Raw genomic sequence first — 72089 nt, 5'->3', positions numbered from 1 at the left:
CCTTTGAGGAGTTGATGGGGGTACCAGTTCCCTGTCAGAGAAAGAGCACAAGGGAAGGATTAGCAATAAAGTGGCATGGTGATGTGGAGCACCTGCGAAGGAGGTGTGAGGGCAACTTCCCTAGGATAAGTGTCATGCTTGGCACGTGAGGCTTCATCTTGGCCCCTGTAACTGCCCACCCTCTATTTAAAACAACCAATTATGGTTTACAAAGTGGACATTAGGTCAAATTCAATCATAGGGGTACAATTCATACTCATATCCCTGGAAGTCAATTCTTCTGGCCAGTAGGGAGCAAGCCCTGAGCCTGGGTGCCTTGAGTTCCCAGCTGCATCAGGCTGGGGCAGCCTCTGTGCTAGGTTTGGACTTTATAGTGCTGGCTTCTGTGCTCCCCAAAGGCTGAGAGCCTGCCCGAATAGATCAAAGGCAGTTTTTCAAAAGTCATGCTTCTCTTCTGAGAAGGTGATCTCTTCTATGGTTACATGATTAATTAGTTGATCTGAATTTAAAAACCAAATGAACTGTAGGAGCATCATCTGCTAGGCTCCATCAGATCAGTCTCACCATCCTGATCTGGAAAGAATCCTGTCTGAGGAGGGGAGTCACCCCACCAGAAAGGTGGTGGACAGGCCCCTGTGTGAGCCTCTCTCCAACCCAGAATACTCAGGAGACTGGCTCTGTAGGAGCCAAGGACACCCAAGGAAACAAAGCCACTTGCTGTTCAGGAGGAACCTCAAGCCAACCACTATGGTGTACAGCTTTGAAGAAGTTGAAGGTACCACAAAGAACCCAGCTAGAGTTCATCTGAATCCACAGATTCCAAGACACACATCTGAGTTGTGTCCCATGGAAGAATGGCGTCAACTGGTCTGTTGACAAGTTAAGGGATGGAGGACTGGAAAACTGAATTCACTTAAAGTTTCCTCAAGTGCTTGCTCCCAGGAAAGAGGAGTCCCAGGTATGCACATCACATTAGCCAAGGCAGTGTGTCTCTCTGGCCCAGGGCAGCCTTGGGGCAATCCTTGGAAACCAGAATGTCAAGGACAACCCCTGTCAACTTTTCCCCTTGTCTCCTGGAGGTTTGCAAAAGCAATTGCACCACCATGTGCCTTTCTTGAACCCTTCTTGGTTCAGCATAACCAGGTGGGACACAAAAACACATCTGAGAGGCGCTGGGATGGGGCTTTAGCTGCATCTCCATAGTAACAACTATTGTTCATCGAGCTCTCATTATAGAGCAGGCCCTGAGTTAAACTGACTACCGTTGATCTCAGGGCAGAACTCACATTCCACGAAGCTGGTTCTGCCATTCTTCTCCTCCCCTGTCCATTCACTGGCATGTCCCCTAATCGTGTACAACATCTGTCATTGATCCACAATGATAGTAATCAAGTATTTTCCATACCTTTATCTCCTACAAGGATGAGCTCAGGGCCTTGCATATACTGTTGAAAATGTTAAGTAAACCCTCCACTTTGCGTATTGAATGTGAGGCACTGCCCTGGCCCTATGTCAGAGGTTGGCACTTGAGTCCAAGGCAGTCATGTCACAAGCTGATCTGCGGCCTATGAGATGGCTTAGGGAGGGAGCCCAGGCCAGCAAGCATTCCTGATAATGGATATGGACTAGCCAGTCAGTCAGATCTTGGAGAGTTTGGATTAAAGCTCTGTGAAGGAGTCCATTAGTTGGCAACAGCTAATGTAGAAATTGAATCACAAATGTTGTGGACTCTTTTTTCTTTCTTTCTTTCTTTCTTTCTTTTTTTTTTTTTTTTTTTTTTTTTTTTTTTTGGTACCAGGAATTGAACTTAGAGGTGTTTTACTACTAAGCTACATCCCCAGCCCTTTTTTATTTTTTTGAGACAGGGTCTCACTAAGTTGCTTAGGGCCTCCCTCTTAGTTGCTGGGGCTGGCCTTGAACTTGCCATCCTCCTGCTTCAGCCTCTGTGGTGAACACTTGAAAGCAAACAGCAAATGGATGTCCATGGGTAAGAGGCTGAGCCATTCGCCCTTGGGTGATGTAGCCCTGAGGCTTTTTTTTTTTTGTCCTGCTAACCCAGTGTTCAGAAACATACTGGCTCTTCTACAATCACCATCCACATGTGCAAATACTGCGAAATTGTTTGGAACATACAGCAATAGGAAACCAGCTCACCTGCTAATTCTCAGCTAAGTCACTGTTTTGAAATTTAGGTCAAGACCAAGAGCTTTTCATCACCTGGACCTTTCTTTACCCCACCCCCTTCCTCACCCACTTTCCTGTCCCCATTACTGACTATGGAACGGAATTTCTGACTACTTTACTTAGATTAAACACATCTGCCTTATTTCTCAGAGAAACTGAGGGTTGAAAAATCAAGCTGTATTTGCATCAATTGCAGGTGTGTTTGGCTGAGGGGGAACATTCTCAGGTTGCAGTAGGTCAGCATGTAATCTGCCATTAGCAGGTATCGTCTAATGTGTAGGTGATTTTTATGGATTCTTCCTAATTTAAGTCTTCTAAAGTACACTGTCTTTTTCTGTTCTCAATATGCTTTGCTTATTCCCAGGTAATGAGGAGTAGAGTACACTCAATGAATCCACATCTATCCATACAGATCCATAAAAGATGCAAACCTACTTATATGACAGACTTTGTCAGCAAATGTGACATGATGATCAATAATGACTGTGGGCTAGAAAATAAGTCTTGGGTTCAGTTAATAAAATGACCAGCCCATACAAAAATTCCTTTTCCAAATCACTGTTGATTTGAGGACAATCCATCTGGGATGTAGTTAGAAGAAACAAAAGATCACTGAGTTTCTGGTAGGATTTTTAAATTTTCTCTTCTTCCATTTTTGTGGGGGGCAGGGGGTGCTGGAGATTGAGCCCAGTGGTAGAATATTTTTATATAAATGTTTCCTGGAAGACACTGCTTCCTAAAAGTCCCTGATCACTGGTTAGTACCTCCTAAATGATACCTTTCAGTAATTCTGATGGTTCCACATGTCCAAGGACTTAAAGGTGTGGGGTTGGTAAGAAATAAGGGGATTTGGGGGGTGTACCTTAGTAACAGAGTGCTTACTTAGCATGCATGAGGTTCTGTGTTCCATCCCTAGTATCATAAAAACAAAACAAGACAAAACCAAAAAATAACCAAAGAAACAAGGGACCTGCTATTTCAGTCAAGATAGGGAATCAGGCACCAGGTTATACTTCCGCCTGCAGCAACTAAGGAAACAGACAAAATATTGACACAAAGTTTCTCAAGACATTGGGCACTCAAGCAGCAAGGCACTGGGATACCTGTGCGAAAGGAACATAAGCTGATGAATGTCCCACCTTCCTGTGTGGGGAGAGGTTCCGGCAGATGACACAGGGGAGAGTGGACCAGGTGGAGCCCCTATGTTTGTGAAGCAGACACAATCGGGAGTCTAGGGAAGCCAAGCTTACTAGATTCTGGAAAAGGGTCCCTGAGAGAGCAGAAGAGAGGAAGAGCTGAGGGTCCTCAGAGGTCCCTGCAAGCTTTCAGCTGAGTTCCAAGTGGTAGGGGAGGAAACTTCCTAAGACCCAGATAGAGCCACCTAGGGCTGGATAATGAAATAGAGCTGCTGCAGTTTGTAAGCTGAGTGAGGTCGATTTAACTGGGTAATTTTAGAAGTGTTACCTTGGGCTGGGGATATAGTTCAGTGTTAGAGTGCCGAGGGTGCAGAAGGCTCTGGGGTTCATTCCTAGTGCTGAGAAAAACAAAAGAAACACTCTTCTATTTGATGTGCAAAGACCAGCTAACGACAAAGCCTCCTTTTTGCACTGGCTGCCAGGAAGACCCAAACCAAAGGAAGCATTTTATATTCTAGCCTTACGCCAGGTTTTTATTACTTTTGCTAGTCTCGCTTTCTTTTTTTTTTTTTTTTTTTTTTTTTTTTTTTTTTTGGGTGCTGGGGATCGAACCCAGGGCCTTGTGCTTGCAAGGCAAGCACTCTACCGACTGAGCTATCTCCCCAGCCCCTCGCTTTCTTTAATCTCAATTCTCTCTTAAAAAAAAAAACACCAGATTATGTATTTTTGAAAACCATTTTTTGGAATCCAATATAAACAAACAGTAAAATCAGGACTCATGCTTTGAGAAGAAAAATTCTAATGACGATTTTTGGGAAAACCAAAGAGACAAAGATTAGTTTGTCGAAAACCTTTCAGGAGGGATTAAAAAAAATTGTGGAAATTGACAAGGTGTGTAAATGAAAGGAAGAAAGGAAGGCAGATGTTCTCTCAGAGATGAAATGCTTTCAACAGGACATTGCCACCTTGTCTAGACGCTTGGCCACAGACAGGGTGGGAAAGAGGGAGACAGGAAACTTGAGTGGGTGAAGACTGAGTAGGAGTCAGTCATCAACAAGGCTCAACACCCGAGCGGAGACCAACAGTGGGTCAAGGCTCAGACAGGGGCAGTAGGGAATGAGGTGAGAATATGTTAGGCACATTGGTGAATTTTCAAAAGCTCAAAGTTGGGGAGATTATGGACTAAACGGAGTTTAGAAAATCAACTGATGGGTGGATGAGAGTGAAATAGGCTATTTAGTCTCTTAATAGTCTCCCCATTAAGTGATATTGTTAAGGGAGAAATCACAATGACTTCACAGGGGAGAAAAGTAGCATCACCTTAACTGAGTGAGCAAAGAAAATAATGTCACTAGGAATGAGATAAATGGGTAACCTGCCTCCTGGTACAGTGGTTGAGCGGGCTTGACACGGGTCCGTGGGGACTCCGGGAAATCTTGCATGGTCAGAAGCTGATATGGGAAAGCCCTGCACCAACCCCAATAGAGGGACGTTCTCAGAATGTCTGGCCTCTACTCCTCAAAAGCAGAAAAGTCAGTGAAGCAAAGGCAGGCAGAAGAACCGTTCCAGAAGAGAGAAATTGAGGAAGCATGACGACCAAATGCAATTCGGGATCCTGCTTTGAACACTGGAATGGAAAAAAACAGCTATAACAGGCATTTTGGGGTAACTGATGAAATTCGAATATGGACAGTGGATGAGATAAGAATATTATATCAATGTTACATTTCCTGATTGTGATATTTATACTGTGATTATGTAAGAAAATATCCTCATGAAACATACATTGAAGCGTTTAGAGATTAAAAAAAAAAATCCACAATGTTCATAACTTCTCAGATGGTTCAGAAAAATTGTGTGTGTGTGTGTGTGTGTGTGTGTGTGTGTTTGGGGGAGAAAAGAGGGACAAAATGTAAACAACGGTCAATCTAGGTAAATATATTTTTATTGTGCTGTTCTTTCATATAATATATAAAAGATTTAAGGTATATAATAAACATACTTATTGTATATTTTAATATGTATATAAATATAATATTACCAAAGTTAAAAGTCAGATGGTTTTTTTTAGGGTCACAGGATAAACGTAAACATAAGATGGTTGACAATGTCAAGATGGATACATCAGATGGGCATGGTGGCACATGCCTGTAATCCCAGTGAATCTGGAGCCGGAGGCAGATGGATCCCAAATTCAAAGCCAGCCTTAGCAATTTAGAGAGGCTCTAAGAACCTTAGCAAGATCCTGTCTCAAAATAAAAAATAAAAAGGGGTCTGCGGATACAGTTCAGTTGGTAGAGTGCTTGCCTCACACGCACAAGGCCCTGGGTTCAATTCCCAGCACCACCAAAATGCATAAATAAAAAGGGCTGGGGATGTAACTCAGTGGTTAAACACACCTGGGTTCAATCCCCAGTAATCACCCCCCAACACATACACAGAGATGGATATGCCAAAGATCATGTGCTTTTTAAGAACCACCAGATCCCTATCTACCAAGTTCTGTTTTCAAGGCTACATGTACGCCTTCACTCAAAAGACCAAAATACGCTGAAACTGCTTTCACAGAAAGAGGCGAGGGGGTTGGGGTGAAACTCATGGAACATCAGAAGTCCTTGAAGGACTCCAAGAAAGATTCAATAAAGTTGAAAAATTAAGATTAGGGACATAGATCTGAATACCTCATTTAGGTTTTCTATTTATCACGTCATTGACTGGGACCCCCCTACTCCCAAAATAAAACTTTTTGCTTTGAGCAGCATCCAGAATAAAAGCAAGCATCCCAAACAACCCAAACTGAAGTGGCTAAACCTTTTCACCTGACCTCAGCACTCAGCAGAGCTAATGGGTCTGGGAGTGTCAGATATTTACAGGGCTTGGGAGCAAGACCAAGCCCTCTATGACAAATATCTGCTTTCACTTTTTAACAGAAGAAAGAGATGAGCCAAATCCAGAACTGAAATGGCAGTACCTTAAAAATCTGGGGTTTTTACCTCCCAGGATTTTATTTATGTTCTGAACAAGGGACTGAATATGCTTTCTTCCAAAGCCAGATATGAGAGTCTAGAACTGTGCTGTCCAAAATGGTAGCCACTAGCCACATGTACCTATTTAACTGAATTAAAATGAAAGACTCACATTGGCCACACTGCAAGTGCTCAACAACCACAAGGCTAATGGTTCCCATTTTGGATATTATTGCAGAACATCCTGTTGACAAGTGTCGGTCTAGAACAAAAACGATGGATCACTTTTATAAATTTTGCTTTCTATTCTCACGACTGGTTGTTTAGTACTCGAAGGAAGAATTCTTACAGCAAGGTTCAAAACCATGGATCCTGTTGTCACCTGATCATTTGGAGCTCCTCATCCAGTGGGCATATGGAATACTTTTAAAGCCTAGGGTGCTGTTATTGGCTGGTGTATTATTAGTCAGTGAAGACTGAATTATGCTTTGACAAGTGGTTCCCAACTCAGTGGTTTTCAGTAACAAAATTTTATTTTTCATTCACAGTGTATGTCAATCATGAGTCAACACTTATAGCTCTGTCTCTGTCTAAATTCTGAAGCCCAGGATAATGGGATGTCACCTACTTGGAGAGGGTCAGGCTCATGACATTGGAAAGGGGATGGCAGAACCACATGATTAAATCTTCTTAGTGATAGTTTCTTAAGTTTACATTTAACTGGCTAGAGCAAACCATATGGCTAGCCTGAGGGCAGTGAGATGGAGATGTTTAATCTACCCCAAAGGTGGGTCCCACAGGAAACATTCTTTAGTTCAAGGAGTTCATTCTGTTTTCTGAATATTAATCCCTTATGAGAAATATGTTTTGCAGTATTTTGAATAAAATGCAGTCTCTGGTATGACTGACACAGATGAGGGAAAATGATATTGCTGATATAAAGAGTCGTGTGCACAAATTGAAATTTTCAGATACTTTATCTGTTAGTGTATATCACTGAATGGAACTTCAACAGGTTTACATCACAGAGATGTCCTGGACTTCAAACAGCAACTGTCAACACACACTGTGTGTTGTCTCCCTTGGGGCTGGGCAGGGTGGGGTGGGGCTCTTCCATTTTTGAAAATTGCACTATGTGGGCCTGGAGCATTTTGGTGACATGGATAAAATGACATGGATGGATACTGAGAAAACAAGGTAAAGCTTATCAGACTGTTGCCACAGATTGTTGCCCAGCATTCACTTTTCCTCACTGCACTGATTTCCTTTGGGAAGTCTCATACAGTAGCACGTGTGGTCTTGGTGCTTCACACAATTTTGGCGTCTGGAAGCCCAGAGGATATATCTTTCCTCTAATTGCCCTGGCTCCTACCTATTTCTAACCTGGTTTATCAGCCTTCCTATATGACTGCCAGTTGCTAATGGTCTTTCTAAAAGTTTCACCGTTTTGCTTATTTTAACTGAAGTCAGAAATCAAGCAGCCCTGGAAACAAAGAACCCTAACTGATCTGTGCACTGTGTGGTAGACACTGTGCTAGGTGTCTCTATACACGGTCTGTCAGTTCTCATAGCCACTGACCACTCTCCTGAGGAAGATACATGTAAAAAGCTAATTGCTGGTCAACAAGAATCAAAGAAACTATCAGTCTTGGCTGATTAGGAATTGAAAATGGCTAGTGCAGGAGCTGTTATCCGCAGGAATCAAAACTGATACTCATAGCTAGGTAATAGGAAGAGAGACGAAGCAGTATGCAAGCTTCCTATCTCCAACCTTTGTCCAAAGTTGATGAGGCAATGAAACACCATTGCATTAGAATGGCTATTATTAAACAGAAAATAATTATTGACAAGAATGGGGAACTTGGACCCCCATCTATTTTTGGTGGCAATATTGCAGCCACTGTGGAAAGTCTGAAAGTTCTTTAATAAGATAGAATGTAAAATTCTGTGACTCAGCAGCTCCATACAAATGTTCAAAGAAACATTATTCATAATAGCCAAAGGTGGAACAAACTCCTGTTTTTTTCAGTGGTGGAATGGATAAGACTGTGGTATGTGCATACAGTGGAATAGTATCCTGCTGTAAAAAGAAAATTGCTACATGCTACACTGATGAACCTTAAAAACATGCTTAGTGGGGCACATAAAAGCTAACTGCTGGCCAACAAGAATCAGAGATTAGGAATTTAATGGGACAAACCAGAAACAAAAGAGCAAATAGAGTATGATATTCCAGTTATTTGGAATTATCTAGAAAAGATAAATTCCTAGAGGTAGAAAGAAGAATAGAAGTTACCAAGTTCTGAGGAGAGGGAAGAAGGGGGAATTACTCCTTAGTGTGTACATCCAGTTCCTGTTTGGGGTGACGAAAGCTGTTTATAGTGATGACCACACATTGTCTTATTTAATGTCACTGAACTATACACTTAAAAATGGTTAAAATGGTAAAATTTTGTTATGCATCTTATCACAATAAAATGACAAAAAATAAAGCTGATGGGATCTTCTTTGGGAAGTTAATTGGAGTGGATAATGTTAATCAGGATATTTGGAGGGGCTTGGAATGTGGTTCAATAGTAGAGCACTTAAGCATGTTAGAGGCCCTAGGTTTGATCCCCAGTACCACCATCAACACCATCACCACCACCAAAAAAAAAAAAAAAAAAAAAGTTTGTTAAACACCTTTTCCAGCTTGAGAACTTTTTTTTGTAGTTTACCTTGAATTATGAGATAAATTTACTTTATTAACATTCTTCAATTTGTACAATAATCTATACCACCTAGAACTGTTTCAAAAGTTGTCCCCAAAGTTGGAGGTTTCAGGTAGTCTAAACTAAAATATACAGGTGCTGAGGCAAAAATAGATCTCCCAGAAGCACCCCAGAAATAAGGAACCATCATCTAAAGATGACGACACTGACATCCACATACCACGCATCTGCTGACACACAGTAGGATGCAGTTGAGACAACAGCCAGTTCTTAAGTGAACTGCCTGCCAAGTCTCAGAGACAGAAACTCAAAATCGCAGGTGTGGACAGCAGTGGGAGGCCTCCGATAGGCACAGATTGCCCTGTGGCACAATTCAGGATTAGTGACAATGGGGGTTTTTATTTGATATTGGTTAATGATTCTCCCCAGCAACACTGGCTAGGAGCTGGAGTGGCTGTAAGGTGAAGGGTCTAGTATGTAAGCAGAGCCTCACTGTGGGGTTTTTATTTTGTTGTTTACAACTTAAGAGAATTTCCAAAGAATTCACCAAGAATCCATTCTTTGATTCATGATCTAGCCACCCCTGGTGTGGGTTACTGCTTTAGAATGGGAGGGAAATTTTCTGATAGTCCTGAGATGTTCTGTCCTGATTATCACCTTCAGAACAAAGGGACTTTCATAAGTTTTAGAAGCAGCTCAAAAATATGCACCCAACAATCAAAAGTCATCTTAGTAATAAATTGTTAATAAATTGGAGATATTTATAAAGTTTGAATGATAAAAATTTGTCCACATCCTTTAAGGAGGTGGAACATGACTGTTGCCTGGGGGTGGTAGAGGTCAGAGGTCGCAGGAGGAGTAAAAGCAAATAGGAACCCTCCTGTTTCCTAGGGTCTCAGGTTCTCTGCCCCACCCCCAGGCACTTGACTCCAAGTGCACAGTTCAGCTGACCACGACTCCAGGCACGCACCAGCCAACTGCTAGCCAGGCCAACCAAGTGCTGCTCGTCTGATTGTGAAGTGCCCTTCACCGAGAAACTGCTCTGCCAGAATCACAGTTCCTGTCTCTTTCAGAAGCTTCAAGACACTCCACCCAGGTGGACAGTATTACCAGGTCAGTGTTCTTTCTTAGGCAGTCAGCCAGAATGACTTAACTGTAAAGTGTGCGACAGTACTGCACTGGGGGGTGTAGGAGGGAAGGGAGACCCCTACATGTATTAGAGCTTCTGGATTTGAGAGAAAAGCCAACTGGAGATAAACAAAGGCTACTCTTAGGGTCTACAAACTCAGTGAAAGTGCTTTTCAAGCAGGTTCGGTGACAGGCTAGGCAAGCTCAGTCTGTCTCCAGGACTGGGGATGTATCTCAGTGGTAGAGTGCCCCTGCGTTCAATCCCCAGTACAAACAACTGACTTTTCCTTAGGGACAGACCTTTATTTAAACCTCTCAGTCACTGAAGCACCTTTCTAAAGGCAGAAAGTTCCTGGTAAGACCCAACATCCTCATTGGTCTCTGCTGCCATCTCTGCCCAATATTAGTTTTCCTTTACTTGTCTGTTTCCTCTGTGTGGAAACTTCCTCCTTCCTTGTCTGTGCCTAAGCAACCCAACTTCACCCAAACGCTGGGTGGCCCACTTCTTCAGTTATGAGGAACACTGATCTTCCTAACTATAAGCATTTATAATGTGAGCCCATTTCACATGTCCCAGGCCCTCTGCTTCCAGCATGTATCTCAAATGGCACAGTTCAAAAATGACCATCTCCTGGTGCACACAGTGCCCATCTCATTTTACCACACACAAAGCAGTCTTATTCAGTCAAGTATATACTGGATCCCTGGTAGTGATTAGGGTTTTGTTCTTTCAAGTCTCTGCGAGTTTGCATGTGATCTGCTTTGGCCAATGAAACAATCTGAGTAGGGAATAGCAAAGCCAAGTGTTGGTAAGATCTGTGTTTTGAGTGAGACACGTATGTTCTGGGGGCAGCTAGGAGACTACTGCGGCTAAAGAGGGAAGATGATGAGTCCAAGAAGTCATAGGAATCAGACCATGGGGGTGCTTTGTAAGCTACTATAAGGACTTTGGATTTCTCTGAATGAAATGATAGCCACTGCAGGGATCTGAAGAGTGACATGATCCAAGGAGGGTAAAAGAGGATGTAGCGAGTCACTGGGGAAGAGCTTAGAGAAGGCATCTTTCAGTGTGACCTTTCCAACCTTCATTGCAGGATTTTTAAAGTTTTCCAGATTATTTGATCTTGAGGGCAGAGTGAGAACCACTGCTTCATAGGACCTGGGGAACTGATAACAAAATATGTATCCCTATCTTAACCTCATTTCAATTCCTTTTCTAATCAAAAAGTGATGGCTGACAACTAATACTGCACTATCCCATCATTCCCCTAATTCAGCCCCTTTGAAGGGGCTAAAAAAGCCATAGTGGTGGGAGGAAAGGAGACACGACTAGTGCACCAATCAGTGACACAACAGTGATTGCTATAAAACATAAGGATGATTTATGGTGCCTAAATATCACTTTGAATTTCAGAAAAATAGAATTTTCTTAACTTTTAAAAAACACAATACCTTGTTTTTCACTTTAAATGACTTCAAGGTAAAGTTTACGGAACTCTTAGATTCTAAGATCAAAAAGTACAATCATTTTTCACATGAAGTAACCAAATTTTTATACCTGAATGATTTATGAAAAAATATTTGACATTAATTCTATAAATTGAAGTTTCAAGACAATTCCAACAGATTTAGAGAACCAAACATGTGATCTTCAAAAATTGCTACTCCGTTCTTCCTTATCTCAAGTTATGGAGACTTGCCCACAGGAAGTTTCTTTCTTGGAACCCTGCTCTTCTTGGGATGAAGTGTTTAAGGACATTGTGGTCTTGTCAGATGCCAGGTCCATCTGGTCCTGAAGCAGGCAAACCTCTCTGATGGTCAAGGTGAACTAGTAACACTACTGATAGTCACTTGGAATTGACTTTGAACAAGGATATTTATACATGTATATGTAAATATACTTAAAACATACTGTCACTCAACAACCCGGCCAAAATAACATGTTGCAAAAATCAGCACAGAGTACATGGCGAATAAACCTTTACAGTATGAAAGGATGAAGAATTTGATGATTTTTGACTTTTCTAAAGAGTACTTACATAAATTAAAAGAATGCAGTCTGGGAAGCTATATATTTAAAATAAAACCAAAGGGAAAAAGCAGAACTTCCTGTAATTTAGGCACAAAAGCAGTTTCGTTGCCTTTATTAAATGCTAAGACCACTTTATTATTAAGGATTGTTGCAGTAGGGTGTTTGTTGAAATACATCAAGAAAGGTGGTTAAATAAAGTTAAACTTACATGGATTATATGAATGTTTACTTGCTATGCCTAATGACAAGAAAAGTCATTTCCTATATCCTTCTATTATATCTACTCACTAGAAAATTTTGTTAGGAATGGAAACTTGGTTTAAAAATTTTTCAGTGTTGTAAATAATTGGGAATAACTGTGCTATTATGATAAGGTGAATCTTTGCAAAAATATTTTCATTACATAGAATCAAATGCACATTCAAAATTGTTATAATGAGAATTAGGAAAACAATCCGTGAATGGTTTCAGTATACTAATGGAAGGTATACATATAACCTTGCTGACCCAGAACAGTCACAAACTTTGCTGAGCAAACCCTGGATTTTTAAATATTACATATTTTTTTAAGTCAGTTATTACAAGATAAATACAAACAACAAAATATAATAATAAAAAAATCTTCAAAAGCTACAGCATGGCCCATAGCTTAAGTTAGAGTTTGGCACTTGGAACAAAGCGCCCTCAGTCAGCTTTGCAAAGACTACACTTAAAGAAAATTATTTTCACATAATTCCTCAGTGCTGCCTCATATCATAGTAAGTGGGATCCATATATCTCTATACTCCAAGAAGAAGGGAACATTCCAGTCACCTCACTTAATTATGCAATTCAAAGTAAGTTCTTAAAATTACTTTCCTATCCCATCTTTATTCTGTGTAATAATCCTGCTCTGAAAACTTAAATTACATAATCGTTTCCTTTCCTACTTAATACTGGATAACATTTCTCATGCTGATGTCTAAGCAGCATGTTGACCTAATATTAGTGTCTCTACAAATTAAGGATTGCATATTATCAAGCCTCATGTTTTCAAATTTGTTGAGAGAGAGTGAGAGTGCACTTTTCTTCGGCTCTGTCACCTGATTCTTAGGGGTCACTCTTAAAACAGAAATAATGAATACCAAATAATGACATGGACTCTTGATTACTCAAAAACACCTAATTTCAGATATTACCAAAATGAACTAGATAAAACTTTTGGTTTTATAGATCACAAATGGCCAAATATTGGGAATTGTTTTTGGAAATTATTTTTTGGGGAAAATTTTATTGTGTAGCTATAAGAAAAGCCACAGGGGAAGTGCTTTGGTCTGGAAGAACCACGCCTATTCCTAAACTACAGTACAGAATGACATACATCCACTATTTAGGTAACAAAACAATTATTAACGTAAAATACAATTTTATGAAAAGCTTTTAGGATATTCCAAATCACCTTATACAGATATCAGAACAAATAAATAGAATCTTATGTAGACAAAAGGCAATCAGTGAAGCAAAACCTTTTACCAGTATTTGGTCAAGTGGTTAGTTTTTGGCAAATTAACTAAATTCTATAGAAGGCATACAAACCAAGTTTTCTAGGGTAGTTCATCAAACAATAAAGTTTTCAACTAGAATCAAATTTGATTTGATGGGAAGTCCAATCTAAGTTATTAAGCAAGAATAAGGAAAAACACAAAGAGTATTTCAAATATTAGTCTTTCAGTAAAGGATTAAGAGAAAAAAATAACTGATACAAAAAAAATGAAATAGCTTCAACATTTAAAATAACGCCCCCTGCAAAAACTCCTGAACACAAAAATCATAAACAAAACTGCAGAATATAAGTGAAGAGGTACCAGTTACATATAAATCCAACAAATCCTTATTTGTCTCAGCTTTACTAAGTTCTAAGTCTACCATCTTCAGTTACATGCCTGATTACTGTTTTCTTTATACATTTTACAATAAACAAAATGAGCTCTTGTAGCTCATAGAATTTCACTGTTACCACTGGTTCAACTCTCAAATCTCTAATTATGGAAGCAAAGACTAAACTTAGTCAAACCTGTAAGTCACTTTCAGACAATGGTAAACACAGGACAGAGGTTATATAATCAATTATCAGAATTAGCAGAGGCAGGAAAAACCTCCCTTCTGCACCCCCAAACACACAACATATTTAAGTGCTATTATATAAGCAGGTGCTACACCTTGGATATTAAGTGAGGAAGACCTTTCCCAGGCCATTCCCAATTCCCTGTCTCAACTCTTCAAGGGAGTAAGAAATACATTATGTACTAGAAGACAGACATGGGAATGTTCTTGCCTAAAAGAAACAATTTCTGGCTTCTTTATCTCTGGAATGTTTTAATAATAACCATCAACACAAACTTTTTGGCTTTCAGAAATCTTCCTAAATTAGGAAGAAACAAGTCTAGTTCACATTTTTACTATCAGATTTATCTTTTTGACAAATTTACCCAGTTGAAAACAAACAAACAAAAAAAAACCCTAAGGTCTTCCAATAACTAATTTCAAAATTTCCAGGTTTATCAGTTAAACAAAAATTCTGCTTTTGATATTAAACAATCATAAATACACACACATTATGCAATTGCCTGTTTATTTAGTGGCACCAGTTTTGCAACTAAAAATTATTTCTACTTTTCATCTCACATACAATCTGCAACCATTCATAGGCTGAATGCAATTTCTGCAAAGGACTTGAAAACAAAATTACATTCTTAAAGTTAGAACTGAATTCACATGTTTCTTTGGATCAGGAGATGGTACATCATACAACATACACATGGAATTTCTTTGAATATTTGGATCACATAACCTGCAAAGTTGATAAGTTAATGTGGAGAATTCTGCTACACATTGTGTTTAATTTCTGCAGTTAGTCTTATATTTTAAAAAATAAATATATAATGCAACATGCTTTTAACATGTACATGTCTCCCCACTCAAAACAATTACACAAATGAAGTAAAGGAAATTATTTCAACTGTGAAACCAATCAGTACTGGAGCATTGTCACTAAAATATATTTTCCTACAGATATGCTGTTGAATTACTCAATGACCAACCAGGTAAAGACAATAGTTACTACATTTTCAAAAGTCCCCAAAATGCTAGGGCTGTAGCTCAGTGGTAGAGCACTTGCCTATCATACACAAGGCCCTGGGTTTGATCCCTAGCCCTGCCAAAGTGGGGTTGGGTGGTATTGATTCCAAAAATGGGGACTTAAAAACTTTAACTGAACATTCAATTTTTCAATAGACATTAACAATTTCATAAAAATTTTTTCACTAATGATTTTTTAAAAAATCTTATTAATCCTATACATTGGTGGCTATTTAGGTTAGATCCTATCTCTAACATTTTGTATTAAGTACTTAATTCCTTAGAATCTGAAATGAATTTAACATTTAATGAACTCTAATACCAAAATCTTAACACCTGAGTAAGACCTGACAGCTAATGTGTTGTTTGTTAATGTTATAGCTGCACTGAAGAGGGTCAGAAACATTATAGACACAATTTCCATTTTACTTTTCTGCTGAATTTCAAGAGTGGCAAGTCTTAGAGAAAGACATTATCCTCAAAAGTAGTCCCCCAAAAAAGTAGTCCAAATACTGTTTTTTCACCTTTATAAACTCTTTCCCCTGAAATAGTCTTTCAATATCAGATTCGAACTAGGCCCCCTTCCACCTATTCAATCTTTTAAAAAGTAAAACAATTCCTTAAAATAGATTCAAGTTATTTTTATACCCTTGGAATATTTTATGGGCTCTGTAGGAAAAAGAATGATGTCCTACTATGCTATAATCTGGGATCTTTTTTTGGGGGGGGGGGGGTCCTGGGGATCGAACCCAGGGCCTTGTGCTTATAAGGCAAGCACTCTACCGACTGAGCTATCTCCCCAACCCCCCTAATCTGGGATCTTAATTGGGAGGTAATGAACCACTGCAACACTGTAATTTTTAGGGAATTATGTATACTATATGCATTTTCCTGGGTGAAGGAGTCCTTATGATTCATCTGTCTCAAAGGGCCTGTGACTCCCAAAAAGTTAAGAACCCCTGCTAAAATGAATTTCTGTCACTCACTGTACCAAGTCAAGATAGTACTAATTCTGTTCTGTAACTACTCAATCTTATACATATCTAGCTTCCTTCAGAAAGTACCATACAAATGCAAATATCCCTAAACTCTTTTTTTTTTTTTTTTTTTTACTAGGAGGACTACATAAAAGGAAAAGAAAAACTAAACAATTTTTCTAAACATTTAGCTTAATGAAAAACTGATTAGTAGAAAACTGGTTTGGGGAGCAATGAAAGTAACTGAAGGGCTGTGTTTTACGGTAAAGAAATACTGTGTTTTTCTTAGTTCTATATTAAGGAATCAGTACTTTTTTTATATATGATTGCAGGATCAGTATCTTTTGCCATCATCTTCCTTTAAAAACTAAATACTCAAGCAGTGATTCTTGCTGGCTTATCTGGTATAATGGTTTTTGAACACTTAAAGCCAGGTCCAGGTTCCTACCACTCTATCCCAAGTTTACTTATTTTCAGCCTGGTTTAACAAGTACTAATTGGTCTTGATGAGGTAATGCATTAAGTTTTCCTGCTCACGAAAATGAAATTGGCCTGTTTGGAAGGGGGGGGGGGGGCAATGGTGGTGAGAGACAGACAGACAGACAGACAGACACACATGTAGAGGAAATGAGGGCAATATTTTCATGCAGGATAAGGAAGAAAAAAATTTATTTCACTTTGTTTTTGTTTTTTTTTTACTTAATCCTTTCGCCCATCTCATACAAGATAGGTTGAATCTTGAGTTTTTCCAATTAGCATCCCCACTCACTGGTTAATATAAACAGGAAACAGTGAGAGCAGAGGCCACTAGCTTACAAAACAGGTAAAAGGAAGAGACTGTGTTGAGGTGAACAAAAATGAAAAATGCTCTTGACAATAAAGCAGAGCCAATGCCTCTCCTTATTTCTGTAGAATGATAACTAACACTCAACTGATATATTTTTGACCAACATACAGTATCATACATTTAGAAAATGTGTTCTTAAATATTTCAAGCATACTCTGAATATATAATTTAAAACAGATGCTAACAAAAACACATGGCACATCATTGAAGGAAATACAGTAAAATTAGGCTTCTAAAAATGTTAAAACATGAAGATTGCCTGATGCCTAAAAGAAAAACTATGACTAGTCACTCAATTAAAAAATGGCCAGCTCATTAGCAGTATTTGTAAGCAAAAGTATATGAAACTCCCTAAGGTCCCTTCAAAGAATAAATATTTATATACTGAAATGTTTACATATCTTTTCTAGTACCAAATCCTAATAATGTAAAAATAGCAGAGTTGAGCTAAAAGTATATGCCATGAAATTCAAAATTAAAATAAAAACTAGAAGGAAAGCAGTACCTAATTTCATAAGTTTTTTTTTTTTCTCCAGAAATCACATGTTGAATGCCCAGATGAATTTGCCCAGTAACGATGGGTAGTGATTTTAAAATATACAAATGCATGGTAATCATTTGGCTAAAATTTGTCAACATGGGCACAGTGTGATAAAGAAAAGAAGACAGAGATTTACTTAAATAAAATCAGTTTAGCTAGAGATACATATTTTTTAAATGCCCTAAACTCAAACCCCATCTGTATTCCCAGGGTTAGAGAATTCTATGCAATCCACTACTTATTTCTGACTTGCTGCTGCCAACAGGATAAGTGATGGTCATTCATTTTAGACAATTCAGAATACTAAATAGACTTAAGCCTTGCTTCATCAGTCTAATTCTATTCTTATGCTAAGATAAATTTTCTTTTGAATGAGATTGTTTAGCTTTGGGGAGGAGAAAATAAACAGAAGAGTTTTCAGGTGAATAAAAGAAGCAAAATGAGCTCTTTAGGGCAGAGGCATGCCTTTTGTTCAGGAAAATTCCTGGCAAACAGAAGGTAGGCAACATATATGTCTATTTTTTTTTTTTTTGATGAGTGATCCAGTTATAATACTAATATACTTTAGATTATTAGTTCTGCTCAAATGCAAACTCTTTGAAGATAAGGTCCCACTTAATCTATTTATAGTCTTGAATTTAACCTAGATCAGTGTTTTGTAGGTAACAATCAAAACACTTTGTGGAAAAACTGAGTTATTAGCTAGATTAATATATGGTCAAATGCATGATCACTGGAATTCTGATTATTTGAAGTATATAACTGATTTATTCTCTAATCCAGATTTCTTAATGTTACGATATTTGCATAAAAAATTAAGCTGGAGCAACTGCAATAATTCTCTAGAAACAAATTAATGTGCTACAATTAAAAATGTTTGAAGATGGATCTAAAACTGAGTAAGTACCACTTGGATTTTTTTTAGAAGATAATACTAATACAGAGAACTATTTCTTTTATCTGTAAAAGTATATTCCTAAAGAAGGTGGAAATTAGGAGATCTTACCTTGTTAAAACAATAAGAAATAGGTAAATGAAGTTTTTTTAATTTTAGTAAGAGTCTGCTATACAAAACTGAATTTCTGGCTAACAGAAGTAAATTGGGCTTATCATAATATGGTATTTAAATGAAAGTTTAATCTTAATAAATCTACATTATCAGGCAAGAACTCCTCCCTCCCTCCCCCACAAAAAAAAAAAAAAAACCAGAATACATCCAAAAATTCTGAGGCAATGCCCTGAGATGCTAATTAGTATTAAAAAAGAGTGGGGGTTGAGAATTTAAGAGGTACAAAAATGAAGTGCACTGAAGAAGTGCAAAAGTGCCTTTTAAGTGTGGCTGGTTTCTCACCATGACCATTACCCCAGGAGTCAAGCAGTCTGCTATTACAATATTTAGTTCCTTTCTGTATTTTTACAATGAAAAGTTATATCTAGTATGGCAGTGTTGACTCATGTGGAAAAGATTTAGTCTTCTCAAATCACACTTAAACACAGTTTTCTCTTATTTCCAGCCAATTTCAATATGAATAATTTTAACAGGAGTATATTGATTTTCTCTTTTTTGTTTAAAGACTCTCAAAAAAGATTATAGATATGCTGTACTATTATGGTTTGAAATATAGCTTTCCATCATGTTTTACTTATGGTTCAAGTTTTGCATCTCAAAAGCTACCACAATCCAGTTCGACATTTTGAAAATTCTGAAACTAAAAACTTTCAGTTATCATTAAAGTCAAGGAACTGGTTTGTTGTGATAGGGATTCAGCTTTCAGTACTGGCATGTTTGGTAATCAATTTATACTAGTAGCACTGATATTCATTAAGTGCACATTAAATGCTTGCAAAGTCATAACTTAGAACATTATCATACTTCGCACTCTACCACAGATTTAGACATTAAGCATTTATTGTAAGTTAAGTAAGAAATTAGTTCTGTAACTCCAACTTGTCGAAATTTCTAAATGTAAATAGTACTTCAGTTTTTCTTCGTTCATGCTGGATTAAGAGATAAATTAAATACAATTAAATTACATTTAATTACCTCACAAATAAGGGAGATACTGAAAAGAGGTTGCTGGTATGTAACTACTTAAATCTGAGACATTTCACATTACTTTTCCTATATTTCCCTAACTTTACATTAGCTTTAAGGCTATATATACAAATATGTATATTTCCAAGTTAGGGGGGGGAAACAAATAAAACAAAAAGTTTTATACTAACTTTATACACAAACTTCTGATTTTGTATTTAATGTTGTATTTTAATCTTACATTTTAATAGTTTCCTAGTGGAGAATCTGCCTACTACTGGTTCATTTACATGATAATAAATACAATATTCAACCTAGAAAGACAAAAATACAGAAGGGCACAGAACAGTAGTCTTTTCAATGTGACAGATTGTAAAACTTACTTTCACATGCTTAATCAGAAGAATTTAAGCCTAAATTAAATTAGGTATGTTTATATCTACAATTCCTTAAGCTTTGAAATTTATTTTTAAAGGCCAACAGCTAAATATTATCAACATGCTATATTTCAAATCACAAATACATCTTAACCACTTGGATTCTAAAGACATGGGCCAATTAAAAGTCACAGGCAAACACACACAAACACACAGGTACCTACCATAGAGTGTTAGATTGTCAAACTTTGACAATTATTTTAATTAAACAGTAGGCAAATTCAAGCTAATGTATATCTTAATGAAAAGTAAGCAGCCTGAAAGAAATTTATTTTAAAAACAAATTAAGGAATAAGAGAGACTTAAATCTTTTAGTTTTTCTAATGGAAGGAAAACAATGTCTTCTGTGCCTGAAATAGTATTGTCCAATTAAAAGAGACTAACATCTTTCCCTATGAGAAAACTTCTCGTTTACAATGGTATGGTGTTTTAAAAGGCCGGGGTAAAAGAGGAATTACACATACATGATTAAATTTCTTGTTTGTTAAATCAAGCTTTATTGATAAAATGGAATTCAGAATATCTAGGAACAGCAGCAGGCCCAGCCAATCATGATAGCAAAAATGTGGCAGTCTCCTACTATATGTAGGAAGCTGCTGCTTATCAATTAGTAATTAAATGTAAGGACTTGTAAAAGAGGTGCAAAGAATCAAGGCATTGTAGCCCCAAGATTGATATTCTTATGAATATACTGTATTACCTGCAATACTCACGGCAACAAGGAGAGAACATCCTGAAAAATAGTTAAATGAAGAGAGTGGCTTTATCAACAATGCCAATCCCTTGCCAAGAACATTAAGATAGTTTTCCATAACTCCTGGGATATTCAGCTTTGTAAGATTTTGAAATTCTTCTCCATAATCATGTGCATGTTTGAGCACCTAGCTGACATGGCTGCTGCTCTCCCTGTCCCAACCCCAAATCCAAACATAACATGACTTGAAGGGCTATATATCTGTTGCATCACACAACAAGCCAAACATTTCTTGTATCTTCAATAGTGATTTTAAAGCAGTTCATAATTAAATATGAGCATTTTGTACAAGGACAATTACACTTTACAAAAAAACAAAATCATACAACAAAAATTGCTGGAGTCTGATTTACAACATGAATTATGGTTTGAAATCACGTTTACATAAGTCTCAAATTTACAAAAAAAAAAAAAAAAAAGAAAAAAAAAAGAAAGAAAAATCAGTTCTGGGCTAGCTGTTGTACTGCTGAAGTTCTCTGGTGTAATCACTCTCACCCATGCCATATCCCCTTCCTTAAGTTGAGGCTGGATGCTAAAAGGTTCAACAAAGTTGAGTTGTACTCTCCTTTGGAAGTGAAGGTAAACTCCACGGCTAGATGAGTAGTTTTACCACATGTCATCAGTTGATGCTGAGTCCTTTATAAAAGGAAACAAAACAAGGTACTAAATAAAAGCTTAAAGGTGCCAGAGTATATACTTTGTGGAAGTGTAAGAGTGGTAAGGCCTTGTAAAGCTGTCTTTTAGAACATCAATTTTTTTAAAAGAATATGTAAGTGTGTATATATGGAATATCAATATATAAATTGTTCCAGGAATTAACCTTCCATTTTGTTTCTGAAAAATATTGGAATGATTTTACTGTGAGGCTGACCAAATGTGTCACTAAAGCAATAAAACTATGAAAAAGGACTCTTTGATAAGATTCAATTTTTTTGAACACTGCTTCTATAAACTTTTATTACATCATAACAGATTAAGACTTCAAATGAGATTTTAGCAAGCTTCATAATGTAATAAATGAACTATTTCAGAGCTGTGTCCAAATGATTTCAAATTATCATATTCCTATAAACGTAACAGAATTGCAAATGGAAACTTAATTAGAGATATATGGCATTCAAATGTTTGTTTATAGAAACAGAACCCTAATATTTAAATGAAGAATATACTTCAGAATTTTAGACAAAAGTATTTCCACGCATTAAAAACTACTTACTAGAACGTTCTGAAGTTCTGTTGTAGCTATAAAGCTCAGATTAGTTGAAGATTCTGATAGAAATATTATCCCAATTATAAATTAAAATTTGGTGGAGGCAAGCCTTCTGAAGTTGACTGTAGAGGCTTTTATAAGAAACCAGAAAAAAAATCAAAGGAACTTCTTTTTTGAGAGAGGTGGCCACTCACCAAGATTATGTCCTCAATCACTAGTACTGTGGTGCAGGCAGAGATCAGAGCAAGCAGAGTTCAGAGCAATCAATCAGGGGTGTGTGTAAGAGAATGGGTGCAGTGAACAGCTCTGCAAAAACAGGTAGGAAGGATATGCATTTAGAGTGGAGGGGAAGGAAAAGCAGAGGGAGCTAAAATACTACTTACAGTGTCATCATTTTTGTAAGGATTCAGTCTATTGTAAACAGCTTCAATTACATTCCGCCTAAATTTTAAAAAAATACAGAAGATTAATTTTTCAGAAAGTACAACAATGCTTAATAACTCACAGTCAGGTGTTCACTAAAATTTCAATGGTAATCTTACATGTATAAATCACTTAGTTTCTACTATCAGTAAGCCAGCCTCACTTTAGGATATTTGTGCACCAATTTTAGATTAGAGGTGAATTTACTCAAAAATGTAGCATTCCACTAACCCAGTTAATAGAAGACTGAAAGTCATGGCTTAAGACAACACCCCACCTCCCCAAATTAACAACAGGCTATACGAACTACTATTTGAACTGGAGGCTGAGTCACCAATGGTAATGCCAATCTAAAGACATAAAACTAGTTATGAAGTAGAAGTAACTCCAACATCTGTTATGATACAAATAATTCACATATACTTTATATTTAAATTTCTGCTTTTCTTAATGTACCAAATAAGAAAAAAACAAAAACAAAACAAACAAAAAAAACTCTATTAAAATCCAAAATGTCAAATTTGACATTTCCATGACAAATCAGGAATTAGTTTCGGAATAGTATTTTCATTTAAAAATCTGTTAATGGTCCTTAGAAATTTAGTGCCCTTATTTCCAAAACGGGTTTGAAACAATTTTATAGACAATCACAGAAGGTCATATGAAATGTTTCCAAAAATAAAAGCTTCAAACAGGAACTTTTACAATAACTAGTGAAATGATTGGCTACATCTGCAAAATACAGTGGAGAATCAAGGAAATCAGTCCATTGTATATCTTTGTAGGTCAATTATTTGGATAATTGAGATAAAAATGCTTTAAGCATTTGATTATAAAAATGCTTGAATTCTCCGAATTAAGTGCAGAAGTAAACTTAATATTTACCCCAAACCAGTTCACTCTACAAACTAAAGTGGAAAAAGGCCAAGAAATGCATCCTACCATGTTCCCTGACACACACACCAACTAACCAGCAATCAATAACCAAAAACAACTGGGAAAATGAAAGATACAGAAACATGATTCAGAAGTTGGAAGAGAAATCTTTGGGATGTTAAGTCTGTCTAGGAATTGACAAAATAAAATTACACTACTACTAATAACAACAGATTTTAGTAGTGCCATGTAATTTAGTTATGAGAATTTTTTTCTCTATGAGAAAATCAATGTCACCCAGCTTCCACTAAAGACAATCTTCAGCATAATACATAATACAGAAGTTACAAACAACAGTATTCTGGTATCTATTTCTAAACAAGCACCAAATATCCTAACACCAAAATACTGACATCACAGGTTAAATATTTTGAAAACACAGGTAAATACATTATTTTAAAAAATTAGGTAAAAACACACTTGATCAAGGAACACAACAATATCATATACTGAAAGAAAGCTTAAGTGTGCAGAATGTAACTTACTTGCTTGCCAATTCACCCCCTGGTGGGAGGCTGGGGATGTTCTCACTTGCTAATGTGCGCATCACATGGACTAAGTCGGGGACGCCTTCTCCCTGCTTCTTTATGATTTCTGGGAATCAGAAGTACTTTTTTTGTAAGTGTTATCCAAATTTAATTAATTAAAAAAAAAACTGAAACAAAGATAACTTAAGGTTCTAAAGATGGCATTTACCATATCTGAGATTTTCTAAACTGGTATATCATTTAAAAAAAAAAAAAAAAAAAAACAGACTAACTTCAAAGAATGAAAACAATCAAGATAAAACGTGAAAAGAAAAAATATTTCATGTTAAACAACGTGTTACATAGTCAGGGACATGTGTACGAATGAAGATATCTTTTCTTAAGATGTCAACTAGTTACTTCTGAGGAGACCAACTCCTCTCTTTAGACTGGATACATGTTTCCTGAACTTTGTCCTGTAAAATACATTGCATGAATTTTTTTAAAAAATTTAAATTTAAATTCAAGAATTCAAGATTTGAAAAAAATAATCTTTAAGTATGGAAAATTTATTGATCATATACTAACTCAAATCACTTTTACATCATATGTTTATATTTGCAAAATGATACTGAAGTAGCATGCACATGTTAGGTCATATACTTGAACATCACTCTCAGCTCAATTTTCTTTAAAATATCTTTGAACAATGTATAGATACATAATACTGTTTCCTTCATTGATTACTTGAATGGAAAAGATCTAAATTTCATGACAAAAATTTTTAAAAAATGAAAGATATAATAAATGGCACTACTGCATTTAAAATAATTTCAAAACATTATTAAATGGGTATAGTAGTGTTATGCAGATGCACATTGTTTTTTAAATCACAGAATATCAAAAACTATGAACAAAGAACCTTCCAAAGAACTCTAAAACTAAGTATAGAAGTCTTCACTGGGAGTTTTAGTACATTTACTCTACATGCAAATTCAAGTCAAAGGTATTTATAGGTTATATGTTCAAGTTTTGTTTTTCAATGTTTAAAAACAATATTTTCTTTGTCATTACTGGGCAAGAAATTATCACTTTAATTCTCCATCTGTAAATACCTTAGAGGATAACAATGCATATAAAGATCTTTCATCCTTTGATCAAGCCTCAAAATATTAATTCATCATTAAAGGCACATATTAAAAGACAGACATTCGCTACCCACAAAATTTCTTTAAGTGGCTCAAATTGTCCTTTTAGAATAAAGGTCAAATTTACCATGTATTATTTTTGTCTTTTTTTTTTTTTTAAACCAGTCTTAAGTCTGAATAAAAAGCAAGGATCTCAGATTTGGTTTGCCAAGTTCCTTTATTGTTCTTTAACATCTAATATATTTATTCTACATGATTCTAATGCTGGAAATCTGCTATACAAAAATAAAGGGATTTGATGTTTACCTAAGCTACACAATTTCACAATCTAAAACTGTAATACACTTAACACACAGTCTCTACTAAGCCAATACAATAATGTGGATAGATAACTAGATACAACAGAAATGAACACTAATGATAAATTCAACCAATGATGGTTTCAGGTCCAAAAAATCATTACTCTGAATCATCTAAATTTGATGTATCTTGTATTTTGTTAAAATTTAAGTTAGGAAGTTTTAACTGTAAAGAAAAATTATAGGAAAACAAATTCTTTTAAAAAAATTGATGAGAGGCTTTAAAAATAGTTAATATCTCCTATTCCTGTGTAGGATAATCCATTGAAACTATCTGAAAAATCAATACTATACTAGCCTTGCTTCTTTCTGCTTTTAAAAAACAGAAATGAATTTTAAAAAGTATTCCTTTAACTGCTCTTGGACTATACATTTTAATTATAACTGTAAAAAACTGAGTCCTTTTTATAAAGAATATATATGTATAAATTATCCATATTTCATATACATATGTACAAACACATTGTTCTTTCCACCCCAGCCCCCCCAACCCCTGCTTCCATCAAATTTGAGGGATTCTATTAGTTATCTTCAAATTAGCAATTTTAAAGCTTAGGTAGTCAGTAGCAAAGATTTTTAAAAATAAATACACATTAAGTATAATTTTAAATTGGCTTCTTTAGAAGGACCACAAACTTAATAGTAATCTGGTTAAATAATGTGCTGAATCCTTTCACATCCCCACTCAAGTATTTAGAAGATCACAGACAACAGGAGAAAGAAGAATCTAAAAAGCTTTGTCCTTTACTACATTGTAAACAGAAATGTCAAAAAATGTTGAAAGCAAATAAAATGAGATTTAGTAGGGCACAATAAATTTAGTTAAGGCATGTATTTAAGGAAAGAAATGAGAAAGAAAAAGGTATATAGTGCCTATTTTGAAAACTGCAATATTTCTTCACTTAAAACACACAATATCTTTCACAATGCAAATAGTTACACTCTGTCTTTAAACAGCTGCAGTTTTTAATGAAATATTTATTCTTTAGCTGCAGTTTCATCAAATCTACCTAAGAATATCATATTTAATTTATGATACATAATCTCCAATTAAATGGTACAAGTATTAACACTTCAACATGTCAAAAATATTGAGTATTAATGTAAACTGTCCAGTTGTCAATTGCTTGATAAGTAATAAAAACTCAATATTGTAACAAAATTATGTAAAGTGAATACTTCATAAATAATCGAAAACTTACTTTAGAGGGTACACACTAAAAAGCAGCATTTCTAAAATTTGATCTCATTTCATAGTAAAAATAGTAAAGTACTTATTTCTTTAAATTAATAAGAAACATATATTCCCAAGTTAAAGTACCAAAACATTACAAACCAACTTATCCCTATACATATTATATTTATAGTTTCATATTTTCCCACTAATCAGCAGTTTAAGCCAATGACTTCATAGCATTCTAAATACTTATTTTACTGTCATCTATAGATAACTTAAATTGAAATTATTAATTTAAAACATAAAAATTCCAAGACTCTTGGTAATAGTGAGGAAAAATGCATTGAATACTAGGTCCAATGAATGAATACTAATAGTACAAACACATACTAGACATTATCACTATCAAGTGGAGGAAAGCAATAAAAACAAAATAGTTCTAGACAGTACTAAAAATCAAAACCAATCATGACTATTATATCAGCCTGATTATGACTGATATCAAACAGTAAAAAGGAAGTAAAATTAAGAAGCATACTTATTTTAATAATGTAGGCACTGTGGGATATTACAGTGTGGTAGGTCAATGCTTGCATGCCATTAGAAGTCTTTAACATGCAAATTACTGACATCAGGAGCCCAAAATGCATTTTTTTTTTTACAGTAAATCATATCAAGTTTTTCTGCTTATAGAAAATGCATTAACTATATGCTTATTATATGTATGCAATAAATGAAATTATCTAAGGAAACAATGTTTACACCAAGTAGTAGCTGCATCCAAGATTAAACTTTTTCAAATATTTAAAGGCATTGTACTTGAGAGGTACAAATACTTTTCTGTTTGTTTCAAGGTAATCTGCAGAATTATAAAAATATATTCCTAGAATTCCCAATTTACCCTTTATTTTATTTAGTAGTTACATTTCTGCTAGGTAGAGAAATATGCCTTCTATTCTAATCTATCTTATTAGGTGGGACAGTTTATGGCTCAGACAAGAAGCCATGAAACAATGTAAAACAAAAATTAAAAAGCTCTGGCATATGAAAGTTGTTAAGAACCAGGTTGTGACCTTCAAATTATAAAAGTAAAACAAAACAAAATAAACTTCTAGAGATTTTAAATTAGCAACACACAACTATTCACAGAAAGATGGTATAATTAAACAAACCACAAATCAGAATATCCTGGCATAAAATTACTAATGCCAGTGAAATTTTTCAAGAATTTTAGAGCCCGCAACATTTTGGCCTTTTGAAACAAAGTATCCTGAACAGAATGTATAAATTCGCGCTAGCTGTTATTTCTAGCATGTGAAGGACAACTGCATACATACTTCTAAAAGCTACTACAAAATGTCCTTTCCCATTTTTGCACACTAAAACTAATTGTTAAAGGCATATAAAAGCTCTAAAAGCTAAAATGTTAAAGTTTGATTGTGTTCAAGGTTTTTCTTTAATAAAGCTACTTATTTTTTGTTAAATGATCCACCTTCTACTCTGCATTCCAGGTACTTGTCCAACTCTGCCTCCTTCTTCACTGCTTCTGGTGATACTTTGGGTGCATTTGGAAAACAGATCAAAATCACACTCATGTTGTCTCGACTTCCCTGGGAAGAAAAAGTTTGAGAAAATATTTTGATTTTCTTTTTACTTTTCAAAGCCTTAAGACTCTTTGTAGCTATGCCAATTACAGTTACACTTGTGTTAGTGTATATGTTATTGTTAAGAAAAAAATATGTATATTGGGGGAGGGCAGTTGCCCCCACATAGCATATTAAATGTACAGTATAATCAACCCTCCAAAAAGACAAAAGAAACATTACAGATTAAATGCTACAGTAATAATCATTTCTAAAACTTCTATAAAGCAAAACTGTTTCTAAATATTTACTAATGGCTTAGTTAACTTGAAGTAATACCTAACATACATACAAACAGAAACATCATTTACTCCAGATATCATGGTAGAAAATGCTAGTGGTATTCTTTACAATTAGGATTTGTCCTATTTTATATGTATATTTGACAAATGTACATTTAAAATAATTATAAGTTTGGGGCTAATACATTTTGCTTCCTAAGTAGCAATATGGAATCAGAAGTACAACTACATATATAATAAAGTTTATAAATCAATTTTTAACTCTTCTTAAAAAAAAAAAAACTGACAATTTGGTAAGTACATTTATTTAAAGATAATCTGAGTATGCAAACTACTGTAATTAAAACACTTGCCTTCCCTACATCCTCCTTCCTATCAGTTATTGGAATTAACTTTGACATTTTAAGTTCTTAATTCAATTATATGGAAAAATGAACCTTACAGCATTAAACCACAAACAATACAAATAAACTAATATTAGAAAGACAATCATGGAAGAAAAGTACTTGAGGCAAATGTTAAGGTATCAAATAAATTTTGGGGATATGGGGGCACTGAAGGTTGAACTCAGGGACACTCAACCACTGAGCCACATCCCCAGCCCAATTTTGTATTTTATTTAGATACAGGGTCTCACTGAATTGTCTGGCACCTTGCCATTGCTGAGACTGGCTTTGAACTTGAAATTCTCCTGCCTCAGCCTCCTGAGATGCTGGGATTATATAAGCATGCACCACCAAGCACCCAGTTCAAATAATTTTTTAAAGTAGAGAAGAATGCAAAAGAGATAAAGTAGAATCTGAATCATAATTTACTAACAATTCTCAAGAAGAATTTTAAATTTAGGTAATAAGTACTTAATTTTCAAAGAGAGTGCTACTTTCATGCACACTAAGTGACAACACATGCACCTTAAATCATTATTCAGTCCCACAATTGAGAAACTGATAGCATGCACTATCAAGTTTATAATCTATTGCCTTTTGTGTTGGATGTTATATAAACCTAATTTCTAAGTGTGATCAGATTTTAAGATTTTAAGTTTAGTTGATTGTATGCATATAAAGCTACAGAGAATATTATGTTGACTTTTTGTTTCTGCATGTTAAAAGAAAATCAAACATATAAACCTCAGAAAGTTTTACAAAAATCATCATTTGTTTAAAAAAAAAAATCAAAGAATGAATTAATGAGCATTATTAACAAAATAGAACAAAGATTGTGGCTCAGTAGTAGAGCGCTTGCCAAGCATGTGTGAGGCACTGGGCTCAATTCTCAGTACCACATACAAATAAATAAATAAATAAAGGTTCATCAACAACAACAAAAAAACCCACTTAATCTAAGTCAAGGACCTAGATTTTCTAGTCTTAACACTGCTACTAAGCTGAATAATACTGTAGAAGTTAGTTACAACTTCTCCAAGAAAGGAATCAGCATTAATTGGGTATATTATATGCTAGACTAGGTAATTATATAGAGATATGTGTATGTATGTGTATTCATTAATGTAAGTTCCCAACAGTCCTATGAATTAGATACTAATATATCTATATTTTATAGCTGAGAGAGGTTGAACAATTTGTTCAAGACTGAAGAGTACAAAAATAATAGAGGTAAGCCTTGTTTCCAGGTCTGTTTGACTCTTAAGTTCGCAGAACCTTCTCTGGTTTCAGCTTCCTCATCTGTAAAATAAAGGGGCTAAGCTAGCTTATCTATGTACAAGATCCCATTTGATCCTCCCAACCACCCCATGAAATAGGGTAATAGCTATCTTCTTTACAATTAAAGAAACTGATTTTCCAAAGAGTTTAAGTAGCTTACCTGAAGACATACACAGTCCTATACCAAATTTTTCTGACTTCATGTACTAGGCCATTTCCTATTATATCATACCAAATAATTACTGAAGTCCTTTTGTTGGTGCTACAGATTCATTAAACAATAGATGTATATTACTTCCATAAAATGTGCTGAGGTATCACATGGTAAAAATACTAAAAATTCTAAAAAGCTTTTCATTTCTAGGTACTGAGGCTAACCTTCCCCACTCTCACGCTTCTAAAACACATACTCTAATATACACTTTTCACCTCTGACAATCTACACAAGCTTAATCATGGTTAAAAACTAAACATTTAGATTATAACTCCTGCATAGATGGTAATCAGTTAATCTATTTCTAAATAAAAAGTTCTCCTTATATTTTCATAATCGGTAGATTATCTTGCAATTATGCCACAATCTTATTTCTGAAAACTACAGGCTCTAAGAGATTAAATGAGAGTACTAATTAATATGACATAAAATCATTTATGTTTTAAAAAATAAAGTCAAGCTACCTTATACAAACAGGTGTCGACTACTTCATTGCAAACTTTCTCAAGATCATCAGTGACTTCAAGTCTGGATCTTACAAAATCACAAAGCTCTTCATTTCCCATAACATCCCAGATACCATCACATGCAAGAATAATGAATTGATCATCTTCTTCAGATCTTTCAATATCATGAACTTCAGGTTCTGGTGAGACAAGCTGCTCTGTAGGACCTTTTCCATGGACACATTTGTAATCAAAATCCCCAAGGGCCCTTGATACAGCCAGAGAACCATTCACACGCTGAATCATTACAGAGCCACCTGCATTCTGAATTCGTTCTTTTTCCAGCGGATTACTTGGTTTATGATCTTGTGTGAAGAAGTGAACTTTCCTGTTCCTACAAAGTAAACCTCTTGAGTCTCCACAGTTAATGAAATAAGTATGTTGGGGAGAAATTAAGACACCCACAGCTGTTGACCCACTTCTATCTGCACCATGTTTCTTCTCTGACATAACTCTCATGTGTTCATCAATCTCCAGAAAACCTGTTCTGATTCCATTCTTTACATTTTCCACAGAAGGTGCTCCTGCAGACCCTTTAAAATCCTGGTTATTGGTGATGTGATCTAACAAATGCTCACAGCAGTATTTGGCAACCTGAGAACCAGCATGCCCATCATACACAGCAAAGAATGACCATGTTTCAAGTCCACTTGGCAAACCGATCACAGCTGTATGTGCATCCTCCATTTCAACACGCCAACCTTGCATGCTGCTTAGCCCATATCGCAACCCATTACCCTGCCCCTGGGCATTATGTTTTTCCATCTTTGGCTTGTCTAAAAATGCTCCCATTATGTCTTGATCCTCTAGGTCTGCAAAGGAAGAGAAATAGGAAAGTCAGTAACTGCCTTATAAGCAAAATACACATCCAACAACTTTTTTTTTTTTTTTAAGAGTTAAAGAGAGAGAAAAAAAAGTGAAAAAGAAACAAAGGAAGTTTTAAGAATTTACAACTGTTGTTGGGTATAATGGAGAGCCAATATGATACTCTAAAGGACAACTGCTTGAGGTAGGAAAAGAGAGCTAGCAGTAGCCATTAATTTATATGAATCAGACCAAGCATTTAAGGCTACACTGAACATTTGCAATCTTAAAACTAAGTTGTATGTAAGTCAATTAAAGAAAACTAAATGAACTTCTAGTACATACAAAGGCCTATTAACAAACATCTTGTTGAACATTCAGGAATTTCCAAAGATTAATTCCAAATTATCTAGTTTCATTCCCCCTATGTAAGCCTCCTGAAAAAGCAAAAAATGATCTACTTACAGTGCTCCAAAATTTTCATGTTCCTTCTTAAGCCTTTGCACATGCCACATTCCTTAATTGGAATCCCTTGCTTCTTTTCTCTACTTACAGAAAAAACCCACACCCATTCTTTAGAATTTAGTTCAAATTCTACCTCTTTCATGATATTTTTCTTTGTTTTCTTTTCTTTTTTGGGGGGGTGGAGTGGGGAGGGGCTTACCAAGGATTGAACCCAGAGGCACTCGACCATACAGCTACATCTCCAGCCCTAAGCACTGAATTGCTTAGTGCCTTGCTTTTGCTGAGGCTGGTTTGAACTCATGATCTTCCTGCCTTGGGAAGAGCCACTGGGACTACAGGCATGCACCACCTCACCCAGCTACCATGATATTTTTCAGTTTTTCAGAAAGCCAATGAATTATTAAATTACTATAAATGGTCCAGCCTCAATTTTCAAGTTACAAGCAATCATACATACAAATGACAAGTTTATTATATACAGCAAAATTAATCTGATATTCTATTATTCTCATGGTAATAAGATATATCATTATTATGCTCTATGACCACTAGGTATAAGTTATAAAGGAGATCAAAGGGTCCAGCAACAACCTTGCCGAGCTTAAAAACTCAGCTAATCTAATCATTTCCCAATACTCAGGAGTTAATCCCCTGGTCTGGAATAGGAGAGAGAGGAGAGACAGCTGGCAAGGAATTTAGGTTGGCCAATACTTCATTAATAAGAAGGTTGAGATTTGGGGTCCAAGAAATCAAATGAGCCACAATTAACCTAAAGGACATCTGAAAGAAGGAAAGAATAATGAAGAGAGAATGGAGATAAAGAGGAAACATGGGAAAAGTACTGAAAAGTCAATCAGTATGTGGCTCTGTGGCTAGGGAATGGATGGTGATGGTAATGCTAAACTCAAAAAGAAGAAAATCCTCCTAAGAGGGAAATAAAAATACTTAGTTTTCCAGCAAACTTTTCCCTTCCTTTTTCCTCCTAGGGTCAAAATGACAGAGAGAGAAGACTGGCAGATTATTGAGATAAAATATTTTACCTAACTCATTTGCCTCCTATAATGACTATAATTTGACTCCACTAATGGAAGGTAAAAACAAAAACAAAAACAACAAAAAAAAAAACTAGCCATCATGCATCCTTTATGAGTGGTATTTATCAGGTTACTTTTCTGGCCAAGGTAATATACATTAATGCAAGGATGAATACTTTGTAGAAAGGCTAATTTAAGGATGTGACCTTATTAGTAGACAATGTTTAATAAGAATTCTAAATCACTCTGATGTGTTTACAAACATTACCTTATTTAATCTCAACAACTTTATAAGGCAAGTACTTATGTTAACTCCAACTTGTAGATGATATCACTCAACTAATAAGTATAAAGGAATAAGAACTCTCATTCAAGTCTGTCTGACTCTAAGGTAACATTAGTAAGTCAGTAAGTCTCAACTCATGGTTACCCAACAGTCTTATCAGTGGATCTTTTGAAAAATAAAGATTTCCAAGTTGTAACCCAGGTATCTGTATATTTACAAAATCTCACATGTGACTCTGAGGCACAGCAAGGTTGCAGATAACTGGGAAAAAATCAGATATAAGGCCTGAGGTATAGAAGATGAGGGAAATGAGACAAAGACCAAAGAGAAAATCAGTTACCCTAAATTACAAGACCCTATTTACAGGCTAGAAAAAACAATGTGAAGCTTTACAGAAGAAAAGATTCTACCATCTTAAGGAAAAGAAAAAAAAAAAATAAAACATACGAGTGAAATGTATTAACTTAAACATGTTTAACAGACAAATCAACAAGAGCAGGAAAACAAACATTCTTCTACGAATTCCAAAACAGCATAAAGTACTAAAGAAAACAAGTTATGAAGAATGGGTTTAAGTTTTGACTCCACTACATGTATACGAAATGAAGAAATATATGTGTGTGTGTGTATATATAGTATATTTATTTTTTTATTTTTTGCATTACTGGGAATTGAATCCGAGACCTCTTAAGTCCTCTACCACTGAGCTACATTCCCAAGTCCTTTTTTTTTTTTTTTTTTTTTTTGCAGTGCTAGGGATTGAACCCAGGGCCTTGTGACAGGTAAGCACTCTATGAACTGAGCTATATGCCCAGCCCCTCTTAAAAATTTTTTGATACAGGTTCTTCCTAAATTGTCCAGCCTACCCTTGAACTTGTGATTCTCCTGCCTTAGCCTCAGGAGGAGTTGGGATTCCAGGCATGTGCAACTGCATCTGGCTTGGCTCTACTACTTAATTAACAGTGTAACTATAATAATTATATGACAACTTTTCTGAAACTCTTTCTCCATTTGTATAAGAAGGTACTAATCTTACAGAGTTATTATGAGGATTAAAAATGAAACACATACTTCCTACTGTGTCTAGCACATTATAAACACTAATATAGATGTTATTGTTATTTAATTATTAGACTGTTTTGTTTTCCCCTCGCCAGGGGAGGAATCAAGTCATGATAACCTTTATTCCTGGACACCAATTCTGACTATCCTTAAATCAAAAACAACTGAATGATAAACTTTCTGTCTTTTGTTCAGTGCTGGGGATCAAACCCAGGGAATCATGCATGCTTGACAAGAGCTCTACCACTGAGCTATATCCCTCCCTATCTCTTGCATGCTATCTGACATAATTTAAAACAGACTTTAAACACTTCATTAGCAAATAGAGGAAAGCAAATTTAATACAAGATGCCATTTCTGATCCATCCGGCAATAGCAAAAGTTGATAAGAATAGGGAAATAGGAACTCTCCAATACTGCTAATGGTAGAAAATAGTGAAGCTGAAGATGCTCATAAGCAACAATTCAACAATTCCACTTCTAATTATATTTCTCAAAGCCAATATTCTATAAATTGTGGGCTCCTAGGTGAGTAAATGAATTTAGTGGTGTGTGGCCTACATTTTAAAAAGATGAAATACAGTACATCCTGGATGACAAAGGTAGGTAAATACTATTCTTGAAGTTTCGATTCCAGAAGTACATTTTGTTTATTAAGCTGAGGTATATACTTCTTACTGTGGTTGCAGTCAAAAAGTTTGAAATATACTGCTTTAAAGAAACTCCCATCTGCCTAAGGTGATGTACACAAGGATCTTTTTAGAGAACTATAATAGCAAATGTTCATTAGAAGATAGAACAGACAAAGAAGGGAATACTATTTAGCGAAACAAATCAAATTATATCAACAGATAGTTTTCAAAAATAACAAAAGGCAATACACTTAATAATTCAGCAAAACAATTTTAAATAAACACATTTAAGTAAATATACATGTTCGGATAAAGTACAAAAATGGTTGCAAGCCCCATTTGTTGTGTTTACTGGTGTCCCCAGCACTTTGAATGGAGCCTAGTATATAGCAGAAGCTCCATATTAGTTTCTTAATTACTAGGAAAAAAAAAAAAAGAGAGAGAGAGAATACTTTCAGGAAAAGGCCCCAAAGGGGGATTCAACTGTATGTGTAACTGTGTTTCCTGGGCTTCATATAAGGTAAATTAACTCCTCCAAAAGTGACTTTTACTAAGAAGTCAAAAGTTATCAAGGAGCAATCAAAGAGCAAAAAACAAAACAAAATAAAACAAAAATGAAGTAAAAAGCACACATGATTCCCTTAAACTTATTCACCTTTATGTGAGATAAGATTGGGAGCTTGGATTTCTCCCTCATTCTTAACCGTAACTGGCATCCTCACCTCTGGAACTACTAGAGATAATGGTACTAGCTGCTTAATAACATCTAACATGGGGGAAATAATACTCGTTAAACAATAAAGTTACGATAAAGTTTTATGTATGTATTAACTTCTTTAACCTTCATACAAATCCTAAAAGATAGGTGCTATTGTTATACCCATTTACCAATGAAGAAACTAAGCTATAGTGCCGTTAAGACATACTAAAGGGCATGGCAAGTGGTTTCTGAAGGATATGGACAATAGGTCCCACGGAGCGAACTTCCCTTACAGTTTCCCTACCTGCCCTCCTGCCCTGCCCTAAATTAACCCTGCCACCAAAACTCCTCCCATGACCTGGTTTTGTCCACCAAAAGTAACTTAACTCCTCCCATGACCTGGCTCTGCTAAAACCCTATAAAACCCAGACCCTTCTGGTGGCCCACCACCATCTGCCACTCCCACTAAAGATATGCCCCTCCAGTGCTGAATAAAGCGTGACTGGTCCATGAAGTCTGCCTCCATTTTCTTTTTCTATTTGTATTCTCTTTCATGTGCTTTCAGTATCATTTGTCTCAATTCTCTTAGCTGAGCTGGGGGTGGGGAGGGTGGTATTATGCTTAAGACATTTAACTCCTACTATCTAGCATCTCAACTTTCTTGTCTGTACAATGGGCTATTAATACTTAACTCTGGATGTTGCTGCAAGGTTTAAGTCAGGCAATGGCTGCGAATTAGACAAAGAGCCTGGCAAAAATGAGGCACTCAGGGCTTGGGAGATAGCTCAGTCGGTAGAGTGCTTGCCTTGCAAGCACAAGGCCCTGGGTTCAATCCCCAGCACCGCCAAAAAAAAAAAAAAAAAAAATGAGGCACTCAGTAAATAGAAACTATTTAATTATTACACAGCTACATTTGGATTCTGACTTCACCTAACAGGGACCTTACTCTCAATTTTATAAACAAGTCCAGTAGATATTTTCCAGACATTCCTACAGAAATTCCAAGATAAATAATACTCTGAAGATAAAATAGGCAATTCAGAAATCATACCTCTTTATATTCTAAGTAATCTGTAGAGTTCTGTGAAGCAACCAACTATAAGCTACATAAATACTGTGCTAGTTATGTAAATGTAACACCAGAAGTATTTACTTATTATAAATACTATGTTACATAGTCCTCTTGTGTAAGTGAACTAAAGATTATTTTATGCAGTCAGATTATTAAATTGGCATATCTATAAGTAGTAAACTCTTAGAGGATTCAATTTGCCCATGAAAATTGAGTGTCTGAGAGAAATTTTAGTTCTCCCCTAAACCTCTTGGTGGTGCTGGGGATTGAACCCAGGGCCTTGTACTTGCTAGGCAAGCACTCTACCAACTGAGCTATATCCCCAGTCCCTCCGCTAAAGTCTTAAGTCTACTCTTGAGTACATGCTGGGTCTCATCACAAGTATTTTCAGTTGATCTGAACTTTCAAAACAAAGTATTTGCTAATCATAAGACTAAATTCATCTTGGATATAATCAGAAAATTTGGTGAACATTCTTTTAAAATCAAACTAATCCCTAAACTGAAAAATTCTAAAGCAGGCCAGGAAGTTATTAAAGTTTAGCCACTATTAAGCAAAGCTGATCTAATAATTATAGCAGTCTTGAATCTGGTCACTTGGTTTAATTCACTAACAATTATACTGAATAATAATTTTTAAAAGTCCTACATATTTTACTGTGGAGCTCCCCAAGCAACATATTAGTATCCCAATATCCAACATAATTAGTATTCAATTTGAGGACTGCCTTGAGGAAAATGAATAAAACTCTAGAAGGGTGGGCCTGTAATCCCAGCTATTCAGGAGGACAAGGCAGAAAAATCCCAAGTTTGAGGTCAAACTGGGCAATTCAGCAAGACCCCCATCTTAAAAAAAAAAAAAAAAAAAAAAGCTGGGGTTATAACTTAGTGGTAGAGCACCCCTGGGCTCAATCCCCAGTACTGTAAAACAAAACACAAAACAAAACAAAAAGTAAAAATGTTTTTCTGTTTACCTACGGGCATACTATAGTCTAAGAAAAAAATCCTTTCAGGCTCCACAAAAGAGGATGAAATAGATACATGATGTAGATGATGTGGAGAAAATTAAATTCTTTTAGCAACTGATACTTCAAGACATACTTAAGGTAGGGAGTAAGGTTCAAATACTAAATACTAAAATAACAAAAGCTCATTGCTAAACATACTAAAATAACAAAAGATCATTGCTAAACAGGAATTTCAGCAAGGGTAGATGCTGATGAGGAATGAGACAGGTTTGGGAGGAATATCTGGAATACACCTGCATGAGCTAAGAAACCTAAAGACTGAAAGAAAATCAAGAGGGAATATCAATCAATCAGTCAAGACAGACTAGAAGCTTCTTGGGTGAAGAGTAGAGAAAAGGAAAACACTAGGTAACAGAACAGGCAGCAGTAGATAACATTCAAGTTTTTGGAGTGGGATGCGGAATGTAAACTGACTAGTGCTACCAAATCTTTATGTTCTACCTTTTTCACTAATTATATATGAATGGACTTTGTTCTCAAGGATGAGGACAAATGGTTAGCTGGCCTGTGGAATGCTCTTATTTACTTATTTTCTGGTACTGGGGATTGAACCTAGAGGTGCTCTATCACTGAGCTATATCCCCAGTTCCTGCCCACCCCTTTTTTTAAAATTTTGAGACAGGGTCTCACTAAGTTGCCAAGGCTGGCCTCAAATAAGTTTATGATCCCCTTGCCTCAGCCTACCAAGAAGCTGAGATTACAGGCATGCATCACTGCACTTGACTTGGAATGCACATTTATTAAATAACAGAATATTAAGGACTATATGGCACAGTTGGGACTCAGGGAAGAAACACTACTGCTTGCAGTCCCATCTCCGTAAATGATAATTTAGGCTATGCACACAGCACTTTTTAACTTTCCAAGCTATGTGGCATAAAAGTTAAAACATTTTACTTTGCAATCCAAGGCAGCCATCCCAAAGTTATCTGTGATAATAGGCACATCAATATAATTGTAGCAAATTAAAAAAAGGAGAAAGACTAGTTGTAGGATTTTTCTGCCACTTGAGGTTTGAAATTTCTCACTGATAACTGCTTTAAAACTATGATTACACATATTTATATTTAGAAATCTGATTTTGGTAACTTATAGGATTAATCAGAGACAAAATACAGAAATTATATGTCTAAACCTTTTTTCAATGAGAAGGTGCAGAAAAATAGAATGATCTGTCCAAGGTTAGCAAGCTGGTTTAGCAATAAGGCTGACAATAGGATGCAGAATTCTGGATTTGCACTCCATCCTCCACATGCAATGCAGTATATGTGCAAAAGAAGTAATGGAAATCTCTAAATGATTTTTTTTTTTAAACAAACGTACAAGGTAGGGAAGATTATCATAGAATGAAGCTGAAACTTCCTTCAGTATCATCTTTCCCTGCTTATAAATCTAAAGAATTTCTCCTCTAAATCTCTATAAACTTCTAAGGACATTTAAAAAAAAAAAAAAAAAGGAAGGAGGAAAAGAAAAGAGGAAAAATTTTTTTTAATGTAAGACTAAAACAAACAAAGAACTAATTATAATTTCTGGTAAGGCCAATTCAGGTATGTGGACTGAATAAAGTAGGAAAAAAGGCAGAAAAATAAAAGGATATAAATACATACATATTTTTAAACTCAGAAGTTAAAAAGAGGTAGACTCAGTATTTATTAGCTCTAAACTAGAAACTACCCATCAAGACATGACATTTAATGAATAAAACAACTGCAGACTGTCAATTAAAAAAAAAAGGCACTCTGAAAATAGGTTCATGGAAATGAAAAACAATTACTGAACTAAAAATTGCAATAGAGACAATGAATAGCAGATTGGATATCACAGAAAGAACAAAATAATAAATGAGTAGATCACTTCAAGGGAATTCTTTTAGAACTCATCCTGTCCTCTTATGTTTCTATTCTTATGTAGGGCTCTGTTCTCATCAATGATAAGTACCACTGCTAGAGCTTTGGAGTCCATTCTTCAAAGAAAATCTTGGAGGATTTACAATGTTTTCTTCAGAAATCCTACAACTATTATCTTCTTTTTTCTTATTTGTATCAACCGACATTTAAAAACATTCAAGTGTCAACCCATTAAAAATTAGTCTTCATATGACTCATTTCCCCGCTAGTTACCTAATTCTTTCTTCCTTTTACAGTTAAACTTCTTAGAAAAAGCACTGTAATCCAAAATGTCTTCTGCCCATTCGACTAAATTAAGTCCCTCCAAGTCAATGCTTAGACTCTATCTCTCTTAAAACTGCTCATAGCAGCATTCAACACGATAATCCCTCTTCAAACACTCTTCCTACTGGCTTTCCAAGATGGTATATACTCCTGACTTTCCTCCTACCCCTAGCTTTTCCATCCTGTCTCCTTTGCAGATTCATCCTCATCATCCAAGCCATTGAATATTGACATTCCTCAAGTCTTAAATACCTAAGCCCTTTTCTCTATGCTGCTTCCTCCCTAACCATTCTTTCACATTTCTGAGTTTGTCAGTAAATGGTACCAGAAACTAAGGACATCTTTGACAGCTCTCTCTACCTCACTTCCCAACAGTTCATCATAAATCCAATGGATTAAATTTCCTAAATAACCTCGAATATGCCCACTTTTTCTGGTCACACTATTGTCTCCAAGCTATCATCACTCTCACTACAGAACACCAGTTTTCTACTTTGTCTCTTCCACATACATGCTGTCACTCCAGTTCATTCTCCAAACTAAGTATGAGCCTAAGTACACCTTTCAAAACACAAATTTTGTCACATCACTTCTGTATTAAAAGTTTTTAAATGGCTTTCCCACTTTTTGGGGAAAGAACTGCTCATTATAACTACCATGAAGGTCCTGAATGATCAAGCCCCTACCTTCCTTCTTCAACCCTCATCTTACTTCACACTGTTCATCTCTCCCTCACATTTTCTACTCTGATCCTAACTTTCTTACAGTACCTAGTACTCATCATGCTTCCTTCCTTAAAATACATAAATAAATTTACATTTTTCACCTAAAAACCTATTGCATCAACTTTTAGTCTAGTTAATTTCTACTCAATCTTCATACCTCAAGCACCAGTTTTCAGGAAAGCCTCCTTTCAATTCCTTAGGTTAATTCTCCTAGGACAGAGCATGCTGTAGACTATAGACTATCAGTAAATTTGCTTAATAAACAAAACTCAAAGAAAACTCAGAGATAAATAATAAAAATTCTGTAAAAAGAAAAGAGCAATATACATACCCTGCCAAAAGACTTTCTGAAAGAGAAAACAGATTATACTGAAACAAAGTATTTTCAAATTTAAAAAGCTAACTGGCTTAATTGCTAAAAATCTATTTGTAGTTGATCACAACTATAGAAATTCAAAGAAACAAACAATATACCATAATGTAAGATTTGTGAGAGAAAATAATCATCAAAGGAAAGTATATCACATTGGTATTAGCCATCTCAACTGAAGAACTGAATCCTAAGGCAATAGAGAATAAAATACCAAGAGTAATAAGTTCATGAAAGAAGCATTACACAATCACTCAAACTATCATTTAAGTGTACATGGGGGTGCATTTTAAGACACCCAGGGACACAAAGTATATACCCATATCCTTTTGATTAAAAAAAAAAAAAAAAAAAAATCAATCTAGCCAAACAAACATCTACTGTATTAAAATCAAATTTATCATTATATGAATTTATTGATCTTCGTATAAAAATAAGAAGTAACCTAAAATATTATTTTTTTTTTTTGGTATTAGTGATTGAACTCAGGAGCACTTGACCATCATCCTCATATCCCAAGCCCTATTTTGTCTCACCAAGTTGCTTAGGGCCTCCCTAAGTTGCTGAGGCTGGTTTTGAACTTGCAATCCACTTGCCTCAGCCTCCTGAGACACTGGGATTACAGGCATATGCCATGGTACTTGGCTCTGAATTCTTAATAATATAATAATACACCTAGAAAAACAAAACTTCATACTAAGGATATACTCCTTTTGTGTCTTTAAAATGCAAGAAATTACCAGGAAAGCACATATGAAACAACAGAAAAATGGAAATACCTTTTCATCATAAGATTAAAGTTAAAAGATAGCCCTATCCAATTGTGACATTGGGGTCCTGGGAGCACAGTTCAGTGATAGCTTGCCTAGAATGGGCAAGGCCCTGGGTTTGATCCCCAGCACTGCAAACAAAACAAACAAAAAAACCCCAATGTGTGACACTGAACAATTCCATTACCTTAATATCTAACTTCCTTCATTGATAAATTAAGCAACCTTGTTTACTTATCAATTACTTTGTTCTAAAAAATGTGTAAGAAATTAAATGAAAGTAAAATTCTAGGTATACCTAGGTAAACATTATTAGTAAATTAATTTTTCAGTCTAAAATTAATTTCCATTTAAAAATTTATTCTAAATGCCAAGATGAAGATTATGAGACAAGGTTTATTTTACTACAGAAAGATTGATTTGAAATGAAAAAAGAAAAAAGAAGCTACAAACCAGGACTCCAAGTTAGTAGCCTGAATTTGACCTTCACCCCTCTCTCCCCAGAACAACATAAAACAACATGTATCCAGAGTCCCCACCACTCCTTAACTATAGCCCACTTCATCAACTTTTCCACCACAGGATGAGTCTGCAACATTTGGTAATGAGGACAACGCCTGTGATTCTAACAATAGCATACTATCTATAAGACTTTTCATCCCATTTTTGACTAATATGGCTGCCTTAACCAAAGTGGCAAAATGAAATGACACCTGTAGTAGGCTGAATAATGGTTTCCAAAGATATCAGGTCTTAATCTGGTAAATGTTCCCTAATTTGGAAAGAAAGTCTTTCCAGATGTGATTCAATTAAGAATCTTGATATGGTGAGATAATCCTGGATTATCCAAAGGCCTATGAATGCAATCATGTTTCCTTAGAAGAGAGGCGAATTTTGACACACATGCAAACGATTCAAAGAAAAAAGAGAATTTTGAAGATGCTGGTCTTGAAGGCTGGAGTATGTAGTTAAAAGACAAGGAATGCTTATACCCAGAAGGTAGAAGAAGCAAGGAAGAGATTCTCCCCTAAAGCTTCTGGAATGAGCATAATCCTGCTTACATCCTGACTATGGTCCAGTGAAACTGATTTTTGGACTTGTGATCTCCAAAACCATAAGAGAAGACAGTAAATGTGTATTGACCTAGGTCTCCAAACTTGTGGTAATTTGTTGTATAGCAAACATGGCAACTAACAACATCCCTTAGTCAAGTCCTCCTTCTAGGAAAGAAAATATCACAGGTGAAGATGGAAATCTATAATAAATTCAATTAAGTATCAAGAGGAAAAAAAAAAAAATCAATGGAGACAGTTTCTTCTTATAACAAGCTAACAGGATTGCTCTCTATTATCTCTCTTAAAAAACTGAGTATTGTAACTGAAATGATACTTCTATAAGTTAGCCTGTCAGTTTATTTATTTATTCATTTATTTAATTTATTAAACATGCAGTTTATTCAAAGATATTAAAAAAAAGGCTATCAAAAATTCTATGTGGGTGGGGCACAGTGGCACACAAGACTGTCAGTTTAAATTCCAGGTATCCTGAAGGGTCAAGTATCCAGGTATCCTGAAGGGTCAAGAAGTATCTAGTCATGGCATTTTTGGGTAAACAAGAGAAAACTGCCATCATGTAAACCAAAAACAGAAACAAAATTTATGGAACCCAAACAAACAGGTTCTGAAATAGAAATTAAACTATTAACTTTTAGAGAGTATTCAAAACATTTCCATCTGAAAGATTCAGCCTACAAGAAAACTAACAGATAAGAAAATTAAGGAAAAACTGGTTTGTGAAATGAGATGAAAAATAAGAAACTGTAAAAAGTATTAACAAAGCTAAGAAAAGAAATTTAAGAGGTTAAAAAATCATTTCAATATTTCAAATGGCATGAGAAGCAATAGTGAGGAATGATGATCTGACAGCACACATCCACAAGGGGTAAACAAATGAGAAATCTGGTATGCAAATAAGCATAAAGAAACAAAAGGAGTAGATTGGAGAAAAGACACAAAAAACTGAAGATCCAACACCTTAATTAGTACATTATAAAAAGAAAATTAAACAATTCAAAAGGACTTAAATTCCTAAGAAATTAATCCTAAAGATATAAATCTGAAGACTCAAAGGAGTCATCAATAAACAAAATGAATTAGAAAAAGACCAACATCAATAAATTGGTAAAAAAAAAAAAATAATGAATTTCCACAAGATAATAATTCAGATGAACTAAATATGCCCCAAAATAATAAAAATAGAAACAAATCAGGCTGGTCTCAGATGGCTCTGTAACATCAGACAGGCAATAATGAGGTAATGCCTATAAATGTTGGTATATTACAACAATTCTATGCTCAGCAAAATCATTTATATGTGAAAGTAATAGAAGACATTATGAAATATGACAGCACTGAATGTTATCATCAATGCTGAATTTCTAGAAAAACATTTAAAGACAGATTCAAGCAACTGAGGGTAATCAAAACAAGAAACTCAAAGAAAAAAAGAAAGTGAAATGATACAGATCCATTATCTGATGTTGATAACTGACACTGGTAGCAATAATGAAAAAAAGAAAACCTCAAACATCTGGAAATTGCTAAAAAAAGCATGCTAAGCTACTTCCCATTGAGTTTATTTCTACAATTATAGGGTATTAAGAAACAATACAAGAAAAAAAGTCCTATCATATTCTATGAGGTATGACCAAAGATTATTCAGAAAAAGTCATAATTTCTGGGTGGGGGGAGGGTTTATCCGTATATTAAACATTCAACTCAGAACTCAAAATAATACACTAATCATTCAACTCAACCACCACAAACGCACACAAAATAAGAAAAGCTAAAAGAACATATTATGAAATGTGAAGGTAAACCTTAAGTTGTATGAGAAGAAAAATGACTAAAACAGGTAACCCACTGGTTAATCTAATTAAGAAAAAATTATTATTTAAAATTAGAGACTAAATAAGTTATACACACCTCACTGACAGAAACTTACTTAAAAAAAAAAAAAAACTGCACAATTCTGTTAATAATATTGAATATGGAGGTGTTGACACAGTCCTTGGGAAACAGATTACTAATTCCCCCCCACCTAAGAAATGCTGAATAAAGACCAGCAACTGTGGCAAAGAACTATCCCCTCAAAACACTTCAGATTTCATGAAACATGAAAAACACTTCAGGTTAAGAGAGATCAAAGACATCTGACAACAAAATGTAATATGTAATTATGGCTTGGGTGGGGATGTGGAATGAAAGGGTAGGATGGGGAGGACTGCTACAAAGAACATTACTGGGGCAACTGATAAATCTATCAGTTGTATATAGATAACACCATTTTATACGTTACATTCTAAATTTGATAACTGCACTATGGTTATGTAAGAGAATGTCCTAGTTCTTATTCTTAGGGGATATACATTTAAATATTTAAGAGTAAAGGGTCATGTTGTTCGCACTGAGTCTTACATGGGTTAAGCAAAATGTAAAAAAAAAAAAAAAAATATGCATGTGTATGCCAAAAGAATATTCAGACACACAGGGAAAAAAGTTTATAAAACAAATGTGATAAAATGTTAATAACATGGTAGGAAAACATGGTAGAGTTCTTTGTACTTTTTTTTCCCCAACTTTTAGATTATTTTTCAAACTGAAGTTATTAAGATAAAAGTGAATCAGACAAGACAATTTCAAAACCATGCTCTTTTAATCTCTAAAGGAGCTGTTTATGGTTTGGATACGAGGGTTTCCTCCACAGCTCAGGTGTTAGACAACAGAAGAATTTTCAGAGGTGAACTGATTGGGTTATGAGTTTTAACCTAATCAGTACATTAATCCACTGATATGGATATAACTGGGCAGTAACTATAGGCAGGTAGGGTGTGGCTGGAAGAGGTAGGTCACTGGAGGGGTGGTATATCTTGTTGCTGGTAAGCAGAGTGCTCACTCCCTCTCTGCTTCCCAGTGGTCATGTCTTGAGCTTTTTTTTTGCTCCTCCGCGTCCTTCCACCATGATGTTCTGCCTCACCTCCCGCCCAGAGCAATGGATCAGGCATCTACAGACTGAGACCTCTGAAACTATGAGCCCCAAATAAACTTTTCCTCTTCTACATGGTCCTTGTAGGGTCTTTTGGTCACAGTGACAAAAAAGCTGACTAAAACAGAAGTATACTGTATAACTCCCAATTACTTAGAGATCACAAACACAAATAAAGAACTTTCTGCTTCTTTTTATGGATCCGAAATAACTGATATAAAATCTGATGAAGACAACCCTAAAAATACAAAACTGCCATCCAAACATGTTCATTAACACAGATGAGGAAACCCTAAGAACATATGTCACAAATCACCAAGTAGTGTTTAGGAATGCAACTATGAGCCATTTTTTTAAATGTTCAAATGAAAAAAACATCATGTGGTTATATTGTATGCTAAAAGGGTTTTGCTATAATTCATTCCTTAAAAAAAAAAATACATATTTCAAGTCAAAGAGGAAACATTGTGATTGGAACAATTCACAGGAAAGAAAAAATAAGAATACCTACTCTTATTTCTGTAACTCAGCAATGTCTAAAAAGACTAGTCAATGAAATAAGTCATGAGAAGCAAAAAGACAAAATTATGCAAAGAGATAAAACTGCTATTTACAGGTAATGACAGGTGATAGCAAACTTGAAATCTAATACTTAAGGGAAAAAGTTCAATAAGGTTATCTGACTATAGAAAACCATAGAAGAAAACTATTAACAATATGTACTTAGAAACTTATGAGAAAATAGCAATAAAGTAAATAAATAACAAGTAACTCTGGACCTTTCAGAAGAGGGTTTCAGAATTAAAAAAAAAAAAAAAAAAAAAACTCCCCTAAGATAGATTCAATATTATAAAAAATGACTCTCTTCCTTTAGCATTCCTTAAATTCAATATAATCATAACTAGGCCTTTTGGTTCCCAGACCTCCATGACATAATTTCAAAATAAAATAATAAAAGTGTGTGGGGCTGGGGAGATAGCTCAGTCGGTAGAGTGCTTGCCTTGCAAGCACAAAGCCCTGGGTTCAATCCCCAGCACCGCAAAAAAAAAAAAAAAAAAAAAAAAAAAAGTGTGTGAATGAATAGCCAAAACATTCCTACCAATAAAAAATATTTGTAACATTTAAAATATAAGTTTTATTTCAAATTATGGTATTTAAGAGGTATTGGTGGTGTAGAGAAATTATCAGTGGAATAGAACTGAGATTCCAGAAAGAGCTATAGGAACAGACAACAAATGCTGTTAGAACAACTGACCTATTCCACTCCTGCCTTCTTGTGGTGGGTGATCTCTACCTCACAACTTAAAATAAATACCATGAGATTAAATATTTAAGTTTGAAGTACTCCTAATCAAGCCATACCACCATATCTAAACAAATATTTCTTTTTTTGGTCCTGGGGATTGAACTCAGGGGCACTTTACCACTGAGCCACAGCCTCAGCCCTTTTCTGTATTTTATTTAGAGACAGGGTCTCACTGAGTTGCTTAGGGCCTCACTAAGTTGCTGAGGCTGGCTTTGAACTCTTGATGTTCCTGCCTCAGCCTCTCTAGCCTGGGATTACAGGCATGCATCACCATGCTCAGTTAGACAAATATTTCTATACTCGTACAGTGGAGAAGGACTTTTTAAGGATGAAAAGACTGATTCCAGAGGAATAAAAAGAAAGGACTCCATTTTAATAAAACTTCTACACTATGAAACCAAGCTCATAAACTTGAAAAGCAAACACCCTGGACTATTTACAATATATAGAATTAATATTCCAAATAGATAAAAGGCTCTTACGTGACAACAAAAATGAACACTTTAAAGGAAAAGAAAGGAGCGAAGAACAAGAACAGCTGATTCAATGAATAAAATAATGCAAATGGCTAATAAATATATGAAGCAGTGATCAACCTCACCAACAAACACACATTTTTTTTTAACATATTACCTTCTCCAAGGTAATTTTTAATGCCAATTAATGGCAAAGGAGTAAAAAAATACACAGACTTCACTTAGAAAGGCAAACTGGTATCTGTCTAAAGGATATACTAAAACAGTGAACAACGTAAAAGTCTTCAGAAAATTAAGACCTGGACATTACAGTTCTTCAGAAGTTCAAGGCCTATTAATTAATCTCTCTGTTCATGTTGACCCTGACTAAGTAGGAGAGTTCCCTAATATCAACATTCATTACACCAATCAGAAAAAGCAGCAAAATAATGATGCCTTAGTCTATGCAGCAGAGCTTAACCTTGTTTAACAAATGCTCTTCTGAGAGTTTGTTTTCTAAACATCCTTACATCATAGCAATCCTTCAATTCCCAAATCTTACTTTGGTTAGAGGTACAAGTTTTCTTATGGGGTCTCTAAATTTTCAGTTTATACAGCCAAGAACTCCAAAATGTCCTTCCAATTTACCTCAGGGCTAAAAATATTTTCCCCGATTCCTCTGGTTCAATATTCTTTTAATAAAACTCAATCCTGTGTTAGCTAGTTAAATCAACAAATACTCTTGTTTCTTCTTCTATAATATGTCACCTATAAAACAAAGATTTACATAGAAGAAATTTTTTATAAAGGAATCCTCATGATTAAAACAAAGAATACATGTACATTTAGTTTTCATTACTAATAAACATTCAAGGGAGACAAAACATTTTACCTGTTTAGTAGTGAATTTCAATTACGGTAAAGAAAATACAACCTATCTTCACTATCTGCTTGCTCTGTAAAAAAATTACATACAAAATATCTAGGCAAGCTGGGTGAGTGGTGCATGCCTGTAATCCCAGCAATTTGGGAGGTTGGAGCAGGATTCCAACCAAGTTCAAGGGTAGCCTCAACAATTTTGCAAGACCCTGTCTCAAAAACAAAACAAAACAACAAAACAGAGCTGGGGATGTAGCTCAGTGGAAGCACCCTGAGTTTGATCCCCAGTTTTGGGGAAAAAAATCTGGGCAACATTTCAGATACAAGGAACTGAATATATGTTTAAAATACAACATCTAAGTAGTCAAATACAGGTAGTAGTAAGTTTCCAAGAGTTCACACTCTCTTCCCCCCAAATTTAGTTTACTATAGGACTTTACAGCTGTGAGTTTCTGACTCTGTTGGGGGCACTTCTATGATTGCTACTAGCACTTCTGATCCAACCAGAAAGCCTCTGAACAAACCAAGCAATTTCTCAATTAGCTGCATTTTCCTGGACAATGAGAGACCTCTCTCTAAAGCAGCCCATTGAACGGGCAACACTCAGAATAGACTTCTATCCCTGTAACTTGAAAATCACAGAAGAATGGTATCATTCAGTTCTCAGAGATTTCTCTGAATAATAATCCCAAGGTTATACTGGCTTCCTACTCTGCACTGCCTCCAACCTGAAGACATTGGAACAATCCAAAGACAATGCATTATACTTCAGCTTCAAAATTCCTCCACAAAGTTCTAGAAAGAAAACAGCTGAAGGATACTAAATCTCTTTAAAGAGGGAAGTTACCCCTTGTGCTTCACTGGCATATGACTACAATTTAAAATTAAGAACTGAAAATTTTAAAAATTCACCTATCTTCTGATCTTACCACATTACATCTCTGCCTTTTGGTTTTTTATTTTTTTTCCATTTAGGTCTCATTCTCTCTCCAAGTTTTCTTCTGGTCTCCACAAACTCAGTATCCTTGAAATGTGAATACTCTTTTCTAATCCTGTTCTTACCAATGTGCCTGAACAATCTCTTCTTCTGTTCCCTTCTTGTTTTTAATTTTTTTCTTTCTTGCATTTAGTTAGAGAGTAAGATAGTAGAATTGAGGCAACCCAGCTGAGTTTGAGGTAGAAGAGAAATAGTAACTAGAATGGCATTTTCGGCAAAGCTGAGGTGCTACAGGGCAACCCAGTGAAAGCAATAAGAGGATTAATGGCAAATACTCTTTTAAGTTATAATACTAGTGATAAGATTGGCTCTTGGTTTGAATTTGGAAATAGCATTGTATCACTGAGCTACTTTCCCAGCCCAAAAATATTACTGTGATTTTATGATTTTCTTATATTGTATTTTCATAAAAAGTTAAAAAAAATAATAGAATATATCTGTTAGTATAAAAAATACCTATACTGCATTAATTTTTCCAAAGGTAAAAGAAGTTACCTGAAAACTTCTCAGAAGCCAAACATTTCATCTGATAGTCTCAACTAAGTATTTACTTTATTCAATTAAATATTTACTTACCCTCCTCTGATAAACTTCACTCAAATGATTCTAATACAAAAGAACTTTGAGTTAAATGTACCTAAAAGCTTAAAAACAAAATTTCAAAAAGAAAACTAAAATCAACCAAAATAAGACAAATTCTGCTTTATGTTAAAGATCATTTTTTCCTATCCCAAATTATTAAAAAGTAATTGGTCTTTGCCAAAACAGGTATAATCTTACAAGTACTCAAACCATAGTCAGTTTGTACAGATATTGTTTCAAAAAGTGCACATAACAAAGCCTTGCCACTGTCACCTTTCCTTCATGTTTCATTCTTTTAAAGTATCATCTTCTAGGCCTGTGCTGAGATCTGAATTACATAGTGTATAAGGTAGTGGTCTTAAATTTATACAAAGGTATGTTCTGCATAATTTTTAAAGTAAATTTTATATAATTGCCTGAAAAATATCAATGCTAAATTTAGTTGGAGGGCTCTGGTGACTATAAAAATTAGATACTGACCTATTTTCATTAACAAGTATGGTAAAAGCAAATATTGAAAAGATTTTGATGGCACAGAGCTATTTCATCTTTAAAGTTTTCTAAGAACATTTCAGTATTTATAATCTTGAATAGCCTCATATGCTAACTAATTCAAATTTAACAGTTTGGGATAATTTGTCTACAAATTCAGAGTGGATTAAATTCCTAGTTTGGTCTTTTTTAATCCTTGCACATTTTCAGACTCAGACTGACCCAGAAAATAATAGCTGACTTTCTGGGCCAATTCATCCTTTTTGACTTTTGCTTAAAACAAAACCCCTCACAGAGAATATTTATAAATATTTGCTGATAAACTTGTATTTTAAGTTGAAAGAAGAGAAAAATGTTATTAAATATTTAAGATGGGAAATGGTTTATTCACACACATGAAGCTTCTAAATGTTGTACACATATGAAATATGTCCCTGTTGGAAAAAAAAAAAAAAAATACCATTTGCCTCTGACAGACTTTTGTTAATATATATCTAATATTCTTTTTTTTTTTTGCAGTGCTGGGGATCGAACCCAGGGCCCTGTGCTTGTAAGGCAAGCAATTTACCAACTGAGCTATCTCCCGAGCCCCATATCTAATATTCTTCAAGGAAGTGTCATTCACTGAATCTACAAACTGTTGGTAAAAAAGATGCTTTATATATAGGGAGATGGGTGCTGGGGAAGTAAGCAAATACAAAAACAAAAATTAAGTTAAACTTCTACTTAATACCTTAAAAATTTTTATCCAGCTACCTCCTAAACTTCAAGAGTCTAAGTGAACCTGGTGGCTCAAAATGAACTTCTCAAGTCCCTATGATTTTCCTTATCTCAAGATATGAATCTATCTATCCTTAGTTTACAGAATCATATATGTCCCTTATCATAGCATTTCCCTATGAATTCTCTCACTTTAATGACCCATGAAGGAAGAGACCCTACCTGTTTTGTTCCTAGTATTTAGCGCATGACACTTGATAAATGTATGGGACAAATGAACGACAACTATCAGTTTGACTTTTCCCCTTGTCAGCAGTGCTTTTTCTACAGAGAAAAAGATATTCCTCACAGAACTGTCCCACCAACAAACTAAACTGTGTCCTTGTATTTCCATCTTGTTTATTTTATATAATACATAGTTCCATTTTTGTTTTATCCTTACAAAAATATTCATGACAGTTCCTAATAAGAAAATATTTAGACCCAAAGGCAAATCTGCAGTTTACTAATAAGAAACTTGATTTCAGATAACTATTCATCAGTAACACAGTATATAAGCTTTGGATTGACCACAGAGAAAAAGCTACTACTTCTAGGATATGCCCGACATCCAAAACAGACTTACAGACTCTCAACAAGATGACTATTCTATTGCTTTACAAAAAAGTGAAAATGTTATTTCCTCCCTAACACACTGAAGCAGGATGGCATACTGCAAAGATGGGTTTTCTAAAGCCTGGTAAGTTTTGAGATTCTATTTAGAAAATAAAAACAAAAAAATACAATCATATCTTGTTATCTTTTATCATTAATACTTTCTGAATTCTAATAACAAGGGCAAACTGCATCTTCTATAATACCAAATTTGATGAAATTTTCTACTACTCATGCTAAACAAAAGAGAATTTAAGAATTCTAAGAATTCAAGACAAAGCTGGTCATAAATTATGTTCTTATTCTTTGAGACAGTACACAGTTCTTGAATACATTTTTTTTTTTTAAACCTAGGGTCTCCTGTGTGCTAGGCAAGTGCTCTAATAATGATCTACATCACTAATTCTTTTTAAAATGTCTGAGACAGAGTCTTGCTAAGTTGCCCAGGCTGGCCTTGAACTTGTGTTCCAGCCTCTTGAGTAGCTGGGATTACAGGCATGCACTGAACCCAGATGAATAGCATATTCTTAAACTAAAATAATTAAGCTACACATAGCATGACAAAATTTATCTACATCCCTGAAACAGGCATATTATAAGTGAATACAAAACACCGGCCTAAACTTAAAAACCAGATTATACACAACCTATTCTTTCTCATAGTCTACTTATTTCTGGTTAACTTTCAATTTTTTCTACTATGAATTCCTCAGAAAATGAGTAGAAGCCAAGAGCCATGAAACCTGCCTGTAATCCAGCTACAAGGGAGGGTGAGGCAGGAGAATCCCAAATTTGAGGCCTGCCTGGGTAACCTAGCAAGACCCTGTCTCAAAAACCAAGCAAACAATAAAGTTTGGGAATGCAGCTAAATGGTAGAGGCCCCTGGGTTCAATTCCCAGTAAGAACACATGTGCATATATACCCAATGTTCTTAAACTAAGAATTTCACTAGAATGAAGAACTAATGGAGCTGGGCACATGCCTATAGTCCTGGAGATTAGGGAGCCCAAGGGAGGAGGATCACAAATTCAAAGCCAGCCTCAGCAACTTAGTGAGGCACTTAGCAACTCAGTAAGACACTGTCCCTGTCTCTAAATAAATATTAAAAAGGGATGGGGATATGACTCAGTGGTTAAGCACCATGGGTTCAATCCCTGGTACAAAAAAAAAAAGGAATAATTTATGCCAGTGGGTTAAAAAGCAGTGGGCAAGAATAAAATCCCTAAGACAAAACTATATATGGTTTGCAGAACTGATTGTATTGTAGCTCTATATTAGATGCTTTTTTGGTATATCTCTTATTGGTGAAATGTTCTAAAGGAAGCTGACATGAGATGATAATGTACTTTTCAAATTTAGTGTACAATGTCATCACAAGACTCACTCTCTGGGTACAAAGGAACTGAAGTCACATCCTTCATACATAAAGAGTTTCTGACCCATCACAATGGTCAACAGACTTTCAGCAGTAGCGTAAACCTGCAATGGCCTACATATATAATTACTTTGAAAAGTTCAGGATATATATTACCAGCTGTAAAATTTTGGGCAAATAACTGTTGTCTCAATTTCCTCATCTGTTAAGATACAAGTAATTAAACAACCATACAGGAGTGTTGTGAAGATTAGAGATAATAATTTAAAATGTCTTATAATAGTCCCTGGCACATAAAAGTTCATCTTACTAGCTGAAATCAAGGTTAGGAAAACATAAGGGACACACAAAGAATCAAATGCATTATTCTGGTCTCATGAGTCTCATACTCTAATAGATGGATCTTACACAGTCACTAACTATAAGAAATTATTCACTTAAAAACCCAATAAAAGAGATTTTACTAGGTGTTTTCTAAATACTAGAAATAATTTAACATTTTGATAAGCTTTAACGTTTAGTTTAGAGGTTTATATGAACACAGACTATTTTTGTTAGCCATCTGTTTTATCAGGTGGTAGTTAGTCTCTTCTTTAACTAATATGTTCATCTGATTCCTGTGATCTATTCCTCTCTCTGGTTAAAAGGATAATACTTACTTCATGATAATATCTGCAAATGTAAAATACTCTGAAGAGATACAAGATTATAAATCTCCTATTAACCCTTAAAGCCAAAATGTAGAAGTTAAAATTAAACCTGTAGGTCCAGAAGCAGTCACCCTAATCTCCTATACCAACATAAGAACTCTACCATATTTCATATTTATATAATCTTCACACTTAAATATGCAGCCAAAATACCATATAGGAACAGTCAGAAAGAAATGTCTGCAACCAGAAAGCTAGTAACTACTTCTACAACCTCCTCCTATAGTGATAATTTTTCATTCCCAGGTAGATTTTATTTAACTCTTACCAAATATTTTAATGTATACCATCCATAAAACATTGTGCCAGGCTGTAGATATAAGTTACTGTATTTTCCCCTACAGAATTAACTGAACACAATTATAATTAAGACGAATACTTAGAAGTAAAATATATGCTGATTAAGGTCATATAAATAATGTAGACACTGCTATAGAAATACAGAGAAAGGAGAGCAGAAACACTGGTGAACAGGGAAGACTGGAGGAAATATCAGAAACGAGCTTTGATTAAAAAAAAAAAAAGAAAAAGAAAAAGAAAAAAGGAAGTGGGCTAGAATGTAGCTCGGTGGTAGAGCACTTGTCTAGCATGCTCCAGTGCCTGGGTTCAATCCCCAGTACTGCAAAAAACAAAAACAAAACAAAACAAATAGCTGGAGAAGAAAATTCCAAACTGCAAATCAGCAAGAGCAAAGATCCTTGGAGAAAAAATAAAAGGATGTGTTTCAGAGATGACAAGCCTACCAGTTTGGCTGAAATACACCATGCCTGAGATCCAATCACAGAAAGTAACAAAAGCAAAAACAAAGTCTGACCTTTATTCCGGAGGTAAAAGGGATCACTGAAGTATATACTGAAAATAGAAGTACGAAAACCAGTACTTTTGAAATAATTTTGTGATGTTTATAGAAAGGAGAACAGGGAGGGGTGCAGTATAGGATGTTCGCAGGAAAGAGCCCAGTTAGAGTGCTAACTGGCTTGGGCCTGAGGTAATTAGGACTTGAACTGTTCTAAGACAATTTTTCAACCATAAATAGCCCAGGACCCACACATAAAGCCTTAATGCCTTTTATGAAGACTTTATTAAAATAATTTTTTAAAAAGTTGAACCAAATTAATCAGAACAATTTAGTTTTCTTACTCTATCATGTCTTTTTCTGTAGCAACGGTATATTCTTGCTCCTTTCGAACCATGAAACGTTAACTCCTTCAAATACCAACTTAATCTTCCCTACATACTGATCATTCTAGTCTGAACGTTTACCTTTGCTTTATTATTGTTTCTCTTTACCCACAATTTAACCATCTATTCACTCCATAACCATTAACTCCCAAATCATGAATTTTTTAACTTAAGACAGCAAAATAAAAATATTCATACTCTGTTATTACCTCTTAATTTATAATCTATTCATATGCCATCTCTATATACTCACAATCTTTAATACCTGTTTTAAATTTGGCTTCAGGGCTTACTGCTAAAACTGTAAGAACCTTTCACATCCAGTCTGTCTCTGTTCCCCCAATATCTCATGATTTCATGTACTCAATAACAGTAGTAAACAGTAGTAGTACCATTTATTTGGCACTTTCTTCATGGCAGAAAACGTGTCAAGCACTAGTCATTTCACTGAATCTTCAAGATAACCTTATAAGAAAGAAATTCCCAACTGACAGAGAATTGTGACTTGAAGAGAAGGCGCGTACCCAAGAACACACTACTAGCAAGTGGGAAAGCAGTGACTCGATTCAGTCAGTTCTCTCTCTTTCAATGGCTAGCTCTACCACCTACTTTACAGGGCCTTCAACGTGGCTCTATTGATTACATCTATTCAGAAACACTGCTCTACATCTTTCATTAAAGAATTACCGTTTTGAGAATTACTATTGATTCTGTTCCTCAATCTGAACAGTGGCTGTTGAAGAAAACAAAATTTTTGCTTCTGTTAACTTCTGGAACTCCGGAAATGATAAATGAATTCAATGTCTTACATTTTTTTCTCAATGTCTTAGAAGGGATTCTTGCATTAGAAGACAACTATATATACATATAATATATATAGTTACACTCATTTTAACTTTAGGAATCTATGAATCAGATGTTAACATTCAACTTTTTAAAATTCTGGTTCCCAGGAGCAAGAAGGCTCATAGAACTGGGAAAAATCCACTTGGGAAAAATTTTAAAACTACAAAGATCTGATCCTGGCATTTTATTTAGTTTTTTTGTGTCTATCCAGTCCTTTCTTAGTATCCATGAGGGATTGGTTCCAGGACTCCCCAGAGATACCAAATCTGCAGATCCTCAAGACTCTCTTATGGTATTTGCATATAACCCATACCAACCTTCCTATATACTTTAAATCATTTTTAAATTACTCGTAATCTCAAATGCAACACAAACACATATAAAGGCTATATTATTTAGGGAATAGTGACAAGAAAAAGACTGTACATGGTGAGCAGAGGTCGTTTGTTTTTGTTTTTTCTTTTCTTTTCTTTTTGGTACCAGGGATTGAACCCAAGAGCACTCAACCACATCCCCAGTTTTGGTTTTTCATTAAGAGACAGGAGCTTAGGGCCTAAATTGTCAAAGCTGTCTTTGAACTCGTAATCCTCCTGCCTCAGCCTTGTGAGCTGCTGGGATTACAAACATGCACCACCATGCCCAGCTTTTTAAAAATATTTTTGATACAAAGTTGGTTGAATCCATGGATGCAAAACCCAGAGATGAAGAGCTGACTGCATTTGTTTGCCAAATAGAGATTAACATCATATATTTTAAAAGGGTATGGTGAAAAATTAAGGTTTGACACAGTCAATAAAGTATGGTTTTCATTTATTGTCTTCTATACGTAGTAGTAGTTCAGTATCATAAGATTTTAATTCCAATTGTATATTCATAAAAATAATGAATTTCAATTCATATCCTAAATATGAATACTACATACACTTTGGTCAATGGGTTAGAAATCAACACATTAAGAATTATAAAAACTCAATCTCCCTCTTTTATTATAAACTCAAGGAATGCTTACAATTATAAATACTGCTATAAATAAAGTATCGCCAGGCATGGTGGTGCACACATGTAATCCCAGCAGTTTGGGAGGCCTAGGCAGGAGGACTGCAAGTTCAAAACCCAGCCTCAGCAACTTAGCGAGGCTCTAAGCAAATCAGCAAGACCTGTCTCAAAATAAAAAACATAAAAAGGGCTGGGGATGTGGCTGTGGTTAAGCACCCCTGGGTTCAATCCCTGGTACCAAATAAATAACAAACACAATATCAACAGTCTAATTTATCAATACAAATTAACCTACTTTTCAGTTTCCTACAAAAATTATGAAGTTTATTACATTTTAGATAAAGGTATATAGAACTCACCTCCCTCAATTATCTGCTTTCTCTAGCTCTTTATCTGCCTTAGCAGAAGAAAAGTTAGGTAAAGAGAATATCTAGGTGGTACATTGATAGGTAGGATGGGTAAAGATTAAAATCATCAAAAAATATATTCTGGGGACTAATAATGAAGTACAAAATCCTTATATAATATGAAGTGCATTAGATAATAAAGGAAGAAAGAATATTGATAATTAGCTTTAAAGGTTAACCAAAACTACTTTCATATAAAGATGGCTAATAATCACAGATCAGAAAAAATTACATATGCTGGGTAACAATATCAAAATAATATAGGAAGCAACTGCATTTTAAAATATTTTTGTTATTTGAAAAACAGGATATATTATGATATGAAATTACTACCCATGGAATAAGGAAACAGTTTTTATCTAGTTGCCTCACATCACCTCCCCTCTCCAAAGATCCACATATTTCACAAGGCCACCCCTTACTTTATCTTTTTGTGTAACTCCTCCAAAAGTCTACTTGGGCCTCTTTACTTACAAGACTGTCTCCTGATTTGATTAAAAACGAAAAGTATTTGAGAATGCCACTCAAGAGTCCCCTGCCCAGGCAGTACATAATCATTTGAAGGTAACATCAAAATATCACCTTAAAATTAGTTATTTATACATCAGTACTCACTAATACCTTAAACAATTAATCTATCTCTCCTAGGTGAACATTACAGAGGTAACAAGCTCCCTGTCGACGTGTTAGTCTTTCATTTACAATAAGCATTCATAGTTATACCAGAAACAGTTATATATGCTATTAGCTACCTTAATAACAGCCTTGGTATAATCCGAACAAATTCAAAGAATGTAGGTATTTGATATTTGCTCAGCAATATTTACCATATGACAAAAATGATGTTGCTATCTATAGATTTCTAAAAGAGATATTAGAGAACAATTTTTCAAACAAAATTCAACAAAACAAGCCGGGTGTGCCATGCCTATAATCCCAGCAGCTCAGTAGGCTGAGGCAAGAGGATGGCAAATTCAAAGCCAGTCTCAGCAAAAGTGAGGAGATAAGCAACTCAGTGAGACCCTCTCTCTAAATAAAATACAAACTAGGGCTGGGGATGTGGCTCAGTGGTTAAGCGCCTCCAGTACCCCCACCCCCAAAATTTAACAAAACAAAATAAAGACCCAGCTTGAACTGGCAGAAAAATCTTCACTAAGTATTCTTATAATACCCATTCAACTACCCAAGGGTCCTGAGCTTGTTCAAACCTGTAGTCTCAACCACACTTTGTCTCCACTGGAATCTCCACTTTCCTTCCTTCTAGCAGTTTCTCCACATTTCTCAATCCCAACAGAAAAGTCAATGAAGGTTACCTACAGGAATAGTTTTCCTAAATAAAACAATCATCAGCTTAAAATTCTTTTAAATAAAACAGAACCCATAATCAGTTTTATAATGTTGAAACATCTAAGTGCCTGGCATATTCCAGACATTTATTTGCTAAAGGTATTTGAAGAGACACACAATGTCAAGAAAATTTTTTAAAAATTAATTGGATAGCACATGTGATAATACAATCTACCCCTTTGGTTTTACTGACTTGGACGTTGAGACTCAAAAGGTTAAAGGACTTGTCCATGGACACATATTTTGGAGCACAGCCATGACTAAACAATTCTTGTCTCCTAGTGCAGTGATCCCTTCAACAGGTTATACTATAATTACCATCATCAGTTCAGCCCTTCACACTAAAATATAAAATGATACAATCCATGTAAAAATATGTAAAAGATACAAGTCATGTAAAAAGTAATTTGATGACTCCAGTTACCAACCATATTTCTCAAATATATACTGATACATATATATTGTCTTAATATACCACTTCCATAATAATTACTTCATTGATGTACAAATGTTTTAAAATATCAAATAAAAAAGTTTTAAGCAATTTCCACCTGCATTTCATTATAGTGTCAGAAATATGGCATTGTTGTAAACTTCAAAGTTTAAAGTAATCATCTCTACAGGACTGTTTAATTAGAGAGAGGCGCACTGGGAGAAAACTGTAAGAACAAAATTATGACATGGGGAAATGTTTTGTGCTTCATTATTTACTGGCAAAGGAAACATTAAGTCAATAAAGGTAACATCTGAGATTAGGAAAAAGGGAGTGTGGTGGGTTATCATCTCCCTATTTTCAGTTCTGTATCTGTAAAGTAAGGAATTACAGAAACACAGTCTTTGGAAAAAAACCAATATGTACAAAGAAATTGAAGTGTCTAGATAATGAGAATTGGGGGGACTGGCCCTGTTTGGTTCCTGCAAGTTTTGGAATCAACTAAGCTTGCAGACTACTGTTTGGTTTTCTAAAATCCCAGCATGCAAGTTTAAAAGGAGTATGCCTTTTCCCTCAGAACGATTTTTTTTTAATTTCTTACTTTTTTAATAAGGTGAAAATCATATATTCTATGCAAATAATACCTGTCTTTCATGCTCTTAATAATAGCGTTTTAAAACACATTCTGTCCATTATTCCAATTAGCAGGAAACTTGGGTAAGGGTGGCACAGATTCCTTGCTTGGACAACGTAAGTATGTGTGTGACCTTTGTGGATCTCTAAGTACCATGTGGTGCTTGAAAGGAGAGAAGAAAAATGTCTCGGGGAATGAAATTTTCAAAACGTATTTAAAACCGTGGTTGGTAGAGGGCTCTCCACAGTCAGCTGTCTTTCAAGAAAAAGCTCCAAGTTTCTTTAAAATGTACAAGTAGATCAGAGCCCTATTTCAATCAAACTCTAACATCAAGAACTTTTACCCAATTTGCACGGCTAAAAGGATAAGAAATCAGTAGGATTTACTTCATTTGCTCCATGCCTTAATAATGAATGAACAGGAGGCATCATTGACTTGAGTTGTTGAAGAAGCCTCACTCTCAGCCCTGCCCCTGTAAAACCAGAAGCAAATTGTCCAAATCTGGTGTTCTGGGGCTTAAGTCCAGTTCAAAGGAAGCTTTCCGCCACCCCCACCCCCGAAGGCTGGAGCCCCGGACACCGGGAGCCGGCGGGGCGCCCGCCACTCCCTCTCCGCTCGGGAAAAGTTCCGCGGCCGCTCCCGGGCCAAGCTGGCCCGCGGCTCTCGCCCGCGTCGCCGCCACGAGCACCCCGCCCGGCCGCGGGCCGGAGGGTCGCGCCCCCTCCACAAACACTCCGCCCCCGCCTCCCCGCCGCCGCCCTCGCCGAGCCTTAACCCCTCGCCGCCCGCCGCCGGGGAGGAGGCCGGGCCAGGGGGTGGAGTTGTCGCGTCTCCTCCCGGGAGCGCCCGGGCAGACGCCCGGCTTGTTTACAGGCCCCAGGCCTGTCCGCCGCCGCGGCCGCGCAGGCCCGCGCCGCCCGCCCGCCCGCCCGCGGCCCGAGCGCCGCGCTTACCCGGAGCAGCCGCGGGCGGGCAGGTCCCTGGTCGGCCAAGACGGCGGCGACGGCAGCAACAGCGGCCGGGGAAGGGGCGAGGAGGGGGTCTCGGCGGCGGCGGCGGCGGCGGGCCGGGGAGGGGGCGGAGGAGGGGAGGAGCCGGGCTGCGTCCGGGCCCCCGGCTCTCGGCGCCCTCGCGGTTCAGATCATCCGGGCGTTGGAGCGGGAGGCAGAGAGCGGGTCCCGGAGGAGGAGGAGGAAGAGCCGAGGACTCATCGCTTTCGCACCCCACCTGCCTGGCGTCCCCCCACCCCCCTCCCCAACCACCCGTTCTGGAGCTGCAGCCGCCGGAGCACCAGAAGCGGCGGACCGGGCCGGCGCGGAGACCACTGCTCTCTAGCTCCTGCGCGCGCTCCCGTCCCTAGCGCCGCCGCCGCCGCCTCTAGCGCGGCCCCGCGCAGGCGCGCTCACGACGGTGCCGCCCCTCCCCCACTCCTCCGTCCGCTCTGCCCCGCCCCGCCGACTCCGCCGCCGCTACAGCTGCGGCTCGGCAAAGCAGCTGGAGAGACCCGGATGTCGTAGGGCAGGAACTGCGGCGAGGGCCGGCAGAAGGGGGAGGGGCGACCGCAGATGACGTCACTGCCCTGCCCAGCTTCGTTTGCCGCCGCTGCTGCGCGGCTGGCGCCGCAGGTTGGGGACGAAGGAAGCGTCTGAATCCGGTTTCAGAGCCAGGACCGGGGCTTTCACGCTCTGGCGCCAGAGTATGGACAGAATGTGCGCCACTATTCCGAACCCCGTGGATTGAGGACCTCTCAACCTGACTGTTGACGGAGCCGGGACTACGCCTAGGGCGTCCGCGTTTTGGACGCAGGCTCTTCCACCTGCCTGAAAAATACACCCCATAGCAAAGACGCTGTCCTTCTCAAGCGCAGTCGCGGTCCCTTCAGACGCGAAATCTGTCCAGGCAGCAGCCACCCCCACCCCCCAGGGCGCCATACCTCCGGAGCTATCCTCCCCCAGTGAGACTTGGAGGCCCATGCAGGTGCCACGACACACACCTTGAATCTCCAAGAGCAAAAACACACGCGATCTACCATCCACTCACATGCGAGTGCAACTGATTCACACACGGGGCACAAGCTGAGTTTCTGGCAGGTTTTCCCTCTAGCTCATGGGATTCCACATTGTATTTATTTGCACATGTTAGACATTCACGTGATTCTGTCACTGAGAACCTCCAACGACCTCCAGTAAGGTTAATGGAACCGAGGATTTTTCAAAAGCTGGAGGATAAAAAGAAACGAAACGAAACAGCCGCTTCTGTTAAGAGCTAGAAATGAGCTAAAGTTAATTGAAACTGCACGTGCAGGCGGTCAAAATCCAGTTTAGCTAGCTAGACCACAGAAAACCCGACCCACGCTGCTTGCCGACGCCGGGCATAGAATGACAAAACCTGGGCAGCCAATGAATCAGAACTGGAAAGCAGTACATCACCAGCACAGGTTCTTATTGGCTCGGGTGCCCTTCCCTCTCTCGTCAGAGACTTAACCCTTTACACCGCATTTGCAGGAACTGAAGTTTAAAAGAAAAATCCGTACTTTAAAAAGATGTTTCTGGTACTTACAAAGAAAAACCAAGTACTTAATTGTAGGAAGCAAGTACTTTAAAAAGAACACCTAAAAACATTAGCCAAATTTGAATTCTGGTCACTAAAAAAGTAAATTTGTGGAGGCCTCTCCACTGTATCGCAGGAGCTTACTGTAGCAATTCGTACCCTGTTACTTTGTATCTCTTAAAATCACTGTTACCCTAATTCTTGGATCAAAAGCAACCCGATTTTTCTCTCTTGTCATTATGCAAACATTATTTAGCTGCATTTAAAGTTGTAAAAGACTCTTCTAGTTTTTCCATCGTGATTTTGGGAAAGGTTCTATTCCCTTCACTTTTAGACCAGAGACCTAAATCGGGATCAAATATCACTACCAGTTACTGGTGTATAGTGGGGCTTAGAATTTCTTAGAGGAAGATGAAGATGGATCTTTTTCAGGTGCACTAAGGAAAAATAAAATTCACTATGCATTTGGTCCCAGTATCATTTGAGGACACATTTCTTAATTCTCTACACACCTGCCAAAAACAAAAAGAAATTAGATCAAAGATCTTTGAAACTCTGCCTTATTGGAATCCTTAATACTTCAGACAAGTAAGAGCATGATTAGCATGCTAGTGGACTCATTAACGTTCTTATATAGAAAAGTCCATGTGGCAACCACCACTTGGGGAGCCCTTCAAATCAAGTTTTCTTATTTAGAAGACTGAAGCTGGTTCACCAGTGGCAGTAGACTTTAGAGAACCCAAAGGTCTTGTCTATCTTCCAACTTTCGCCCTTTAGGCTTTCATACCCTTCATTTCTCTTTTCTACACTCATAGGAGAATCTGGGTCAATTGTAGCAGAAGAGATTTTAAAAAATAAAAAATACGGACATGAAGAGATTTTTAAAGAGTCTGCACTGTGTAGCACAATCAAGCTGTACCTTCCTACTATTTCTTACTTGTTAATATAGTTTGCAGGGACATTGTAGTATTAATTAGGAAACTCGTGGATATAAGATTAACCTTTTAAAATTTGGAACAAGGGCTGGGGTTGTGGCTCAGTGGTAGAGTGCTCACCTAGCATGTGTGAGGCACTGGGTTCGATTCTCAGCACCACATATAAATGAATAAGTAAAACAAAGGTATTGTGTCCACCCACAACTAGAGAAAAATATTAAGAAAATCTAAAATTTGGAACAAAAATATATTATCTGATTAAGTATGCTTGATAGTATGATATTCCCTTCTCTATTATTAAATCATAAGCTAAGTGGGAGGGAACAAAATATGTACAAGAGACAAAAAGAGAATTTAAAAAAAGAGGTTTAAAATTTTTCTTCTTTTTTTCGAGCTATAGGACTTTGTTAGAGCCTCCAACAAATGTTCATAGCAAGTTTTTGTGAAAAATCGGTTGGCAATATTTTGGCCAGGACTATATTTTAGTGATTTGTATAGGTTTCCTATAAAATTATCCTATTCTGCTTTGGAAATCAGTCTGTATATTTCAGTTTAGCAAAGAAGAAGGAGGTTAGCTGAAAAACTGGCTTTAAGGTCCTGAATTTACTGTATATTAGTAGCCTGGTAATTGAGAGACTTGGGGTGAGGACAGGGACTACAGTCTAAAATTTAGTCTGCTTCATAGTACTCTCCCTTTTCTCTCCAATCTTGATTTAAAGTAAAGGATTACATTTCTTGTTCCCTAATTACCATTATGAATTCATCCAGAATTGTCACCCGTGGCATGGCCTTATTTGGGTCTCTCAAAATACATCTCAGGAATTTAAGTGACTTCCCTGGGGGACACCTGAGAACCCCTTGCCCTGAGCCATCCATCCTTCCACCGCACAGTCAGGCACTACCCAAGAGATACAAAGTCAAGTAGGAGTAGATTCAACTCTTCCACCTCCTCCTTTACTACCTGATGTTTGCTTTTTTCTCTCCCACAGCCACTTCATGTGTCCTTTTCTTCTCTTTTTCCTGCTTCTTTTCTCTCTTCTCCCTTTCTTCTTTCTTCCTCTTATCTCCTTTGCCTGCTTTTTCCTCATTCTTCTCATCCCTCTTTTCATTAGGTTAGTCTCAAATGAGCTTCTGCTACCCATTTTCTCCTGAAGATGAACATGTGAGCATATACTCTCCCTAAACTAATTTTTCTCAGGGCAGGTGTGTCCTCCATCCCATTCTCCTCCCTCCCTCCCCCCTTAATATATCATGTTATGAAAAACTTAGCTGTTTATAGGACTGTTACAGAATGAAAAGGATTAGAGAATCCTGTCATGTGTGACATCACAGGGGCAGCCCTGCTAGGGTGGGGCAGAAAGGAGTCAGCAGTCTTATGTTGCTGCTATGTCTTCTCCTGGCCCCTGAGAGAAATATGAGCAACAGTGAATGCCACAGGGGAAGTCGTGGTAATCTTTGGGGTAGACTTTCACCTCAAGCTAACTGTATATCGCCACAGCCTTACAATACTGAATCTTGTCAGATAAGTTTATCTGTTCAATAGTTACTGTGTGCCAGGCTTTGTGCTGGCTGCTGAGGGTAGACAGTAACATCAGTGGACAAGGTCTCCTGCCTCCAGGGAACTGATCTTACAATGAGGGTCATATTAAAAAAGTAAACAAAAAGGAAACCACGGTGCTATGAGGCAATAAACAGGGGAATAGACAAGGGAGATGAAGCAGGTGTTTCAGGGCAGACCTCTCTGAGCTGAAAGATGAAAAGGAGTTGTTTTGTAAAGAATCAGTGGGGAGCTTTCCAAGCAGAGGGATCAGTCAGGGTAAACAGCCCAATGTGGAAAAGAGCTGGACAAGAAAAGAGCTGGTGTTCACTGTCTATACAGCCCAAAGAGAACTTCAGCAAACTCAAGGTAAATATTTCATTGTCATTCAAATTTAATAATGTTTCAACTTGGATCTTTAAGATGTTTAACAATTAGGAAGCCATTTTACATGTGGGGGGGGGGGTAGAATCTATACATAATAACAACTTGGTGCATAGATCCCCAAAAGCAAAATGAGTTTGAAAAAAAAAAAAGATTCTTCATTCAACTATTGATATTGAGAAGCATTTCGACCCCAGGGAGATGTCCCATCAGATTATCCAATAGCAGTTAGAATATAGTAAGCAATAAGCTTTGAAAACATAGTTTTGCTCCATTATAGGTAACTTTATTAAATAAAGACTTGCAAAAATTTGGGTAGACTCCTTAAGAACAATTCTCTTTGGTGTTCACTGTCTATTCTGGACATTACAGAAGATCTCAAACTATACCATACCTCTGAAGGTGGTAGCATGTTTTACATCCTTAACAATGGTGACCTGGTTCAAAACCAGTGATGAAATGACCATCATAATAGAGCCTCTTAGTACCTCACTCTACAGTTTACAAAGCACTACCACATAGACTAATCAGTTTAATCCTCTCAACAACCACTGTGATTAGGCAGGCCAAGAACTATTATTCTCATACTTTACAGAGGAGAAAACAGTGTCAAGAGAGGTAGGAACTATCCAAGGTCACAGAAAGTAAAGACTGGTACCCCAGGTTCTTCCTGGGCACACAGCATCACTAGCTTTTGCATGCTAAGAGTGAAAGCCACACTTCACTCTTCACAGGGGAAGAGCGCTGGATTTGGTTCAAGGCAAAGATGTGGACCAATAGCTTGTACTGGTTCATAAGAACAGATTGTTGCCAGCTATTTGCTAAATACAGCCATTATGAAAAAGTATATAAACTTCTAATTAAGTAAAATTTAAATAAAGGTACTATATGATAAAAAGTCATCACCTTCAAATTATTTTAATACATTTTACTATTACCCATGCTCTTGAGGTAACTTATACATATTGAGTCTGCATGGTGGAAATTCTTTGTAATGTGCTACTATATATCTCTTCCTAATGCTATATTCAGCAACTTCACTTTGGAAGGTTGAAATTGACCATGGAGGCAGTATTTATAAAATAAATAGCAAACACCACAGATCAGATTTTGACTTAGTGCTTTTTCGATTGCCTAAATTTAAGAAAGTGACAGAGAAAATGTTTTATGCAGACTAAATTAGAAGGCCTGTTGTGTCTATAACTGTTAAATGGTGAACAGCATAAAAACATCCAATGCAGCAACAAAGTAACACACATTATTGACAAATAAATTCTGGCAACATCTTTGTTGTTTTACTTTAGTTTTTAATGAACATGTTAACCAATGGGCATGTAAGAACTATACTAAAAGAGCTGTTGGTTAAATGTTTGCCAGCATACCACTGGATCTGCATACACTGAGCCCCTTACGGTTCAGTGACTTTAAGTAAGTCACTTAAGTTATTATAACCTTGGCTTCATCTTCCACAAAATGCTTCCTCCCAGATGTATTTTGAAAATTAAAATAGATCAGGTGCCCTGGAAAATATGACTAGCAATGTTGGTTGCCCTACCACTACTTACTTCTTCCTCCTCATTGGCAGGTTTTTCATCTGAGTTTGTATATGGATACATGCTCTCTTGAACTCTCCGTTGTAGCTTAGAGCAGAATACAGTCATGCATTGCTTAAGGATGGGAAATGTTCTGGAACTGTGTCCTTAGGCAATTTGTCATTGTGTGAACATCATCCAGTGTACTTGCACAAACCTAGATGGTGTAGGTCACTCACTCAATGTAGCGTTTTGATCTCTTGATCTCTGTAATTCAGAGATGCAGTAAACAAAAGTGAGGCCGTTGCCAGAGTAACACCACACTGTTTTATAGTAAACTTTTATGTATTTTTTTATGGTACTGGGGATTTAACCCAGGGGCACCCTACTATTGAACTACATCCCCCACCCCCAACCCCCCTTATCCCCCACCCCCACCCCCCCTTTTTTAAATTTTGAGACAAGATCTTGTTAAGTTGCCAAGACGGGCCTCATTGTAATCCTCCTGCCTGAGCCTTGAGTAGCTGGGATTACAGGCATGTGCCACTGTGCCCAGTTGTTAACTTTTTTTTTTTCATAAGTAGGAATACACTTTAAAATAATGATTAAAAAACATGTAGACCAGTAACTTAGTTGTTTATTTTCATTGTCAAGTATTATGTACTATTCCTAATTGTATGTGCTATACTCTATGTAACTGGCTGTGCAGTAGGTTCATGTCAGCACCATCACAAACGGGAGTGGTGCATGGCACTAGGAGCCTATCACAACCATGCCATCGGTAGATGATGGGGGGTTTTCTAGCTGCATTATAATTTTGTGGTTCAACCATCAGAAATGTGGTTCGGGGCTGGGGAGATAGCTCAGCTGGTAGAGTGCTTGCCTTGCAAGCACAAGGCCCTGAGTTCGATTCCCCAGTACTGCAAAAAAACAAAAAAAAAAAAAAAAAAAAAAGAAATGTGGTTCGTCTCCAATTGAACCATCATTATGTGGTCTGACTATATGCCAATCTATGTGCTAGCATATACTGGCATGTCTCAAGTGGATTATAGATATGACAAGGTATTGATCCTTAAGGCCTTGGATGGAACATTAGAATGAGACTGAGCTGCTCAAGTCCTGGGATGGTCCCATTGAACTATAAGCAACCTTATGCAAGTACCCCTCTATGTCATAAAAACATGATCTTTCTATTTGTGTCAGGAAACAATGACTTAGGGCATGGATATGTGGTCCAATTATGCTCAAAGGGATCTGAGGAGAAGTTTTGGAGGGTTGGATCTGGGAAGAGTTTTTCCTAATAAAAAGAGCCACATGAGAAAAAAAAAAATTCTTTAGCTTATGTTATGTCTATATGTAAAACTGGAATTTTCAGACCATCTTGTAAAAAAACAAGGTAATGTGGAGAAGAGGAATGATAGCAATAGACTGTCTTTCACACTTTTGAGCCTTTGAGCCATCTCTGTAATTGCCTACCTTGAGAACTCATATTTAGAGGGAGGGTAAATATTTCTCATGGGTAAAACCATTTTTATTTTTGTATTTGGTTATTTTCCCTTAAAAGTACCCAAGTCCACTTGAAGAGATGGCACATCTCTGACACCTAGTGAATGCTCAGTATTTAGGTCCTTTGCTTTTATTAAAGCTGACATAGTCAGATGTGCACTGATCTTTTTCCTTAAGTATTTGAAGAATTTATTCAGTAATTAGTTTTACCTTTAATTTTTATCTTGATTCTCTCTTAAAATGGCTTTAATTGAATGGTAAAAACAATAATTAAAAAACAAAGTCATTGAGAGCTATTAGATAGTGATATAAATGTGTACTTTCTCTTGAAAAATCTAGACAACCATACCATTCAGTGAAAATGGTCACAGAATCACTTAACATTCTTCAGAATCAAATCTAGAATCAATTGATGGGAATTTTAAAGAATTCTAGTCAACTATAAAGAAAGGGAAAAGAGCTTAGCCTAGACTGTGCTAATGGGTTTGCCTTATTTAATTCTCAAAATAACTTTGACAAGAAGATACTAGTTTTCCCCCCTATTTTGCAAATGAAGAGACTAAGGTGGTGGTGGTGTGGGGGAGTTCTTTTGCAAACAGTACCATCTAATTCAAAATCCCTACCTTTGGGATGGTCTGTATGATGTATTGTGTTCAGGGAAGAAAAGGGTACTTGGCCAGAGAGTTCGACCTTTCCCATCTGGGCTGTCCCCTTTGTGTGTGTGTTCTTCTTCATGTATCTGCATCACAAGTGACCATTTGGTTTTAAATCTAAACTCTAGTTCTTTTTATACTGTTTCAAAAGAAAGACCTCAATCCCCATTTCTGTTTAAATGGCATAGTATTTATAATCCTGTATCAGAGAACTTGACTCACCATGCCTTTTACTCATTCCATAGATGTTGAGCCTCTGGAATATGCCGGAACACAGGTCTGGGGATATTATGGTGAAGAGGGGATGGTTTTCAAGTTTACCTGGGGTCAACAAAAAGCATATAAGCTTGTTGCAGAGAAGGGTAAGTACTATAAAGGGAGTTCAGCAAAATATGACATGAACAGGAAGGGTAAGATAGAGAAGGACAAGTTACTTCGAAGGTCTTGATCAGAGTAATTGTGTTACAGGGGTTGGCAGCAGGGCAAGCCTGAATGATAGAAGGAAGCCATCAAGTGAAGTTCTGGCGGAGCATCCCTGGCAAGGGCAAAGGCCCTGGGGTAGAAGTGCCTAGGAACAGACAAAACTCTGGGATGTCTGGGACATGCTGAGGGAACCAGGGATGAGAGATAGATAGGGGATATAGACCTCAGTAAGGACTTTTTTTGGATTTAATTCTAAGAGTGATAGAAAACTACTAGAGGTTTTTTTGTTTTGTTTTTGCAGAGGATGACATGATCTGATTTGTGTTTTGCTCTTGTTACAGTATAGAGAAGAGATTTGATTTTAGGAAAACAAAAGTGGAAGTAGAAAAATCCTTTCATGTCAGTTTTATACATCATTAAAGAGAAAGTGAAATTAGTTTCCAGCTTGAAGTGATTACATTTTGGTGGTGAGAATGTAGCCTTCTGAAAGCTCTTTTTACTGGGGCTTATGTTTTCATTCTTCAGGAACTATATTTGAATTCTTCGACCAATGACTCATCAAGTAACATTTCTTGGTAAATTTAGTAAGGAATACCTTATGGAAATGTCCGGTTTCAGTTATCCCACTTCTTGGTATATATCCAAAGGACTTATAATCAGCATACGACAGTGATGCAGTCACATCAATATTTATAGCAGCTCAATTAACAATATCTAAACTATGGAACCAACCTAGGTGCCCTTCAACAGATAAATGGATGTAGAAAATGTGGTATCTATATACAATGGAATATTAATCAGCCTTAAAGAAGAAGAAAATTATGGCATTTGCTGGTAAATGGACGAAACTGGAGACAATTCCAAAAAACCAAAGGCAGAATGTTCTTTTTGGTATACGGATGCCAACACACAATGGAGTCGGGGGAATAGGAGTTCATTGGATTAGACAAAGGGGAATGAAGGAAAAAAATAAAACACCAAAAAAAAAAAAAAAGAAAGAAAGAAAGAAAGAAAAGGTCAGTTAGGTGTAGGTAAGACATAAGCCCATTTAAGTGGTTCAATTTCGGGTAAATGCCTATTGCCCTAAAAAAATTCTCCTTTTTTCCCTCACTACTCTTTCAACATACATTTGAAAACCAAAGAGTAATGTTCTGCAGTTAATGTACATCTTGTGCTATCCAGTAGGGAAATGTCCGGATAGTTAAGACATTTACACCTTGATATGAAAGTCTTGAGATTCTTTGCAAGACAGGTTTTAATACCTGGGAAGCAAGTTGCCTTGACAAGTATTAGTGATATGGGGTAAAAGAAATTTAGAAGTGATTTAGTAAAGAACTCAATAACACCAAACATGAATTCTACTTCTTCTACAACTGTGTGTAGAACTGCTCTTGTTCATGCACCTGTGAAAGAAATACATACACTTTCATGTTCAGTTCTTTTTACTGCTACTGGGTTTTCTTCATTTAATTTAATCTGTATTGGAAGTCTTAAAAGTAAAACCTGGAATAGACCTTTGGAAAAGGACTATGACTCATTTTATGCTTAATCTTATAATTAGTACATTTCAGTCACTTGAGAAATATTTCACAATAACAATTATTGTGGCTATTATAATACAACTGCAGAATCTGTAGACTCTACATTGATGAATCAAAACAAAAATTTTCACCCACAGTGTTGAATTCAGCTTATTTATTAGATGGTGTAAATCATAAGCATTCACCGCTAGAAAGAATAATTCCTTGTTTTAAACCAAGTATTGAGTAAGAACCTACTAAGTCAAACATTATCAAACAAGAAAGGGGATGCAAGTCCTATATTGCAAACTTCCAATTTATCAGACTCTTAGATGTATGTCAATGCTATTACAAATATCTGTTAGAAATAATTTGTTGTTCAAATTATATTTAATAACAATTCCAAAGTTCTTCAAAACAATATTTAATAAAAATATGTATCTGAACTTTAAAGGAACCATATGTACATCTTTTTTGGGGGGACAGCAAAAGTACTGACCTTTGTCCAAGTAGGCAAGACACACAGAACTCTTTTGTGTTGTCAATCACAACAAAAGCATGGAAAGGTTAAAGGGAACAATGTGAGTACTTGAAACATGCGATGCCAAAAGAAAAATTTTGGCCTGATATAAAATACCAGTGATTTATATGGCCTGGTGAGTCATGTGTATCATATCTGGGTTATGTACCCATAAACATTGACTTGAGGGCAGTCAGACTATTTAGACTGTCATCACTAAAATCATCATCACATGTCAGGTCAGCCTGAATTCAAAGCAAAAACTGAAATACAGTAACACGTAGAATTAACAACATAGAATTTCTGCTGTCCTATACTAAAGTTCCCAAAGGCAATGTTACAAAAGTGTGTGTAAAAGCCCATGTAATGCTCCTTGCAATTTTATCTAATTTGTATAGATCCTTCTTCTCTATTTAATACAAATTTGAAGCCTGTAAGGGAAAAACTTTCAGTGACTTCTTATCAATAGAATGTTCTAGATGATATAAATCAAACAGC

General features: G+C 36.4%; 1 protein-coding gene and 2 non-coding genes across 4 annotated transcripts; all 3 read right to left on the bottom strand.

Annotated features, from left to right (window-relative positions):
• Nucleotides 1–15994: 15994 nt before the first annotated feature.
• Trnai-uau (transfer RNA isoleucine (anticodon UAU)) lies at nt 15995–16075 on the bottom strand. The gene has a single exon. It is a non-coding gene; the product is annotated as a tRNA-Ile (tRNA).
• On the bottom strand, nt 16000–61373 carry Ppm1a (protein phosphatase, Mg2+/Mn2+ dependent 1A). 2 transcript variants are annotated; one of them, XR_007106875.1, is made up of 7 exons: nt 60985–61373; nt 30813–31666; nt 28078–28195; nt 23920–24028; nt 22459–22516; nt 22270–22381; nt 16000–21501 (listed from the first exon to the last, which is right to left on the bottom strand). XR_007106875.1 is itself a non-coding variant. In XM_047538054.1 (6 exons), exons 2-6 carry the CDS (start codon nt 31644–31646, stop codon nt 21472–21474), a joined length of 1149 nt encoding a protein of 382 aa, XP_047394010.1. In that variant the 5' UTR covers nt 31647–31666; nt 60985–61370; the 3' UTR covers nt 16000–21471. The 2 variants fall into 2 exon arrangements, 1 of the variants encoding a protein (XP_047394010.1); XM_047538054.1 differs by lacking the exon at nt 22270–22381 and having other exon boundaries at nt 60985–61370.
• On the bottom strand, nt 37161–37233 carry Trnaa-agc (transfer RNA alanine (anticodon AGC)). Its single transcript has one exon. It is a non-coding gene; the product is annotated as a tRNA-Ala (tRNA).
• Nucleotides 61374–72089: the final 10716 nt, after the last annotated feature.

This window comes from Sciurus carolinensis, chromosome 2 (assembly GCF_902686445.1).
Source record: "Sciurus carolinensis chromosome 2, mSciCar1.2, whole genome shotgun sequence".
NCBI classification, from domain to species: Eukaryota; Metazoa; Chordata; class Mammalia; order Rodentia; family Sciuridae; genus Sciurus; species Sciurus carolinensis.
This window is presented reverse-complemented; position numbering and strand designations above follow the sequence as displayed.

Excerpts from the sequence above, each read along its gene's own strand:
- Ppm1a (XM_047538054.1), bottom strand. The coding sequence starts at position 31,646 with ATGGGAGCATTTTTAGACAAGCCAAAGATGGAAAAACATAATGCCCAG. Across the intron at positions 28,196-30,812 it reads TCGACACCTGTTTGTATAAG|GGAAGTCGAGACAACATGAG; the intron begins GTAGCTTGACTT and ends TTTTCTTCCCAG. Across the intron at positions 21,502-22,458 it reads CTTACAAAAATGATGACACT|GACTCAGCATCAACTGATGA; the intron begins GTAAGTAGTATT and ends CCTTTTATAAAG.